At 38.6% G+C, this 69941-nt stretch overlaps 8 protein-coding genes and 1 non-coding gene across 10 annotated transcripts; 4 read left to right on the top strand and 5 right to left on the bottom strand.

Annotated features, from left to right (window-relative positions):
- Positions 1-17069: 17069 nt before the first annotated feature.
- On the top strand, positions 17070-17141 carry TRNAD-GUC. Its single transcript has one exon. It is a non-coding gene; the product is annotated as a tRNA-Asp (tRNA).
- Positions 17142-17403: 262 nt separating this feature from the next.
- On the top strand, positions 17404-20682 carry LOC122661187 (putative disease resistance protein At5g47280). The gene is made up of 5 exons (XM_043856525.1): positions 17404-18116; positions 18317-18711; positions 18846-19201; positions 19375-19580; positions 19774-20682. The coding sequence occupies exons 1-5, from the start codon at positions 17447-17449 to the stop codon at positions 20601-20603; spliced, it is 2457 nt and encodes an 818-aa protein (XP_043712460.1). The 5' UTR covers positions 17404-17446; the 3' UTR covers positions 20604-20682.
- Positions 20683-25176: 4494 nt separating this feature from the next.
- On the bottom strand, positions 25177-26283 carry LOC122662781 (reticulon-like protein B13). The gene is made up of 4 exons (XM_043858497.1): positions 26187-26283; positions 25885-26033; positions 25597-25750; positions 25177-25418 (listed from the first exon to the last, which is right to left on the bottom strand). Exons 1-4 carry the CDS (start codon positions 26281-26283, stop codon positions 25177-25179), a joined length of 642 nt encoding a protein of 213 aa, XP_043714432.1.
- A 2532-nt stretch (positions 26284-28815) lies between these two features.
- LOC122662780 (reticulon-like protein B13) lies at positions 28816-29816 on the bottom strand. Its single transcript, XM_043858496.1, has 4 exons — positions 29713-29816; positions 29446-29664; positions 29142-29353; positions 28816-29039 (listed from the first exon to the last, which is right to left on the bottom strand). The coding sequence occupies exons 1-4, from the start codon at positions 29814-29816 to the stop codon at positions 28816-28818; spliced, it is 759 nt and encodes a 252-aa protein (XP_043714431.1).
- Positions 29817-31643: 1827 nt separating this feature from the next.
- LOC122662779 (nucleobase-ascorbate transporter 3-like) lies at positions 31644-39368 on the bottom strand. Its single transcript, XM_043858495.1, has 14 exons — positions 39177-39368; positions 37815-37912; positions 37531-37707; positions 36880-36980; positions 36679-36754; positions 36527-36586; positions 36242-36426; positions 36029-36125; positions 35823-35909; positions 33608-33666; positions 32602-32693; positions 32443-32520; positions 32133-32293; positions 31644-31901 (listed from the first exon to the last, which is right to left on the bottom strand). Exons 1-14 carry the CDS (start codon positions 39310-39312, stop codon positions 31644-31646), a joined length of 1665 nt encoding a protein of 554 aa, XP_043714430.1. The 5' UTR covers positions 39313-39368.
- Positions 39369-44071: 4703 nt separating this feature from the next.
- LOC122661188 (serpin-ZX-like) lies at positions 44072-53465 on the bottom strand. 2 transcript variants are annotated; one of them, XM_043856527.1, is made up of 3 exons: positions 53401-53465; positions 48791-49181; positions 44072-44952 (listed from the first exon to the last, which is right to left on the bottom strand). In XM_043856527.1, the coding sequence occupies exons 2-3, from the start codon at positions 49178-49180 to the stop codon at positions 44164-44166; spliced, it is 1179 nt and encodes a 392-aa protein (XP_043712462.1). In that variant the 5' UTR covers position 49181; positions 53401-53465; the 3' UTR covers positions 44072-44163. The 2 variants fall into 2 exon arrangements, with proteins under 2 accessions (XP_043712462.1, XP_043712461.1); XM_043856526.1 differs by lacking the exon at positions 53401-53465 and having other exon boundaries at positions 48791-49203.
- On the bottom strand, positions 50627-53397 carry LOC122661189 (serpin-ZX-like). Its single transcript, XM_043856528.1, has 2 exons — positions 53008-53397; positions 50627-51515 (listed from the first exon to the last, which is right to left on the bottom strand). Exons 1-2 carry the CDS (start codon positions 53395-53397, stop codon positions 50733-50735), a joined length of 1173 nt encoding a protein of 390 aa, XP_043712463.1. The 3' UTR covers positions 50627-50732.
- A 5394-nt stretch (positions 53466-58859) lies between the features above and the next one.
- On the top strand, positions 58860-60065 carry LOC122662778 (SNW/SKI-interacting protein A-like). Its single transcript, XM_043858494.1, has one exon. The coding sequence runs from the start codon at positions 58860-58862 to the stop codon at positions 60006-60008; it is 1149 nt and encodes a 382-aa protein (XP_043714429.1). The 3' UTR covers positions 60009-60065.
- A 4161-nt stretch (positions 60066-64226) lies between these two features.
- LOC122661257 (protein NRT1/ PTR FAMILY 4.5-like) lies at positions 64227-68820 on the top strand. The gene is made up of 5 exons (XM_043856602.1): positions 64227-64299; positions 64389-64606; positions 66637-67083; positions 67186-67313; positions 67933-68820. The coding sequence occupies exons 2-5, from the start codon at positions 64391-64393 to the stop codon at positions 68801-68803; spliced, it is 1662 nt and encodes a 553-aa protein (XP_043712537.1). The 5' UTR covers positions 64227-64299; positions 64389-64390; the 3' UTR covers positions 68804-68820.
- The last annotated feature ends 1121 nt before the right edge of the window (positions 68821-69941 follow it).

Below are 69941 nucleotides of genomic sequence, written 5' to 3'. Positions count from 1 at the left end.
AGATGTGATGTAAGGTTTCCACTATTCAGTACAGTATATATAGAGTTACATGGTGTGCCACCTGGCATAACTAAATAACAAATCACATGGAAGGGTATACAAGTTGTACACTGGGTCCACTCTATGGTGGTTGATCTCTATCAGTAACCTTCTTTTGTTTGCTCGTGTTGTTCTAAAAAATTCACCAACTTTGATTACAACAAGATTATCCCATTAATTTTTTTTAGTATCATATAAAGTATTGTGCATAGGACTTGTCAACTTAATTTAGAACCAATGGTGTAATACTACCTGTAATGGACCTCTATATAAGTGGGCTCACATGAATCAAGCTTTCCTGATTTTCCTCTTTCATGACTTTCGATGAACCTTCCCAACTTTCACAAAAATAAAATAAAAAATTTTACAAAAAAGAAAAAAGAAAAAGAAAAAATGAACCTTCCCTGCCACCTTCCTTCTCATTTACCAATCATGAATTTGAGAGTGAGAAAAGAGAGCTTATTGTTTTTTCATGAATAAAACTGTTGAATGGGACCAATGGATTGACAATAAGGAATAGTGATGATGTGCCTTTAAATTCGACCCATCAAATTCAAACTCTTGTTTATTTTTTATTTTTTAATTAGGAAAGATTCTCTACACCGCCAGAGAAGAGCGTATGTTAGTACCTTCTCTCTCTTATCTCTCTAGTCTCTCCTCTTCACATAAAATGGCTTTGCTACCCTCTTATAAACAAAATCGTTTCACCGTACCTCATTGGTGCATTCTACAAGATCTTTTCTTTTAAATATTTTTTTGTCATTCTTCTAGTTTGTTTCAAGATTACTAGCATCCTTCTTCAAATGAGCATTGTAATCAATAGAGTCTAAGATCTAACCAAGAGACAAAGGAGAACAGAAACAGAGAGCGAAAGATGTAAGAACTGAACCAACAATAGATTGAGTGAGTTGGATACTTGGATCTATCGTTTGAATCTTCCCTCTATTTATACAATTTGGATTCCTCTATTGCCGCCTACCCTTGCAGTTACTAGCCGGTGTGCAGCCTCACACAGGCAGGTTATGGACCCCACCTGAACAAGAAAACCAGAATCTTAGTCAAAAGCAAGACTCGAAAGCAAAATTAACAAAAAAACTACCACCAATAAGTATGGACCCTATAGGGGGTCCATGACATCTATTATTAGACCACTATTTAACAAGCATCTATTGAAATTGGAAAAAAGAATCAATTTTGAAGAAACTAAAGATGAGAATTTGATAATCCAATTTAATTAAGTTTCATCTCATTGGATGTAAAATGATGAAAAGCAATATAACATATTTTAAGAAGAAAAGAGAAATAACATAAGAAATAATAATACATTTTTTAGATACAAGTGGAAAAGTGAAGCAAAATTTTATATTGTTATATTTTTCTTTCAATAATTTAATTAAAAAGTGAATTAAAATTCAATAATTGTACTCGTTAAGTTTTTGAGTCTCATAAATTGTTTTTTATTTTGAGGAAAAAAATCCCTTACAAACAATGTGGAAATTCCTTTTCACTCCCTCTCCCATGCTAAACATGTGGGATCAATAAGACACACTCTCTCCTCCCTGACCATGTGGGGCCCTTGTTGATGAAATCGTCTTCCCACATTTGTGATTGGTATGACAAGCGATTCCTCCACACTTGCAATGTGGGAACTCTTTCCCAACAAATAATTTCTTAAATGGTGTTCGAAAAAAAAACAAATGCCCTTATCCTTATCCTTATTTATTTTCTAAATATCATGTATTCCATAATACCTAACCTCAAAGTTCATACAAAAAGAGTGTTGTAATGATATTCAAAAAGAGTATAATGCTTCAAAAGTTGATGGAATACTTTTGAGCAAGTCACATTCTTCTCTACACATAATCCAAATAAAGTTAGGAGAAAAACGATGGGGCTGAGTCGTGCCACCAGTCACTCTCTTTAAGACCTTAGTTACCTCTTATTGGTGCAACTGAATTGGTGTAAACTAGTCTTCCAAGATGAAACAGTCCCTATAGGCCCCCTAGTCCATGTGCATTCGCTGACTAAGTCCTCATCAGGGTATCTTGGTCTATGCTCAATTTCAAGATCAAAACATAATTGAAGAACTTGGTATGAATACACTGTTGTAGAACAGAGGTGTAGGAGAGGGAGAGAGATGCCTCCAATTTATAGATGTGAGGTATCCATCCAAAGCAGCCCTTGGAATGAGTATGCGGTGTATGCCCATCTGAAGATTTACATCTCATGGACTTCAACGGCACGGATTAAATTTTATGGAAAAGATTCCAAATTTGTGATTTACAGTGCATCCTTTTGTATGAACATGTCTATATTGAAGCCACCTATCTTTTACCGTTCAGAACAAGCCCAAACAGCCCATCAAAAAGAAAAAGGCCCAATTGATCCAGGCCCATGTAATAAAAGGATGTTAAATAAAAAAGAAGATCGAACTGTCTTGGCACACATGTGAAAAAACACACGGATCCGCCAACACATGGGTGAAGAGAAAATCTCTATTTTAAGGGTTTATACCCTTATAGAACCACATCCTATATATATACATACCTCTCCTCTTACCCTTCCACAAGTTATGCTGGTCTATAACTCCCAAAGCAAAAGAACCCATGTGGGGAACAAAAACTTTCCAACAAAGAGTACTTAGAAAAACATCATGTTGACCTAAACCTCAAAGTTCAAAGAGTTCGGTTCAGGTTCACGTACAAGAACCAACTCGTACACCCCTGAGCCGACCTGATAGAATCCACTTTGTGGACCCCACTCTATGGATTCCATCTGGTCGGCTCAGGTTCACATACGAGAATGTTCTCGTATGTGAACCTGAGCCGGGTTCAAGTTCATATGGGAAGAGAACTTAGAAAAACAACAAATGCCCTTATCCTTATTCTTCTCCCTTCTTCCCCTTCCCTCACACAACCCCACCTCCCCCCCCCCCCCCTCCCCAACAAAATTTTTAAACCACATTAATCAAATTGAATTCATTTTTCTGTTTGCATAAGTAGAAGAGGGCATACTACCGCATTTGATATCTACTAGTATGGTCTATCAAATGGATTGTCCATTTCTTAGTTCAAGAATATCCATGAAGAGTTGCTTAACAGCCACAACAAAAATTCTATAGAAGTTTTAATGTCTTCTTTGCAGAATAATAACAACATAACCATGCCTTCAGAGACAATCACTTATTATGGACCATATGCTAGCTTCAATGACTTATTCACCTTAAGTCATAGAAATCCACTACCACTATACAAGCAGAAAAGGAGAGGGTAGCTGGGAGAGTTGCCTTCAAATGTACCCCCCAGCCCCCAATATATTTTTTTTGGCTTCTACGTGAGTTGAACTCCCCCTCACCCCCCCGCATCGTTACCGCCTACGGTTCTTTGACTGGTGCGGTTCCCTAGTGCCTCTCACAAGAGGGGGGTGGGATCCACCCAAGGCACCTGACCGAACACTCTACTCGGGTGGGGTCCACCCTCCACTTGTGAGAGGCACTAGGGAACGACATAGGAAAAAAATTCCCCCCTACCTTTTTTTTTTTTTTTTTTTTGGTGCAATTCAAGGGCCCACCGGCCATCAACCTCAACAGGACCCCACAAGGAGGCAATGAGGGGACCCACAAGGGGTCAAATATGGTACCCAAAGGCTCCACTTCTTGGAGAATTAAATGTGGACTAGGTGTCGCTAAGGAGACTTGAACCACCGATCAAGCTCCTGACTGTGTCGCTAAGGAGACTTGAACCGCATTGGAAAAAAATTCCCACCCCCCCTACCTAATACTTAGATTGTTTAAACACTTAAATTTATACAAGGGTATCAGTAGCAATGAGAAGCTGTGTATTAAGACCTTAAAGATTATATCTTAGGTTGCAAGCTCCTTTATCCTCTTGTTACTTGAACATCATCCATACAAAGTTTGCAGTGACAAAAGAAAGCTCTAAAAAATGGTTGAAAAGTCAAGAAAGAGACAAGACTATATAACAAGACAAGAAAAGTCTTTCATAAAAAAAAAAAGATAAGAAAAGTCTCATACAAGGAAGACCATATGGTTGAATTGTATAACCAGAGTTAGTGTATGCATGGCTAGTCCAAGGGGGATTATTATCCTCTCCAATTCCTAAAGTGTGGCAATGCGGCAGTGCTAGGTGAAGATGTTGACACTTGATAGTTGTCGCATCCAACGGTCCGAGCTCATTGATATGGATGGTTGGATGCAGCAGCTGCCAAGTGTTGACATCTCCACCTAGCACTACCGTACTGCCACACTTTAAGGAATTGGAGAGGATAATTTTCTAGTCCAAGGGGTAGTTAACTATGAGACAGTTCAATACACTTTGATCTAACAAATCCCCCCCCCCCTTTTTTTTACCAGCTAACCTACAACTGTACCCCTTCATCATTAATTTCTTAAAATTTTAATAGTATATTCAAGAACATAATTATATAAAATTCCTAAACTACCATTTTTTGTTTCTCTCATTTTGAGATTATAATTGCTCTTTTGTATGTTAAAACCATTCAAATGTAATACTCGAGACATTAAATATTATAAGGGAAAAAGAATGCTACCTGATTGTGTGGCTCCTGCGTGCAGACACAGGAGTGCGCAAAAGTGCCACCTTGCCCCCATGGAATAAAAAAATGCATATGTGTTGATGCCCCTGCATGTACTCTCATTGGCCCTCGTGTTGGTGTAGGGTCTACACAACTAAACAACGATCTCTTGCCCATATTATAATATGTATTTTGTTAGAATTTTAATTCCATTAGGATTAATATTCTAATATTATATGGATTAATATTAAATATCTTAAACCAGGCTAATTAGAGTTTTGGTCTAATTAGGGAGGTCATTAAGTTGTATTAGAAGTCTAATGTGGACTGGCTTAGTGTGGGCCAGATAGATTCCTACTGGGACTATGATGAGAGAGACCCTTTAGGAATTACTATATAAAGAGAGCTAGATCCCCCCCCTCTACCCATCACAATTATTAGTTCTCAATTGTTCTTGAGGAGTGCATTCAGAAAGGGAGATATTCAGTGTTCATCGTCCTTGCGCATTCGGCATTCTTATCGGGCCAGTTACTTTGGGAATACAGGGGAAGCACCTAGATCTTGTTCTTTATTTTTCGCTACGATTATCATCACTATGGATGTGAAACAAGGTTAGTGGTTCTATCCTTGTTTCTATTATTTATTTGGTTGTGTTCTTGAACGCCTTATGGAGATCCTAGCTTTAGGGATTTTGTCCTTATTCGGATCGATTTATTCTAACATGTGGTATTAGAGCTTCCATAGATCCGTTCTTGAACCTATATGGATTCAAAATAATAGAACATAATAAGGGAATCAAAAAAAATTTCGATTTGAATCAAGGTTTTTAGGGTTTTTTAAATTTTTCAAAAAACCCGTACGAACATGGCACACTGTCAATTTTTTTAGCCGACGAAAACAGAATCTGACCACATGGGTGCGTAGAGCACAAAATTTTAGGAATTTTGGCAGGTGGATCACCGCCGGCCGCCGCCGGACGTGCCCTCACGCGCCGTCGACAGTGGCGGGTGATCTCACTCGCCATCAGGTTTATTAAAAAAAGAAAAGAAAAGAAAGGGAATCTGGAGTTTTTCTATCGTGCGCCCCTGCCAGATACATAGAACTGCTAACGTGCGCCGTCGGGTAGGGGTGACCCATTTTCGACCCGTTGACCCGAATTATAGCCTGGGCAAACTTGACCCGAACCCGATTGGACCGGGCCTGAACCGATTTACTCTAACCGGGGTTGAACCAAATTGATTTGGTTTGACTTTTTGGACTGGTTTGACCAGTACAGTCAACTGGATTTGGACTTGAACTTTGACCGAGCTTTCTGGGGGCTACGAGACTCTGTTTGGGGTCCCATTTTTTGCGTTGGCTCTGTTTTTTTGTTCTCTATATAGTGGTGCCCTCTGTTTTGATCAGATATGTATATTTTCAATATTTTTGGTATTCTTTTGATGCATACTCTTTTATATAATTTATCAGTTCATTCTATTGGGATCCGAACCAATTTCTGACTTGCTAGAATACCTACCTTGATGAATAGAATTATTATTATTTTTGTGTTAATTTTAAGACATTTAAAGCCCATTGTCATAAATTATAAAATAACACATTGTTTAAGGATGTAAGTAATTTTGGAAAATCCTGAAAGAGGGTTTCATGGTTTCGACAGGATGCAGCTATCAAAGCGACCTTCCTTGTTGGATTTGTAAAACACCAGTCTTATACAGTTATGGGATGTCCTTCAACTCTGATGTGTGGTTATACACCCAAAGGTGGTAACCATGTATTGGTACTTGAAGGGGTACATATATAATATGCATGTGAATAGGCTGACCCTAAAATTCAGCACACCCAAAGGTGGTGGATTTTGAAAGTTGAGCTGTATTGCCATGGCCACTAGTATGTAGGGATTTTTACAATGGAATATTGAGAATTCAGCCCAAAGGTGTTTTCATAATGATGTGTGTAAAATTCTCATTAACTTATAAAGTTTTCAAGTTGTACTTGCATCATTTTAATTATTGTACTGTTCATTATTTAAATTTTCAGTTATCTTCTCTGTCAATAATAACATGGTTACTATTGAGCTCCTCACTGGGTCAAACTTTAAGAAGTGAAAAGAGGACATTATGTTTGCTATGAAAATGGCAGATGTGCACACGTCCCTTGTTATGGATACACCAATGGATCTAACTGCTGATAGTATTGAGGATGAAAAGTCTGTGCATGCTGCATGGAAAAAGAGTAATCGACTCAGTATACTGTCCATAAAGAGGTCGATACCAGAACACCTAAAAAGTGGTCTGCCTGAGAAATATACTGTCAGGGAATTGCTAGATGCAATCTCCAAGAGATACAAAGTTTCATCGAATGCTGAGATTGGGACACTTTTGCAAGGGTTATTTAATATGGAATATGATGGTTCTGGGAGTGTTAGGGATTACATTATTAGGATGGTTGATTACCAAACTAAACTCAAGGCCTTAGACATTCCTCTTCCAGATACCCTAATTGTCCATCAATCCTTAAATACCCTACCTTCTGAATTTGGCATAATAAAAACCAACTACATTTTCTAAGATGGAGTCTGGAGTATTAATGACCTAATTTCTAGGGTTGTGTCTGAGGAAGAGAAACTGAAGAAAGAGAAAAAGCCTGCTACCCTGTTTACTTCCAAAGCCCATAAGAGTAAAAAGTCTAAAAACTATACTCATAAGTCTGCCAATAAATAGTCCGATCAGACTAACAATTTGGGACCTAAGAAAGACTCTTTGAAGAAAGAGAGTGATCACTGCTTCTTTAGCAAGAAGAAGGGTCACATGAAGAAGGACTGCGACAAATACAAGGCTTGGTTACTCAAGCCCAAGCAGCCATCAGGAAATGATTCTTTGGCTTTTGTTTGTGAATCCAATCTATCAGAAGCCCCATCCAGTTCTTAGTGGCTAGATAGCAGTACAACTAACCATGTTGCTTTTACCATACAAGGGTTCATAAATCGGAGGAGGCCAAACAAGGATGAATCAAGGCTGATCGTAGGAAATGATGGACATTCTGACGTAGAGTTCGTGGGAGATGTCATTTTATTATTAGATTCTGGTTTTAAATTGACTTTAAAGAATACTTTTTATGTACCGTCCTTTAGGCAAAATTTAATTTCGATTTCAGTTTTGGACATTAGTGGTTTTTATTTTGAAATAAAGAATACTATGATTAATTTATTTTTTAATTCAACTAAAGTTGGTTCCTGCTTTATGTCCAATGGATTGTACAGATTGTGTTTGTCTCCCACTGATATCTACGTCTCCTGTAATGTTGAAAGCGTTGTTTCTAAAAGACTCTTACCTAAAGAACGGTCTTTCACATTGTGGCATAAGAGGTTAGGCCATATTTCTAAGGCAAGAGTGGAAAGACTAATAAAGTCTGACATCCTGCCTACTCTTGAAAGTGATCTAAAAACTTGTGTAGACTATTGTAAGGGAAAGATGACCAAAATAAAGAAGAAAACTGTAGTCCGTAGTTCTGACCTGTTAGAGGTCATTCACACTGACATCAGTGGTCCCTATTCAACCACATTGTGTAAAAATTTTTATTTCATCACTTTTACAGATGACTATTCCCGATATGGATACATGTACTTAATTAAAGAAAAGTCTGAATCTCTTGACAAGTTCAAGATTTTTAGGACTGAAGTTGAGAAACAGTTAGGGAAAGTTATTAAAATTGTTAGATCTGATCGTGGGGGTGAGTATTATGACAGACATGGCGATGCTAGACAGCTTAAAGGCTCGTTTGCCAAATACCTTGAGGACTCTGGAATAGTTAGTCAGTTTACTATGCCAGGAAGTCCTGAACAAAATGGGATCGTCGAAAGGCGTAACCGTACCCTTATGGACATGGTGAGGAGTATGGTTAGTAGGACAAATTTACCTAAGTTCTTATGGGGTGAAGCCTTGAAAACTATTCTTTATATCCTTAACCGTGTACCTACTAAAGCCGCTCCTCTTACACCTTTTGAGTTGTGGATCGGCCGTAAACCCAGTTTAAACCATCTTAGAGTTTAGGGGTGCCCTGCAGAAGTGAAGTTGTATAATCCGACTTTAAACAAGTTGGATCCTAAGACTACTCGTTGCTACTTTATCAGCTACCCAGATCATTCGAAGGGATATAAATTTTATAATCCTTGCGGAGACACTAGGATTGTGGAGTCACAGATAACGAAGTTTTTGGAATTTGATGTGGTCGAAAAGAATGACCGTTCTCAAACTATTCAAGATAGTTACATAGTTGGTACATCGGTACCTATTCTTCTACCTATTCAGACGGATGTGGGGCATACTGTGCCATTGGTTACACCTGCTGGAGTGCAGCAGCTTGATATTGATACCATCCCCGACATTCATATAGCACCTGATGAGATTCCTCTTATTCAGGGTGCGGTTGAGGATCCTATCATTGATACAGCTCCAACTGAGATTCCTCAGATTCAGGTTGAGGCAGTAGTGACACCATTACGGAGATCCACCAGGGAGAGAAAGTCAGCTATATGACCTATCTATGAGGTCTATTTGGGAGAACATGACTATGACATTGGTTGTGTGGTTGATCTGGTTACTTATTCAGACGCTGTTTCTAGTTCTCAGTCAGATTTGTGGTTAGATGCAATGAGAGATGAAATACAATCAATGAAACATAATGATGTTTGGGAGCTTGTTAATTTATGTAAAGGTTGTAAGTCCATTGGTTGCAAATGGGTGTATAAAACTAAAAGGGATTCCAAGGGAAAAGTTGAAAGGTTTAAAGTCAGACTGGTAGCCAAGGGATTCACTCAAAGAGAGGGAGTAGACTATAATGGGACTTTTTCTCCAGTCTCTTCGAAGGATTCTTTCAGGGTGATCATGGCATTGGTAGCTCATTTTGATATGGAGCTGCATCAGATGGATGTTAAAACCGCCTTTCTCAATGGCAATCTTGATGAGGAAGTCTATATGGTTCAGCCTGAAGGTTTTGTAGTGGATGGTTCAGATCATCTTGTGTGTAGACTCAAGAAGTCTATCTACGGTCTCAAACAAGCTTCTAGGCAGTGGTATCTGAAGTTTGACAGTGTTATGACTTCATTTGGTTTTATGAAAACAAAGTGGATCAGTGTATATATTACAAGATCAGTGGGAGTAAATTCTGTTTTCTCATTTTGTATGTGGATGACATCCTACTAGCAAGCAGTGACCTAGGGATGTTGTGTAATACAAAGCAACTTTTATCTAGGGAATTTAACATGAAGGACCTTGGTGAGGCCTCTTTTGTTCTTGGGATTGAGATCCACAGGGATCGTTCTCGCCGTTTATTAAGTCTTTCTCAGAGGACTTATGTTGATTGTGTTCTGGAGAGGTTCAGTATATTGGATTGCAAACTTGGGAATGTTCCTGTTCTCAAGGGTGACAAACTGAGTTCGACACAGTGCCCGAAAAATGAAGCTGAGAGGGATGAAATGAAGAAGGTGCCTTATGCTAGCGTACTTGGTAGTATCATGTATGCTCAGGTCTGTATCAGCCCGGATATTGCTTTTGTGATGGGATTTCTTGGCATGTATCAGTCAGATCCTGGTCTTAGCCACTGGGTTGCTGCCAAGAAAGTATTGAGGTACTTGAAGGGGACAAGAGATTATATGCTGACTTACAGACACGTTCCTGAACTCAAGCTAGTGGGGTATACAGACTCTGACTTTGCTGGCTGTGAGGATGACAGGAAATCCACATCAAGTTATGTTTTCTTGATGACAGGAGGGGCAGTATCATGGAAGAGTAAAAAACAGACATTGGTGAACACTTCGCCTATGCACGCAAAGTTTGTAGCATGCTATGGGGCTGCTACTCAGGCTATTTGGCTCAGAAATCTCATAAAGGAGTTGAATATTATAGATTTTGTGGATAGATCCATCTAGATATACTATGATAACAGCTCTGCTGTGCTGGTTATAAATAACAATAAATGACTTAGAGGGTCTAAACACATGGAGGTCAAGTATTTGACCATAAAGGAGAGAGTAAAGGAAGGTGACATTATAGTGGAGCATATTGGTACAGATGATATGGTTGCAGATCCCCTAACCAAAGGTCTTCGCCCTTGTGTTTTTTAGAGACATGTCATAAGCATGGGCTTAGTTGCATCATGGGATGTGGTTAGTTAGTGGGAGTTTGTTTTATTTTGCTTCATTGTAATTTAAAGTTTCTTTTCATCTGTATTTTTACCTTATGATAAACTTTGATTTATATATATATCAGGTGTCATTGCATGCAGTTTCTTTTAAACACATGAGTGTTTTATTTATTGACATGATGAATATATTTCTGATTTTAAAGTCTTAAGGAATGTGTTAACCTTAAGCAAGGTTGGGGCATTAAGTTGTTAGCCTAAAGGTATGTCTTGTAACACATAAAGTATAACTCGAGTTATTTCTGATGAGACATACAGATTCGTTAGAATCACAAAGTTTATTTCTCTAGTGAGCCTGTGCCACTTAAAGAAGAGAAATTTTGAACTGATAAATGGATAATACATAAGGAATCACTACGTGAGTATTATCTCGTTGTCACACTACCACATTGCATCCATGTTAGTAGAGTTGAGGGCTCTCGTGACCATGGAAGGCTCTGTGTCGCTTGAAGATAGATGCAGTTACCGCCATGATTCGGTGTCTAAAACTTTATGGGACAGGATTGATTTTCTAATACGACCTCTAGACCAATTTGTTTTTAAATAGTGCACATAAAGTTTTCCTAAAAGGTTGTTAGCCTGTGATTTGTTTTGGTCAAAACTGTTTTTAAATCTCTTTAAAAATAAGAAGTTTAATATAAATCCAAGTAGGAGAATGTTAGAATTTTAATTCCATTAGGATTAATATTCTAGTATTATATGGATTAATATTAAATATCTTAAACCAGGCTAATTAGAGTTTTGGTCTAATTAAGGAGGTCATTAAGTTGTATTAGAAGTCTAATGTAGACTGGCTTAGTGTGGGCCAGATAGATTCCTACTGGGACTATGATGAGAGAAACCCTTTAAGAATTACTATATAAAGAGAGCTAGGTCCCCCCTCTACCCATCACAATTATTAGTTCTCAATTGTTCTTGAGGAGTGCATTCAGAAAGGGAGATATTCAGTGTACATCGTCCTTGCGCATTCGGCATTCTCATTGGGCCAGTTACTTTGGGAATAGAGGGGAAGCACCTAGATCTTGTTCTTTATTTTCCACTGCGATCATCATCACTATGGATGCGAAATAAGGTTAGTGGTTCTATTCCTGTTTCTATTATTTATTTGGTTGTGTTCTTGAACGCCCTATGAAGATCCTGGCTTTTGGGATTTTGTCCCTATTCGGATCGATTTATTCTAACATATTTGGGTCTAAAAATATATAATATGTTATAAAAGAAATATAAAATTGAAAAAAGACAAAAATGTACTACTTTTACTAGAATGTGAAAAGAATGAATTTTGTATAATCTGTAATAGGTACAAACAAGAGCATATTTTTATTTTTCCACCTCAAAAACCCTATATGTAAAAATTTGGGTTTTCTTCCCTATCATTATGCTTAGTGGAGTATGATGCTTCACTATTTGCCATATGGCAGTAAATGGATTAATCCATGTGATAGAGGACTAGGCTAGCTGTACAACTTCAGCTTAAAATGAGTATAATAGCTACCACTTCAAACATCGCTGACATGGCCATTTTCTAGTCGTGGAATTCCAACTTTCATTATATTTCTGGATCCCTGTTTATCAAGGGAGCTTAGGCTGCCGCTTCTGGTTTAGTTTCAAGCTCTAGTTTCTTCTGGTAATTGTTTAGGACATTCGTAAGCTCGATGCCCTTGGTTTCCACAACGAAAACAACCAGTAGGATTTCCTTTAGCTCCTTTTCCATGATATTGACCTGTAAAGGGGAGTTTAGCGCTATTCTAGAACCTCCCTTTGTACTTTTTTTTTCCAGCTTCTTTCGCTTTGAAGCGACTTGACTATCTCCTCATCCACAATTCATGGATGTCTTTCGTGCTTGTTGGGAGCCGCCCAAATTTTGAATAAGAATTTAAGCAACCTTTGCTTACTTCGGACTAAAATTTGGTCATTGTATGTGGGGTCCTCTATCACATGGATTAACACATGTACTACCAAATGAAAAATAGTAAAGTGTTATATTTCACTAGGCATAATGACACCCACAAGGACTCGTCGAGTTTGTCATGACTTGGGTAAAAATACCAAGTCTCATTTTGTCACGCCCCCATCCCGTTTGAGGAATAAACTAATGATAAAGGGGTGACTAGGACGATACGTGTCGTCCCATAAGACTACCAGAATCACGATTTGCAGTGTCCCAACGCAGCTTAGTCTAAAAGAACATACCATAAGATTCGAGTACAAAAGGCAAGGAATATTCCATTTCCAACGATCATAAAATAGCGGAAGCGTTTGTAGTAATTACCTCATGTTCATACGGTTAAAAGATACATAAATAGTTTGGATGGATATCCCGAATGACCATAGCATAACTACCCCAAAACAAGTATAGCAATAAATGTTTATACAAGGCACGCGGCCCCAAAAAGACAAAAGAGGGAACACGTCCCATGTATCAATACGGCCCGTAGGCGATCGTCACAAGGACACCCATCACCGTGCTCCTCGGTCACGGCCTCGGGGTCCTCTGTCTCGATATCATCGTACTCCGAGGCCTGAACCTCGAGTCCCGCAAAATAAGCATCTCCTGTGACCTCACCTAAAAAGGTGTGCACAAGAGGGGTTAGCTCCACCGAGCCGTGAGAGAGAAAAGGGGATGCACAATCACACAATCACAAATAGTCCATGGTGCATGCCATTATTAATTCATTTACCACCTAACACACAATGCTAAGTCAATGGGTATATGCTCGCAATAATTCGGGAAGACAACTGTGGATCCTTCCATTCTCACCACAATGCAACCTCAATTATTACCATGGAGCCCGCGCCGGTCGTAGTCATCACCACCCGGAGGCGGACCCCGATAACCATTACTACCCCGGCCTGGCCTCTCTAACTCTCCACGAGCAGGTGCTCGCTACCCAACACCTAAACCCCGTTGGTAAGGGTCGTAGCATAGGGGGGCCTAGCCAACCGATATACTACATGAATCCTATCGTGTTGAGAGGTACATCCGGGTGTGTCAACGTCCCATTCCATCTAACACCGGTACCAGACAACACCGCAGCATCTGACAAGAATGAGATGCAATATACAATTCCACGTAATTGGGGTTCGGTGCGATTTCCTGGCACCGTAACCCAACACAGATCCATATCATCCTAATCAATTATCATCATCAAATAAGAATAAATGCAAGTATGCAATCATGCTTGAATGATAATGTCATAATATAATTCATAAATGCATGAATAAACAATAGTAAGCAAGCTCAAGCAGTCACCCAAACCCACTCACCGTTTACTTGAATTAGGAATTTGATTAAGTGTAACGATTCCCCACGAGATCACCCCTAGCACAAGTGTTGGCGCCTACGGAAGTGAATAAGAGTATGAGAGAGTGTAGGAGAGGCCTCAATGAAAAGCCCCGCAGTTTGCATAAGTCATAGGCCTTGAAAACTATGTCGGAGGCAACGTCGAACTCAGAGGCTTGCCTCCGACCTTGCCTCCGACCTTTTCGCGAGGCTCGAGACCACACCGGAGGCAACATCGGAGGCACACGAGACTTGCCTCCGATGCAACCCAAGTGCGATTTCAAGGTCTTAAAAGCCCGGGGTTGTCCCATTTGGTTCTCTAAGCCTCAAGGGACTAGGGAGGGGGTGTCTTGGAGTCTATTTGGGTCTTAGAAACACCCAACACCTAAAGATCTAAGGGGGTTTAAAGGAGCCAACAACTCCGAGTCCGATTTGGGGTTCCTAGGTGGTTGGAACCTTAGGTCGAGAGACCCGTTGGAGATCCCAAGGGATGTAGGGAAAGTAGGATAGCATCCTACAAGGGGAAACCAAACATGGTTCAAGCTACCCCTTTGGGTTTCAAAGGAAAAAACCCCAACTTGGGGCTGCAACCAACGAACCACCCAAGCTCAAGCGAGCAAGGGGAGGAGAGAAAAAGGGGGAAAAGGGCACTTGGCTCACCTGGTTTGAGGTACACTCGAGGTGCCCTCTTTAAAGCTCCAAACTCGGCCCGTTTCCTTCTTCTTCTTCCCTTCCTTCTCCTTGCTAGCCCTCTCTCCTCATAACTCCCTTCTCAAGCACGGTTAGGTTAGGTTAGGTAGAAATGAGCCAAGACTAATGAATAGTCCTACCCACCTCTCTCTTATAGAAAACCACTATTAATGGCCTATAAGGATAAGGCCTCATAAGTGCACCCTAGGGTCTATTTGGGTAGGGTCAAACATGGCAGGGCACCAATAGCACCTTAGCCACGGGGTCTCACTCACAAGGGTCCTTGTCAGCGGCATTGGATGCAAGGTCGGAGGCAGCCGAGTAACCTTGCATCCGATGCGAGTAGGAAGGTGGTTCCCACCATAAGGGTCGGGGCCTTTGGGCCACACTTCGAGGGCTTTGAGGGGCATAAACACACAACAAAAATTTGGTCAACCACTTACCCTGTCACGTCAAGGTGCAACCTCCGTGATCCCGAAGAGTTTTCCCACCGCGACGCTAAGTTCGTCACCAAGTGAAGTGTCTAAGTAGGGCGATATGGGGTGTGTCTTGCCCGATACTCCTCACTCTTGGGGTCGGTACTTGGAGGGTAGTCGATGAAGTCACCGTCGATGAATTTTCCCCACTCCCGATTGAGGAATCTTTCCTCGATGGCAAACCCGTGTCAAGTCAACAATCTTGTAGCTTGGTTTGACCACCATTGTGAACACTCACCGGCATACATGGCAGCACCCTCTACACGTCACAAGGATAAAATAAAGAAAAAAATTAGGGTACCGGGTGCGGGTATAACACATTTGACTTGGACGGTTTATGATCCAGTCTCGTCAGTTTTTACCTTGACCTACTCTGCATGTCTCTTGACTAGATTTTCCAAAATTTTGACTCGACTTGGGTGATTCGCCCCAATCAAAACCTAGTTTTTCAACTATGCCCTAAATATGGTACAACGGAGTCGACCTTGATGTAGATCCTTCCTTGTTAACCCTCCAATAAGTATTCCCCCCTCCCCCACCCCCCCTATATTTAATACATTAGGTATCCCCCCCTCCCCCCTATATTTAATACATTAGGTATGAGTTATGAAACAATACAATCTTAAACTGCTGTCTTTGGGTGTTGAATTTCAAATATTCTCCATAAATTTCGAAGAACCTTCCCACCCCCACCTTCCTTCTCATTTACAAATCAATAACTTGAGAGAGAGAGAGAGAGAGAGATTAGTTTGGGTAGACTCGATTCTGTCTTTTGTTACTAAACTTTTGGAAGAAGAAAAATATTGAATGTAACCAATGGAATGGATTGACAATGATACAGAGATAGTAGGTGAATTGTGATGATGTGGATTAGGATAACGTGCCTTTAGACTCCGACCCATCAAATTAAAACTCTTGTTGAGTTTTTTGTTTTTTTCGCAAGCGATATATATATATATATATTTTATTTTGTATGGAAAAAAGAAAAGATATATCCATATAATTGTGTAGTGTAGCATTGGTGGCAATAAGAGTGCGTGCAGGAGCATTTAATTGAATGAAACTTTTTAATTTACTAGGGGTTGAGTGGTAATTTTGAACAATTCTGTGGTTAGGCACAGGAACATTCCCTTATTTGTTTTGAGAAATTTTTTTTGAGCCACTAGGGGAGGGGAGGGTACGCTAGCACCCGCTTTCTCTATCTCTCTAGTCTCTCCTCCTCGCATGTTATGACCTTGTAAACCTCGGTATTAGAACATGGGGGGGGGTGCAAAATGACAATATAACGAAGGCAAAAATATTTTGGAGGCAGTTCTTCTTCACCTACAGTCAAGGGAGAACCGATGGTATGCAAAGGGTATCGAGGAATAATAGAAGGTATTATCTTCTTCGTACACGGGCAAAATATTTATGATCTTAGATAAGTTTACTTTTTTCTTCACACATGGTGGAGGATAACTTTTGCGTAGAATTTTTAGATAGTAGTTGAATGGTGAAGCAAATTTCTACTTGTCAAGTTGTCATACTTTTCTCTCAATAATTTAATTAAAAAGTGAATTATCAAGTTGTTGAGTCTCATGTATTGTTTTTAATTTTGAAGGAAAAAATCCCTCACACACAATGTGGGGATCCATTTCCAAGCCGTCACACATCTTGAAAATGTGGGATCTACAATGACACTCTTTGCTCCTTCACCAACATGTATGATTCGTATCTGATAACAAATTCTCTCTCTTTATAGCACTAATATACAAAAGGAAATTCTTCAAGGGTGCTTTGAAAATAAAATATTATATAATATATTTTAAATTGATAATATTTTCATCAAAGTCGTTGTAGTATAGTGGTAAGTATTCCCGCCTGTCACGCGGGTGACCCGGGTTCGATCCTCGGCAGCGGCGTAGAAATACATTTTTGTTTTACCTTTCTTTTTTAGTTGACGTGATCCACACTCTAAGGCCAATGGGGCCCACACACTAGACTTTATAGTCCCCAAGTTCTCTCCACTAGCATAGACTTTTTACGATAAAATAGTGGAACGGCGTTGACGACCGCAATTACCATCTTACCCTCTTCGTCTCCACGAGAGAGAGCAGCCTTTCCCCTCCAACTAATATATCTCTACTACACCCACCAGACCAGAGAGAGACTGTGACCCAATCCAAAGGCTAAAGCTTTAACTGACTCCATCCTCCGGCCAACGGCGATGGCTGTAACGGACTTTTTCGCCGGAGAAATCGCAACGGAGCTTCTGAAACAACTGATAACCATATGTAAGAAGGGTGCTTTCTGCAAGAGCAGCGCTGAACACCTGAAAAAGGACATCGAAGAATTGCTACCCACCATTGAAGAGATCAAGTATTCCGGAGTTGAATTGCCCCAGTTACGTCAGGTTCAACTCGACCAATTCTCTATGGTTCTTCGTCAGGGCTTGGAGCTCACAACCAAAGTCTTAGCGTCTAGTCGATGGCACGTGTATAAGAACCTGCAACTGGCGAGGAAGATGGAGAAGCTCGAGAAGAACGTGTCTAGGTTTCTGAATGGACCAATGCAGGCCCATATATTGGCTGATGTGCAACATATTAGGTTCGAATCGACTGAGCGGTTTTATCGTCTCGAGAAGCGGATTGAGAATCTCAGGTTGGGAACGATTGACGACAGGTGGTTGAAGGAAGAGGTGCAGTGGGTTGGTAAGGAGGAGGAGATATTTGGGTTACCTGGTGTAGACTTGGGGATTGGAATGGCTTTGGGGAAGAAGAAGGTGAAGGAGATGATTATCGGTAGAGAGGAATTGAGGGTCGTTGGGATTTGTGGAATTGGCGGGAGCGGTAAGACCACTTTAGCCAGAGAAATTTTCAGAGACAACCAAGTTCGAAGTAAGTTATTTTTTTTCGAAGTTCTTTTTAGCGCTTGCTTTTTGGATTTTGATTCTGTTTAATTAGCTTTGTTCTTATTTTCATTTTAGAATTTGAACTGTGTTTTTACTGAGTTTACTCGTTCTGGAGATTTGTATTACATATCTAGAACTGCGAAATTTTGTATGAGGAGCTTAAATTCTGCTGATCGTCTTCTCCAGGTTACTTCAAGGACAGGGTATTTTTCGAAACAGTCTCCCAATCTCCAAATGTAGAGCAGTTGAAGCTAAAGCTGTGGAAACAGATCACGGGTAATCAAATCTTTGGCTCCAATGTCCCGATCCCACAGTGGGAGTTTCAATTCAACTCGAGCTTCAGTGGAAGAACCTTGATTGTTTTGGATGATGTGTGGTCACTCTCTGTACTCGATCAACTAATTTTTAAAATACCCGGGTGCAAAACCATCGTGGTTTCAAGATTCAAGTACCCTACAGTGGTTGACAGCACTTACGAACTGGAATTGCTCAGAGAAGATGAAGCCATGTCCCTATTCTGTTACTCTGCTTTCAGGCAGAAAACCATTCCTTATACTGCAGACAAGAAACTGGTAGAGCAGGTAATCGTTGAAATGCATCAATCACTTCTTCCTTTCTCTTTCTGTTTTGAAAGTTAAGGGGAAGTGTGGAATTCATCATCTATCATCTAGAAAATATGTTCTTCAATGCTTATATGTTATATTGAATTTAACAGATTGTGGAGGAGTGTGGAAGGCTTCCATTGGCTCTAAAAGTTATAGGAGCTTCATTAAGAGACCAGCCTCAACTGCTTTGGACAAGTGCCAAGAACAGGCTATCACGAGGTGAACCCATATGCGAGTCTCATGAGATTAATTTGCTTAACCGGATGGCAATTACAGTTGAGCACTTATCACCAAAGGTCAAGGAATGCTTCCTAGACTTGGGTTCCTTCCCGGAGGATAAGAAAATTCCTCTTGATGTGCTCATAAATATGTGGGTTGAGATTCATGATCTTGATGAAGAAGAAGCCTTTGCTATAGTCATTGAGCTTTCAAATAAAAATCTTCTCACTTTAGTAAAAGATGCAAGGTATGTAAATCTGTGTTCATGGTAAATCTAATTGAGAAATGATGCCTTTTTTTTTTTTTTTTTTTACGAGTATGGATAATAGTTGCAGATTGACAGTTCACATCCACCTTCCTTTTGAATTGGTTTTGTGACAATCCTGTTCGTTGCTTGTGTTGTTTGTTACTTGGTAACAGAGCTGGAGATATTTGTAGCAATTACCATGAGATCTCTGTTACCCAGCATGATGTATTGAGAGACTTGGCCCTTCACTTCAGCAATTGTGGGAGCTTAAATAGACGAAGGCGGTTACTCATGCCAAGAAGAGAGGACAAAATCCCAAAGGAATGGGAGAGGAATATGGACCAACCATTTGATGCTCAACTTGTTTCGGTTCATACAGGTATTTGCCATCTCCTTTGCTGCATTTCACTTTGCAATGAAACCCAACTTTTATTAGGATAACTAAGCAAAGAAAAAGAGATATGATAAGGAGAAAGTATTACGATTATTACCAGAATTATTTTCACATTGAAATCTAGTTATCTATTTCTAAATCCCCTCAATAAATGCTTGAACTTGTTTCCACAATACAGGCGAGATGAGGAAATCAGATTGGTTCTACATGGACTTCCCTAAGGCAGAAGTCCTCATTCTGAACTTCTCCTCAAATGAGTACTTCTTACCTCCATTCATAGAGAGGATGCCAAAACTCAGGGCTCTGATCTTGATGAACTATGGTACAATGAACACAATCCTGAACAACTTATCGGTGTTTATCTCTATGGAGAACTTGAGGAGCCTCTGGTTGGAAAAAATTACTGTTCCTCCTCTACTCAAGACAAACTTTCCACTTCACAACTTGCGTAAAGTCTCTGTGATCCTCTGCAAGGTTAATGATGGGTTCAATGGATCTGCAACGGACCTTTCCCATGTGTTCCCTCAGCTCTCTGAGCTCACAATGGACCATTGTGTCGATCTAACCGAGTTGCCTTCAAGCATTTGCAAAGTTCGTTCGTTGAAAAGTCTGAGTATCACTAACTGCCATGGACTGCTGGAGTTGCCTGAAGAGCTGGGGATGCTGAATTCCCTACAAGTTCTGAGGCTTTATGCATGCCCAGCCCTGAAGAAGCTTCCTGCAGGTGTCTGTGAGCTAGAAAGGTTAATGTATCTTGACATCTCCCAGTGTGTGAACCTAAGAGGCCTCCCTGATGGCATTGGAAGGTTGACTCGGTTGGAGAAGATTGACATGAGGGAATGCTTGCAGATTAGGACACTGCCTAAGTCTCTGGTATCATTGCGGTCTCTGTATCGTGTAATCTGCGATGAAGAGTTTGCTTGGTTATGGAAAGAGATGAAAGATATGCCAGATGTTCGGGTTCAGGTAGCAAAGGAATGCTTTAATCTGGACTGGCTTGCAGAGTAAGGACGATTAGTCTCATTACTGGTAGTGATTAATGCATGTGAATATTCCTTGTAAGAAAGTGAAATGAAAGGGGGTGCTGTAGTACCACTTTAGTCGTTTTAGTTCTCTGGTTTTAGTTTGCTACTTGGATACTTTATAACCCAACATGTTTAAATGTTTCTAAGGTTTATATTGTTGTTGTATCATCATTTATGGTTGTTTTTCCCTTTCCCTGGCTTTTGATGTATTATCTTTGATTATCTGTTTTGATCTTTTGTCCTGATTCCCCCTTTAAGTTTGCCTTTATTGGTCTCGATGTTGTTGTTCTTTCGCTGTTCATTCACCTAAAAAAATTTCTAAGGGTATCAATTTGAGCAAACCTTATTTTAATTTCTGATAATCTCTCAATCCTAAACCAAAGGCCCCCATGGACATGGTAGCAGACGGTTCGGATGATGGTTGTGCCCTGAACCCAGTTAGTGGCACATCTCTGTCAGAAGCGGCTCAACAGCTGCGAGCCGTACCACCGGCAGGTTGTTGACACTCTGGAGAAAACGCAGAGTAGTCCAAACCAAAGAAATCAAAGAGGCGAAGCCATACCCTTCAATGTAATCTGCTTGAAACTCCACTGATTAAGCTGTTCGCCTGTTCTATACGTCTATTATGATAAGAAAGCAACAAAATTTTAGGAAAGACTGATGTTCACTGTTCATTCCTCTGACTTCATCAATACACCAACCACATGTGCCTTCCTTCCTACCTTTGTGCTCTATGTTGGTGTTAGTAGCTCGAGAGAATTTGCAGGAAGACTGGGAGTTCCATGTTTGTATGTAATCAGATGAATTTAACTGAATTTAGTTGATCGATGGTCCGAAAATAATTCAGATGTCTCTGTTAGATTTTATAGATCGGATTGAAACTGCTAACTAGAGCAAGTGAGGCTTTATTAGAGTGATGACTGATGAGTGACAGGCTTTCCTCGACGCTGTTGGTCAAGGGCGTAGATGTTTTATCGTCTTATTCTCTCTCAAGCAAAGACGAATTTCTAACACAGAAGAACTTGATACATGCACAGGTTTTGGAGAGCCTAAACTGGTTCTTAATCAAGTTGTCTCACTGCCACCTTTCAAGGTTCTTGATTGAGGCCAGAGATTAAGTTTCATTTTATGATTTTCGAATCACTTCCATCTCCAAAGTCGATTGTCCATGTTTGATGCCATAGATGGTACATTGTTGTAAATAGAACAATGATAATATGAGAGACTAACTAATCTTAGACTACAATGACTATCTACTTGGATTTATTACGGTGTAATAATGCTTCACAAACAATCACAAAGTCATCTATTGCAACAAAAACTTGTAGTTAGAAGCAAACAGTGGAACTGAATCATGCCACTGGTCACTATCCTTAAGTCCGTAGACGCTCATTACAGTATAATCTGGATAATACGACGTCAGGACACACTTTGGATAGAGTCCAATCAACAAGAGAAATAGAATTCATAATACTTAAAACAAAATCAACAAAGCAAATAGAACTTAAAATACTTCTTAAAACAGTAAAACTTGAGGTACTCAAAACACAACAAATAAAACTTAGAATACTTCTTAAAACAGTAAAACTTGAGGCAAAACAAAAAGAAAAGTACAAGAGAGAAAATAAAACATTTAGAATTCATTTCTAAAGTGTCTAAAGCGTCTTCTATTTATAGAGGATAGGTACTCCTTGCTCAAAAGGTCTCTATTAGATAGAGAAGACGCAAAAAAACTAACCGCTGGTGACTTCCATTGCAATCTGAATGACGTGCAACACAAAATCACCAGCGAGGCCGGGAACAACGCAAAAATGTTTGTAATAAACCCCAAACCCTCAAAAACTTCTTTTATAAAACCATATCCTTTGTAATGTCCATTATATAAACGAAACCCTAGTGTTATACTTACTTTTCCTAGCCTTGCCCTTAAAGCTAACTTATGGGCTACATGAACAGCCATTCGTTCCTGTTTTAAAACATCCACAACATTAAAGTTCTTAATTACATTATGAACATCCAACAGATAAGTAAGAATTTCCCAAGGCCATTTCCTCATACTCTTAACTCAGTAAGTTAGGCTTTGACAATCAATCCAAATGGTGACGATTGTGACTCTTAATTGTCTTGTTTTTGTCTTGTTTTTTTGAAGTCCTTTGAGAATTCCCCTTGCTTCTGTCTCCTATGCGCTCCCTGTATATCCAAAATCCAAAGTTCCAGCTACAAAATTTTTTTATTATCAAATGCTGTAATTGAAGCTCATCTTGCTTCACTAGGATCAGTGGAATAACTACAATCACAAATTATAGTATTGCTTGACCTCAATAAGAGCAATTCATTATTTATACTCGGTAAGTGTCATCCTATTTGATTGGGAAGATAATTCAACATTCATTGAGAAAGGCTTTAGTACTGTATGTTTTGTTAAGAAAACTAAGGATGGGTGTCTATTGCCCGTAAGTGGGCAGTGAAGGCAAGAGTTAATAGGCTCTCAAGAAGCTATCAAGAGATATGTTAAAAACTTTTTTATTTTCTAAAGTTATTTTCTATAAAAAAGAAAAAAAAAAAAACTGAAACATTCCTAGATGTAGGGCTGCAATAAGGTCGGATTAGGCTAGGGCTTTACGGGTTGGGTCAGGCTTTTTAAAGCCCTAGCCTAACCCTGAGTCCCCTTAGCTGGCCCGAGCTCGCCTTGACTTGACTTAAGGCCTAAAAACCTTGACCCTGACACTGACGGGTCAAGCACAGCCAAGCCTGCCCTGATTGGGTTGGGCTTGACCTATTGGCCCTGATCGTGGACCTAACCCTACTGCAATAGGCAAATTAAAATAGCTGAATGTTTATATAGAAACACAATAAAGAGATGGATTCACATTAATGCGGTTATTTTATTATGTTTCTTATTACCAAAAAAAAAATTTATTATGTTTCTTTTTCCTTAGGAGAATGGTTAAGCCCCATTTAAATAATTATATTCCTTCATCATATTTATCATAACTTTTATATTTTTGATAAATAAAGAATTTTCATCATGGAGTACAACCCAGAAAATGATGCTTCAGTGAACCATAGAACACATACTAGAATACTAACACAATAAACAAATAAAGTACACTATCAGGGCCAAAATTGGGGTCAAAATCAGGGCCAAAATCAGGGTCAAGCTGAGCCCGAGGTCTCAACCCTGACCCGGCCCGACCCTGACTCAGGGCCAGGAATTTCTGGCCCTAACCCGTTCACATCGACAGGGTTAGACTTGCAACCCTACCTAGATCGACTACCCATCTAATAATGTTATGGGTAAAGGTTGGACACGTCGACGTTGTGCCTAGCCTTTTTATATCTCTCTCCACACCCCTATGGAAATGAACCCCCTTCCCTCCTCATCTCGCCCTCCTCTTTGGGCACAACCACTGGTAAGACCCCTAGCTTACCAGGAGCTGGCAGAGTGCCCAACCCTTGCCCTAATGTTATTCAAAATGCTTGTGATGTTTAGATTACACTTGAATATTAGACAATGATTTCTAGCATTCTATAGAAAATAACATGTTCCAGATAAGGGTGTCAATTTTGGACTGAACCGAAATCGTCCTGCTAGAAACCGGAATTGACCCTATTGATCCGGTTCTAAATCTACTGATTAAATTATTGGTCTCCCAACGATTCTAGAACCGATAGACCAACTAGGAACTGTTGAAACCAAAACCGGTACAAATCCACAGCCTAACCCTATATATTATATAATTCTTAAGATTTAAGGTTATAATAGCCAAGATCAAGCCCTTTATTTTTTAGTCTTTCAATTTTGATTGGTACGTCTTGTCCCATACACTATTTTATTAAAGATTTGACTGTTAATTTAATAGTCTATTTGGAAATGCTAACTTGATAACATTCCTTCAAATAATCTTAATTTATGAGGATGGATGTGTTCCCCACTTAATTAAATACAAAACAAGAGGTACTATGGACTAGTTTTGTGATTTGAGAAAAATTTTGATTGAGAGTTGCATATCTCATGTGATTCAAATTAGTCTTATTATAACATTATTGAATATATATAGTATATATTAGGGACTTATTTTTTAAATGAACTCCTTGAAACTTATTAGGAACCATAACTGGCGCATCCATTCGTTAATGGTGCTAGATCTCAGGTTTGAAACTAGTTAGCTTATTGGTCCGGATCTGATCCTGAGTTTTTAGAGTCGAAACCGTTAAGAAACAGAACCAATTGACACCCACTAATAGAGAAGACAAAGAAAATGAGAGTATGATAGACACATCGGCCTTTGGAATGAAGGATGAATTCATAAAATTGTAAAAAAGGAGAAAGAACACCACCCGGTTGCATCTGACACGTATAGGGACCACGACCAGGTGATGTTCATTTCCGGGGTTCTACGTTATACAACGGTCATTTCACGTGCCCTTGTGTCAGGGGCAGGGCGGCGACCAGGTGGCGTTCTCTTTCCCAACTGTTTAAATAACATTGATAAAATAAAGACTTATAAAGGATCAAACAAGCCTTGACCGCCTTTCTCCTCACAGAAAAAAAACTAGTCGACCTTCTTCGCTTTATCTTCAGCAACTTTGCTCGTCGCTTCATCTTCAGCAACCTTGTTCTTCGCTTCATCTTCAGTAATCTTGTGCTCAGACTTCGTCTCTCTACGGAACCTATCACCCACAGTTCTATACCATCTTCTTCCCTGTGCCTCGCACTCCATACGATCCCTGAATCCGTTTATATTATCCTCGTACGTGAAAAGAAGGAACGGAACACTCATGACAATCAATACACCTTCAATGCGTAAAACATTTCACAAGATTTAGGAAACCCTAATCCAGTTTCAAAAAATTGGGGAAAAGAAAAAAATCTCAAAAGTTAGCATTTTTAGTTATTACCTCTATATATATATATATATATGAGAAAGAAAAGAAACTCAAAAATCCAGCAGCCATGGAGAGCAATCACAAGCCTGCAATTATTCCAACAAAGATGAACCATTTATCCTCTACACCCACCTTAAACATCCACACTATCCCTCCTTCGGCCGCCATCAGGAACGCGTTCTGTGAAACCATTGCAAATTCCCCTGAAATTTCCCATAAAAAGAAATCTCCGGCATGTCTCTGAGACCAAAAAGGACAAGAAAGAGTAGTAGTTAAAAAGAAGAAACGAACAGAAAAGGATAGAAATTGGAACACTAAATTCTTTGATTTTATTACATGTGGAAGAGTCTGGCCAGCTTTCCCCAAAGGAATACGGAAGTGACAATGATCATTGTGACCCAACAAACAACTGTAAGGAAGTTGAATCCACAGACTTTCAGCATTACCCATATAGCTGTTGCAATAGCAACGATTGATGCACTCCGTTTCTTATTCTTCCATAGATATATATCTTTCATTAAATCTGAAACCAACCAAGAACACCCCCAAGAATCATTCGGTCAAATTAATTCATATCAAGTTTGATTTATCAAGTGAAGCTTATCACAGCCCGATTCTTTATTCAAATAGACTTGAACATATATTTGAATTATAGAATATACCCAACAAAACTTACTTGGAGAATGCCGAGATGGGTTTGAAGAAGCACTGGAAACAGTATCGTGATCAGAGTTCTCTGGAGATGTGGTTATCTCAGTTTCAACAGAAGCCATGATTGTAACAGCAAGAGAGAGAGAGAGCGATGCTTTAAGCAGAGAAGGGAAATAATGAATTATCTAATCTTAAGATGGTTTCTTCCTTCTTGAAGAGTTGGCGGTGCTGGAGCTCTCTCTGTTTCGCGGACACGGCAAAGAACAGGAGACGTGGAAACTCTTTAGGCTACGTGGCGCAACTTTAAGGTTGAAGCCACTGCATTCTTTGACACGTAGATTGCAATCAAAGAATCGTCCGAACCAAAAATCAATTGGGCCAAAAAAATCCGGTCTGGGTTGAGTTTGATGAACTTCCCCATCCCCAGTATAACCATAACCCACAGATTACATTGGCAAATCATGAATCGAATTGAGCCGCTAAAACCTAGAACCGATCCATCCCATTTAATAGAACTGGACGGTTTTCCAATGGTTCGAGAACCGAAAGATTAATAAGAAACCGGTTGGAATCCAACAGCAATTTAAGATGCATATTTAATTTTAGTTAATATTATAATGTATAAGGGTTATATCGTAATTATGCAAAAAAATAAAGATTGAATTTTGAGTTTTTGTATATTTTAGGAATATAATTTTAGGGGCGATGTTCTCTGTGCCGCAGCGCAGGCTGAGCTTAGGCACATGGGGGTGGGCGCAATGACCACCCTACCCCCCTAAGTGGCAGGCCCATGTGCCTGGGCGCAGCCTACGCTACGGCACAAAGAACATTCTCCCTTCTAATTATTTATATTCTTAAGAATTTTGGACTAATTTGAGTGTATCTCACGAGCGAGGCTTACCGCTTACCTTCTAACCTCAGCTCGCTACATATGGCCGGAGCTTCATACATTTGTCTTTTGTCAGTCTTTTCCAAGGGCCAAGAACCATCAAGGAATCGAAACCGATTAAACCATATCAGATGTAAATTAAAAAATAAATCATTTTTAATTTGACTTCCCTTCCCCTCTCACTTTGAAGGCAGGTAATCTTTTCCTTATGGGCTCCACTCTACCTCAGGTTTCTATCTAGCAACAACAGGTAATCCTTCTTAACGGTTTTCACTTTACTCCAAGTAACCCTTTCCTATGTAGTCTTTCCGTGATACCAAATGTTAGGTATTTACCATTATATCAAAATCTCCAAAATTGATGAAACGTGTTAAATCAAGTCTTTTAACTTATCTCATACTAAGCTGACTCAATCTACCCCCCATACACTAGATTGAAACCCCATTAGATACATAACAAACATTGAATTACATTAAAAAACGCTTCAAATAGATCGCAGTTCCTCTGCCAGTTTGATTGTTCCATACATGGATTAGAAGCTGTGGGACTCCATTACACAACAAAGCTGTCATCTTTGAACTGGGGTTGTTTGATTAATTCCATTGTTAATGTCAGCAAATGTAATTTGTTTATCTTTTGAGTTTTTAGTCTGATGAGGGTTGTAGCTTGATAGTATGTACATGAATTCTACAATTCTACGAATTGTATCTTCAACATTCAATGGTGTGCAACCTTCACATACATTGTTACTAAAATTAAAAAAAAAAATACTTTACATACATTAGGAACACTCAAAAAAGTATCCGTTCTTCTTGATCGACAAATAAAAAATTCAAAAATTACTCAGTTTTTTTTTTAATCAAAACAAGGATTTTGAGGATCTATTACTGGTTTGATAAAACCTCCACCAAGGTGGCCATTAGGTGGAGGATCAATAAAGCTGGACCTATCAAGCAGAAGCCCAACCTGGTTTTTAATTTGGATTGTTTAGAACCAATTAGGAATCAGAACTAGTCCACCCATTAGTTAATGGTCCAGGATCTCAGGTTTGAAATCGATTAACTTATTAGTTCAAATTTGGTCCAGACTTCTTAGGGCCAAAACCGTTAAGAAACCTGATTGATAACCTAGAACTGGATCAATTGACACCCTTAGGCCAATTTTGGTATGATTTATATTTCAATATTGGATTGATTTTATAAACCAATCAACAATAAATTTTTTTGTCAAGAAATTAAAATTATTTTAGTTGCATCAATTTGACACAATTCAAGAATAAGAAGTTCATCTAGAATAAATTAATAAAAAGTTCATTTGATAATTCAATCTAGAATAAATAATAAAAAGTTCATTTGATAATTCAATCTAGAATAAATTATTTATATTTCTTTCGAACAGGGTGGTGATAGTGGCAGCGACGACAACGGCAAGCAATAGTGGTGGTATTGGCGGTGGTGATAACAATGGTGGTAGGAAAATGGTGGCAGGATGGTGGTGGTGGTGAGACCATTAAAAAAGGAATGGTAGTGTTTTATTTTTAAAATGAAATTCCTACATTATTCATCAAATTAACAATGTGCTAATTAAAGAACGAGAGTAAAATCAATTTCAATTTCAAAATCGAAGCACTTCCTTAGCTATTTCCTATTTTCTACTCTTTAATTTCTTTTAATTTTTATTTTAATGAAATAAGGTTATTTTAATGAAATAAGGTGCAAAAATCAAACCAAACAATGTGATAAGTACAAATCAACCAAGCCTTGCACTACTCGACCTTCTTCCCTTTCTTCCCTTTATCTTCTGCAACCTTGTTTTTCCCTTTATCTTCACCAACCTTGTTCTTCACTTTATCTTCAGCAACCTTGTACTCAGACTCCGTCGTCCTATGGAACCATCTTCTCCCCTGCGCCTCCATACGATCTCTGAATCCTTTTATATTACTCTCGTACGTGAAAAGAATGAACGGAACACTCATGCCAATCAATACACCTTCAATGCGTAAAACATTTCACAAGATTTAGGAAACCCTAGTCCAATTTAAAATTTGGGGAAAAGAAAAAGATCTAAAAGGTTAGCATTTTTAGTTATTACCTATATATGAGAAAGAAATGAAACTCAAAAAACCAGCAACCATGGAGAGCAACCACAATCCTGCAACTATTCCAACAAAGATGAACCATTTATCCTCTACACCCACCCGAAACATCCAAAGTATCCCTTCTTCCGCCGCTACCCGAAGGGCGTTCCGTGAAAACATTGTGAGTTCCTCTGAAACTTCCCATATAGATATGGCCGGTATCTCTCTGAGACCAAAAAATGAAAAACAGAGTAAATTAAACGAAGAAACGAACGGTAAAGGATATAAATTGTAACACTTAATTCTTTGATTTATTACTTGTGGAAGAGTCTGGCCAGGTTTCCCCACAAGAATATGGAAGTGACAATGAAAATGGCGACCCAGCAAACAACTGGAATGAAGTTGAATCCATAGATTTCCAGCAATACCCATGTAGCTGTTGAAATAACAAGGACTGCTAAGCTTAGTTTTTTTTTCTTCCATAGATATATATCTTTCATTAAATCTGAAACCAACCAAGAATGCCACAAAGAATCACTCGGTGGAGAGGGTGAGAAAGTAAAATTAATTGCTCTGTAATTATACTAGTAGAGCTTACCAGGAGAATGTCGAGATGGGCTAGCAGCACTGGTAATAGTATCATCAGGGAGATTTGGAGATGTGCTTATCTCAGTTTCAACTGAAGACATGATTGTGAGAGGAAGAGAGAGATCGATGGTATAACCGTATAAGCAGAGAATGGGAAATGAATGATCTAAAATCTAAGATGGTTTCTTTTTTTCTTGAAGAGTTAGCGGCGCTGCTGCACTACAGCCGGCCCTTTCTGTTTCCAAAGAACAGAAGACGTGGAAGCTCTGTAAGCTACGTGGCGCAAATTTGACATTGAAGGGACGGAGTTGGGTCTTCTTGACATGTAGACTGCGAATTATTCGAACCAAAAATCATTTGGATCGGCTTAATCTAGAGCCTCATCAATTTTATAGGTTGCATCGTGTTCCACCGTATAATCATTCAGGTTTGCATAGACAAGTATGGTGTTGTTTTATTTCAATTGATCGGTGTTCGGTCTTTAGTCGAGATAGCCTTATGTAGCTTGAAGAAGCTGAAGTTGCGTGGCTTTGATCGCCCAAATAGGCAATACCAATTAGCACGGCCCCTCAACAAATCGAAGAGGCTTTCAAACCTTTTAGGGAGCAATCCAGATTGTCTACGGTCTGCCTGCCCGTAGCGGTCAGAACAGCACCCTAATGAGGCATGGCGTAATAACCGCCTTACCCTGCCCGGTGCCTTGTCCAAATGAGGGTAAGGCAATCATTGCAGCGTGACTCATTAGTGCATGTTGAGCAACTTTGATTCCTTTGAACATATTGAGTTCTTTGTAAGCAAACAGTAGTCTAGAGAGAAGCTCCATATCTGTTGTAAAAAATATATGGACTAAGAGGGCAACCCTGTCTGATCCTTCTTGATAGATCAATGAAGTCAAAAGAGTTTTCGAGTATGTTACAGATAAAATGAGGTGACCAATTAAATCGCACCAATCCTTATTGAAACCCAGATACTCAAAGATGGCTCAGATAAGGCCCCATTCAAACCTGTCCTAGGCCTTAGCCATATCCAATTTCAGGTCAATAAATTCTTGTTTACCCTTTTTCTTTTGTAGTAACTAGGCTACGTCCTTCCCTATAAAATAAGGGTATGGTTCCGGTGTAGATTGGTTTCATGCCAGTTTAACAAAGAAAGATAAATAACTAATAACACATCATGATGATCCTTCAGTCCAATTTCTTATCATTTATCAGATCGGCAGCTACTACTATAGGTATTAAGAGTGAAAGATTTCATATGCAAGCCTGCAAGGATGATATTGTCTGAAATTTGTCTCCCAAGAATAAAAGCTGCTTGAAAAGGGGATATGAAGGATTGGAGGCTAGTAACATTAAATTCCATTAGAAAATGCTCCAAATAGATCCCAATTCCTTTGCCAGTTCCATTGTTCAATAAATGGATCAGAAACTGTGGGACTTCATTACACAACAGAGTTATCTTCTTTGAGGTGGAGTTGTTTGATTAATTCCATCATTCATATCAGCGGATGTAGTTTGTTTAAACTTTTGAGTTTTTTAATCTTATGAGGGTTGTTGCTTGATATTATGTACAGTGAATTCTACTAACCCTATGATGTTATCTTCAACATTCAATGCTGTGTAACCTTCACATACATCAGGAACACTCAAAAATTATCTGTTCTTCTTGATCCACAATGAAAATTTTTGAAAAATTACTTAAATATTTTTCTTATCAAAACAAGGATTTTGAAGTTCTATTACTGATATGATAAACCTCAACCTGGATGATCATCAGGTGGAGGAAATCATCAATGCTGGACCTATCAAGCAGAAGCTCAACCTGGTTATATACCTCACTTCATAGTGAAAACAAAAAGAAAAACTCAGAAATTTGATTTTTCCTGTAGCTGAAAATTTAACTTCATATATTGTCTAATAGTACAAACACAATTAGTAATCGAAACAAGATGTACAAGGATGCGTAGGTACCCAGACGAATCTGGTGGGGATATACCCATGCATTCTAAGAGGAAGACTGTAAAACTCTTCATTTCTGGAATCTCCCTTCTTGTTCTGGAAGGGTACCCACCAAGCTAATCCTCTGTCTCCAGCTGAATGCCTAGGATCGAGTGTATTATCAAGCAGCGTCCCAACAATCATTGCCACAGTTGGGGGTGACGAGAAGATTGAATTAAATATGTCATTGAACTGCAAAAAACACACAAAAATTAAAAACTGTATCAACCAAAGAGATCACTCCTCAGATACCTTAATAACAATGGAGTCCTGACTCCTGAGTGATGCCATTTTAATGTATTTTCTGAGTAGAAAAGGACTGGTTCAAGTTTTGTGAAACATGATGAAACTCTTCTTGCGAAAAAATTTTCAGAAGCTTCGGGTAACTGAACAATGAGTATGAGCAAGAACCCTATCACTCACCCATCCACCACCTGATTTGATTGGTCCATGGCCATGTGAAGCAGTGTACTGGTCAAAATATTGAGGAATGGATATTCCCAAGAAGAGAGAGAGACCCAAGACGTAGAGATTCCTCATAGAGTTATTGTTGGTGAACTGAATAAATGAGATTCCAACAGCAGCTACAAGGGTAACAACAGAATGTTCCATTAGAATGACACTAACATGGATGAGAAAATATAATGGTGACAGCTATGTCTATTACATTGATTAATGAAACAAGAAGAAAACGAGGTTGATCATGAGAGAACCTTTGTACTCTTAAACTTACCAACAAGTCCAAATAGAACACAGTATGTAGCAGCAAATATTGGCGACGGAATTGATGCAAAGAAGGCCCCAAACTTTCCTGAGGAAAAATGAAAGAACAAACATCGATAAGCTGAAGTAGAGTATACATTTTAATTTTTTTTGGAGTCGGGGAACTAACCAAATATCGAAAAGAAGATCATGAATATAGATGATATCTGGATTACTCTTCGGCTGCCTACATGTGTCAATCCAAGAAGGCCAACATTTTCACTGCAACAGAAATTGGTCTTATTAGTACAGAGTCAGAAGCCCAGAGAGAATTCAAGACTGATGCTTGGAAGACAGAAACGTTATCAAACATACATGGTAGTGGCATTTTATTCTTTTTCAATAGCAAGTCTACTGCTTAAAAAACGAAAAAGAAAAATACCTACCGATGTTGTTTTAACAGCTTGGAAATTAAGTGAACTTGTTCTGTATCACAGACTTCCTAAACAATATTTTATTCACTACTAATTGAACTCATTTTGTACCAGACTTCCTAAACAATATTCATACACTAACTATATAATTCAACTAGTTAACATTCAACTACAGAAGAATCTATCGATCGAGGTCTATGATATTAAGGGCCATAACCTGGAGCAAGATCTACTTTTGCAGCATCCCAGGAAGGTGGGTTGGATGAGGTCCTAAGCTTTGGCATATTTGCACAAAGAGGGTGCATTCAGATTCAAACTACAACTTCATGCTGGCAACCAGAGCTTTTTATTATTGCTCAAAGTGACAGCCCCCTGGTAAGGTATATGCAATTTGGAAAATGTCCTTCACACAAGGAATGGAACTATGGTAGGCTCCCTCACAAGCTTCTTGTACCCCTTTCTCACTCTCTCTCTCTCTAAAATGTAAAGTTAGCAGTCTTGTCCATAGATGGGGTTAAAAGACAAAAAAGATAGGAACTAGATGCAGCACTGATAAAGTAAATCGTCTCACTGTCCCCAGACCCCTATACACATGCTTTTCTGTTCCTTCGAATAAAAAAATATGGGAGTGCAGCAGATCACTTGTCCATATTGCATCAGCAGGAGAATGGTAGGAGTTCCAATAACTACGTGTGAGAGAGAATAGGTAGGTTTATTCACACAAAGGAAGTAATAGTGAACATATGCTCATCGGTGCCTTACACAGACGCAGTAGTGCCAACAATAGAACCAAACATCCCATCAAGCAGCGTACCAATACCCTGCAGTGACAGAAATACAGATTTAGTAAGGGAAGTTCAGTGAGTGTGTGTTAAGTCTTCTAAGCAAATGACAAATAACAATATACCACAGGACCAACCCCCAAAAAAGAGTGAACACCTGTTATAGTCCAATTTACAGTTATTACTTTTGTGAAAGTTGTTCCTTTGCAGAATAACGCATGCACGTTTTTCCTTTTACTTTTGTATGTTTAAGAAATGCTAGAAGGCTCATCTATATACTTCATTTTAGTTTTTTTAAGTGCAGCAAGTTTTAAAGAGCTCCCTCTAATACACTGCTTTAACACCCCCCCCCCAAAAAAAAAAAAAAACAGAGAAGACCTAAAAAATAATAAAAGAAAAAAGAAAACCCGGTGATTGCTCTGGAAATGATGCTTGTTAGAGTCCAAACTGCAATTACCATCCACATTTTAGTTTAGTTCTATACCAGGAGGAACATTGAGTCATAGAAATCTACTTCAAATGAAAAATAAGGCTTCATCTCACAAAAATAACACCATGCATAAAACAATCTTCACCCTTTTATGGGTAAGCATGTGTCTCGTTGCCATATGTGAGTCTTGGACTTGGTCTAGAAAGCTGCCAACTTCCAACATTTAAGTATTTTTTTTTTTTACAGGCAACCAATAAGTAATATCTCATATCATCAGAATAAGCGCAGAGATAAAATATATGATATATGCTTCAGCCAATACATTCCGGGTACATTCGATCTCCAACACCCATAATGATGAGCTTAAATCGAGATCTTCGTGATGGCTTGCCATAATAAAAGAAAACAAATAACTATGACATTTCTCAATTTATATATATCATCCTCACGCAGGTGCCATTACTGTTCACTTTATATTGATACTCAAAAGAATTATATTTATCTTTTAGAATTGTTTCTACAACACCAACTCTTCCTTAAAGAACAAGCAGAAAAAGCACACTAAATTTTAAGGAATCACCTCTTAAGTGCTGGAGACTCGTCAGAACTTTTACAATAAGGTTAAGCTTATCTTTTCCAGTTACCAATCATGAATATTTTGAACTACAATGTTCAAAATTTAATGTTTTAAATATTACATATTACTAGTATTGCAAAACAGCATCTATGGACATGACAGCATATGCATATTATCATACAATAAGCACACCTGACACCTCTCTCCTTTAGTCATAAACATATAACTTAATTCCTTCTACCTCTTCATTATTTTCTTAAAAAATGATATACAAGACCAAGACTCTTTTATAAGAAAACAGACATGCACCCAAAAAAAATTGTACAAATTGCAAATAAGACTCTACAACCAAAAAAACCTTAAATATTACCCCTAAAAGGTTAAAAGTTAAAACACACCAAGTGGACCTTTCACTTTGAATTGGGGACATCAAAGTGTAAGCTCAGTCACCAAACTCAGCAATGCTCAAACCAAGGATAACATAACTCATTGTCGATACTCTATAGATCCCAAGAATTGCAATCCAATGAAGATCCGATCAACCTAGAGAGAATAGAGACTACCAATGAATCCCTTCCTTGGATGTTCTAATGGAAGATGTAAGGCCCAAACAAATCCCTTAATAGGAGAAAGCTTCACTAATCAAAGAAACGGATAAATTAGGAAGAAGGAAATTTCCAATAATCTCAAGGCTTGGAGTTTACAAATACCCAAGTGACAAAATCCCAGGAGAGCATTCAAACATGAGCTTGCGCATGTACATGCACAAACTTTCTCCACATACACGTACACACTTTTCCTTGGATACTTGCAACTTTTCTCTAAAAAACACAAGCTTTCAAGCCTTCTCCAAGAGAACAACAAAACATCTTTCCCCCCATTGAACAAGCTTAAGGTCAAAATAAAGTAAGATAAAGCTAGTCCATTTCCACCACATTAATCCAGGAAAACAGGAAACCAGGATTTGATGGAGCACCATTTTCCGAAAATTGAGAAATGGTCCCCAAAAGGATTACAAATCAGAGGTGTACCAATGTGATTCAAGAATCAACATAAAATTTATTTGTGAAATAGTCCTCGTGTTTTACATAATTTCATGAAATTTGCAGTAACATTTTTGACAAATGAAGGGGAAAAGATTCAAATAGGAAAAATCAATTTAGTGGACAAGTTTCTATGTAAACAAACCTGCAGACCAATGCTTCGAGTAAGCACATGTGCTGGAGGTGGTGTAGCTCCTGCAAAACGTGCAGCTGCAAAATATGTTCCAGTTGACTGCATTGAAGAACTGTTGGGTGAATAAAGTTGACAGGAAACAATAGATACTGTATATAACTAATCCCCCCCCCCCCCCCTTTCCCCAAAAAAAATATTTGAAAAATGTAACCACAAACCTCAGCTGTTGAAACAAGTACTGCACCCATCATGCTGAAGACATGACTGGCCCGGAAGATAGGTGCACCCCACTGAAAAGGATATGGAATTCTAATCCTAGAATCAAAGCAATGCAAACGAAGGTGTCAAGAGAAGTCAATTCATTGACTAGTCTTAATCAAAAAAATATTACTTGGAAAAACAAATGGACAAAATTGTAACTTGAACTATACCAAGGAGCTGATGCTATGAGGTATGAACGGTCAGTGCGGCAATTAATCTTAGTCTGCTGACGGGCATTATTGTAAGCGCCACCAACAGTAAGGATAGCAGCAAAAGTCCAGACAATTGCAATGCAGAAAAGCAAGCCAAACTTCTCAAGTAGGGTATGTGAGAATTCATGAACATGCTTCAAATACTGCAGGGACAGCAATTAGGGTTGAGACTTGAGACTTCTGTTTTTAACTTTCTAGAGAAGAACAATATTGGCAAATCTCAGCTCAATTAAGATACATTACTTGTTGGCCAATAACCAGAATAATTAGCATGGGGAGACCAATCTCAATGCAGTCAGCAACCTGAAAATACCACAAGAACATTATAAGATGGTTTTCTTGAGGTCTATTATGATCCACTACTCATGCATAACGGTTCAATGAGATGCCAATACCCGGGGAAAGCCCCTCCCAAACAGACCAAGACCCACAACACAGACCACTGGAACAATAACAACAGGACTGAAGAACCTGCAGAGGAGATCAAAGAGCACGTGTTAATAAGCATCATAAGAGCCCCCACCATATTTTTTGCCAAGTCTTCAAGCCTTGACCTTGTTAGAAAATCTAGAAGCTGAAAAGAATACTGCTATTACCTTGTAAACTTCCCCCATGCCTTACTATACCCGATAATGATATTGAAAAAAGAAGAGACAATCAGAGACCCTTGAATAGCTCTTAAAGTATGGACAAATCTCTGCAAACACCCTGAGAATAATGAATATTGAACTGTCTCTGGCATTTCTTACAAGAAAATGCAGTATCAAATGCATCAGAAAGCTACCATAGCACTGAATTTAGAGCTGTTTATCATTCATAAATTAGTAAAGGAACTTTGAACAAGCGTTACCTTCTCACAAACAATTGTTAGAACAATGTAATCGTCAGCAATTTTAAAACTATCCAAGTGGCACACATGGATAGATGTTGAGAGCGTTAATGTGATGGAAGAAGCCATACCCATCTCTCAGGCCAAGTTACAGCAAGCAAGGGAAGTGGTCAAAAGTCAGACCACCTATCATAGTGTTCTGTCTAGCATCACCATGCAGTAACTTTTGAGAGACTTCCCCTACATGTTTGTGGCTGAAATTTGAATAGTAAGATGGGTGTGAGGTCCTCTCTCATATGGATCCACTCTGGTGGACCCATGTGGCAATGGTGAACTTTAATAAAGTCCAACTTTGGGTGAAATTATTAAGAACATATTCATTCAATTTCGTCAAGTTCCCTACTAGTGTTCTGCATACCTCCTGCTCATTCGCAAAATTGCTATCAGACATATCATTGATAATTGACATAACTGATAACACATATGCATAGGATGGCCTCATCACTGTAGGAAGCCGCGTCCCAAGAAGTGTTTGAAGCAGTGTATTGATTGCCGCCATAAAGAGCAATGTCTGAATTACACGGGCTTTATCTTTCTGTTTCATGTCCACCAAAAATGAACTTTCAAATGTCTGGAACAGAAATCTATAGAATTATCCAACTGTTTGTGTTTCAATGAGATGTAAGATGAAGAATAACTCACATTGTCCCCACCCATTTGGGGAACTATAAGGGAGGCAATCATGACAGTAGTTCCTAGCATCACAATATAATGTTGGAAAGCCAGTGCAACTGTTACCACTGCAAAAGTTTAATGCACCATGACAATAAGTTACAGGATCAAAAGTTTTGTATTCAATCCCTTGTCCTGGACAACAATTAAACACAATATGGAAAATACCAAAGTGATTATTTAGGTATCTGGCTCAATCAAAAATAAAGAAGGTGATATAGAGGATGATGTTTCATAGATAATTAAAATAGGATGGACGAAGTGGAGAGGTCCATCCGGAGTGTTGTGTGACCGATGTATTCCTTCAAAACTTAAAGAAAAATTTTATAAGACAAATGGACAATCATACGGCCGGCTAAGATGTATGGTGTGAAATGTTGAGCAGTTAAGAAGCATCATATAGATAAACTTAGTGTGGCGGAAATGAGAATGTTGAGATGGATGAATGGCAAAACTATGAAAGATAAATTAAGGAATGACCATATTAGAGTTGATTTGAGAGTAGATCCGATACATGATAAGCTATGAAAAAGTTGTTTGAGGTGGCATGACCATGTTCAATGGAGGCCTTTGGATGCTCCAGTACAGAAGTGATTTGATTGAATGAACTTAAAAAAAACAGAGGCGGACCTAAAATGACCTTAGGAAAAGTGAGGAAAGTCATGCATAACTTAGGCCTTGTATCAAGTATGACCTCGACTAAAGCTGATTGGAGGGCAAGGAACCATGTCGCCAACCTCATTTAATTGGGATAAAGCTGAGCTGTAGTTGTTCTATGAAAGCTGCTTCAGTTGGGAGAGGGGGGGGGGGGTGGAGTAGTGGCAATGGAAAAAAACAGAGAAAAGGTAGAGATTGATCCTGTTAAGCAGAGAAACTGAAAAAAAAACAGAGAGAAAATGTAGAGATTGATCCTGTTAAGCAGAGAAACACATACCCTCCACACCCCCCCCCCAACCCCTTACCCCCAACCCCCAACCCCCAACCAACACACACACACACAGAATTGGGATCCAAAATTAAACCACATAGTAGAAGACCAAATCCTAAGGAAATACTTCCAAGATGTAACAGACTTCTAAACCAAAAGAGCTTAAAACCAAGGTTGCAGAAGTTCCAGTTGTAGTCTCATAGGAAACCATAAAACTAAAAAGACCCATCAAATACCTGCTACTCAGAAAATTCCATATGAAATCCCAAGGTATAACAGCACTTTGACGAAGCCGTGATGAATCCAGAAAACCCAAATCGAAAATAAATATATATATATATATATCTATATATATGTGGGGGGTAGGGGAAGAAAAACTAAGCCAGAAAAAGAAAGAAACTCACGCCATGAAGGATTGGAATGGATACAGTAGTTGAGTTGGCGAAGCTGCTCTGTTGGATTATAGACAGAACCTCCTGGTACTGCAAGTGGAGGTGGTGCCACCGGCTTTGGACGAGGAGGAGCGTTCGTCTCTACCATTATTTTACAGAGTTCCTCTGCTTCGATTGAGAACGAGTGGTTCTTTTCTTCTTTCACCCTTCTCCTAGCTACTTCTATTCCTTTAGTGGAGAAGAGATAGAGTCTCACTTGATCAAGACATGCAGATATTTATTATTGGGTTTTCCTTTCATCATCATTGTAGAAAAAATTAGTCAGACACAGAGATTTAGTGGAGTCTTCTCACCTGATCAAGACATGCAGATATTTATTATTGGGTTATTGGGTTTTCTTTTATTATTAGAAACAAATTAGTCATAGAGAGAGAGAGAGAGAGAGAGAGAGAGAGAGATTTTGCATTTTATGGTTTTGTCTGTAACGAGGAGCCAAAGCATGGGCTACTTCAAAGCCGGGTTAGTCCTTCACTCTCAGCCTCTAAGTTTCAGGAAGTTGCATACCTTAGAAGAATTTTGAAATCCAAAAATTATCCCACTCCGTCCATATAAAATTACGGTCATGCCACCATTTTCTACATGTCGGCACCTAAGAGGTACCATTACTTATCTCTTACGGCTCCATTTGTTTGACATATAGTTGGGAAATAAAATTTTATTTTAATTTAAAAAACATAATGAGATTTTTTTAAGTAATTTTTTAAAAAATTTGTGAACATTTTGCTGGCTTTTCTTGGAATTTTTATCTGCTGTTGTAACTGGAGTGCTGCTGTGCGCATCGTGCGGCACAACAATGGCCATGTGTGCACAGTGGGGCCTAACTGGAGCGTTGCTGTGCGTATCGTGCGGCGTAGCAGTGGCCATGTATGCACAGCGGGCCCCACTGTGCACACATGGCTGCTGCAGCACTGTTGTGCGTAAGTGCACACATGGCCATTGCAGTGCCGCACAATGCGCACAGCAGCGCTCCAGTTACAGCAACGGATAAAGGTCCCTTTTCTAGAGCTAGCAACTACGGCCAATAAAAGAGATAGACTCGAGCTGGGCACAACGTCAGTGTGCCTAGCATTTATATTTTCATAGAAAAAAATATTACATATGCTTTTAGATTTTATTCCACCAAATTCTACATGTAAATTGAAACTCAGGTTAAAGAAGGGACGCTTGCGTTGTGCGGTTGTGCGACTTGTGCCCAGTGTGTGTCTGTCGGCTTGAATCCGCCCTGAGCCCGAATAGGGCCTGGGCTGAGATATTTGGCCCTGAGGGCGGGTCAAGGTTGGAAATTTCTGACCCTGAGTCAGGATCGAGTCGGGTTAGGGTTGAGGCCTCAGGCTAAGCTTGGCCCGGCTTGACCCGGATTTAAGTTATACTATAAAATATACATTGATATAATATATACATTATAAACTTTGAATGCCACCCACATTTTTTGTATAATATATTATATATGAAGATAATAAATGATATAATACATTTTATTATAGTGTTATTTTATGTAAAATCTATAATGTTCTCCCTGGTCCATTCCAACCCATGCATTTCTTTCCCCATCCCCATGATCAGAGTCAATCAGGGTCAGCCCGGCCCAACCCTGAGGGCAGGGGCCTGGGTCCAACTAAGGGGACTTAGGTTTAGGCTAGGGTTCCATAAAGGCCGACTCTATTGCAACCCTAGATCGAACCATTCGTCAAATAAAAGGAAGGAGGTTTTGATCATTTCGACCCCTTATTGTCCCTATCCAACGTTTTGTGCCTGACCTTGCATGGTGCACAAAACATTTGGCCATAGTATTTTATGTAATTATTTTAAATGATTTTACAATGTAAAAAAATCAATGACAAACAAACATTATAAAAATCTTTACAATAACATTTAAATCATTTTCCATGTAAAATATTTCAAATAAAAGGTCTAGGTAAAGATTTTCCCTGATGAGATGATAGGAAATTAATTCGTTCAATGTGTGACAATGTGAACCCCACAGCTCATTACGTAAGAGAGCATCAGATAGAATTCCCACTCCAGCATCGTAAAAATCTTTTTTCCAAAAATTTTGCAACTAAACAAACATAGCTATAAGATAGTAAAACATGTCAATGAAAGAGGGTGGAAGTGAGGTCATCTATCAGTTTGTTCATATTTTGAAGATCTGTCATTAATACGTGATCATATTCTACATCTAATACCAAATTACCTGATAAAGATTGTTTAGCAGATAAATTATAAGGATTAATATTTTATTTTTCTTTCATTCTGTCACGTCACATCTCTTCCATATAGACCCCAATAGAACCAACCGACCAAAAGAAAATGAAAGCGGTTGTTGTAATCTCTTTACTGTTTAAGTTTGGTAGAAGAATCGTAGAACGCACATCAAGATTTCCTACGATTCCAACGTCCACATCAATTAGCCTGAAGTTCTATTAATCTATCTTCAAGAAACTTCCACGTAGTTCTACTAATAATGGTTTTAAAAATTGGGATGAAGTAATAATCTTTAGGGAAAAAGATCTCTCTCCAGGAGTGTGGCCTACGCCAGCACTCCCATGAGTCTATCTCTTTCCTCCCCATGTGAAAAGACACCTTTGCCACCTTATTTTAAGGAGGAGAGAGATAGACTCATGGGAGTGCTGGCCTACGCCAGCACTCCTGTACAGAAAACTGCTTCCCTAATCTTTATAAGAATTTAAGCAACCTCTCTTAAACAACTATGTTTTAAAATTTAAGGATAAAGTTCTATCCAAGTCCCTAACAAGTAGTATCAAAGCAAAGACAATGGTAGTGGGATTAAAATTCTCGGCAATTTTTTCATCTTGCGGTGCCTTGCAGTTTGAGTCTGAGAGCTTGACACGTGGAAGATGCTTCATCCAACAGTGCGAGCCCGATTGACCCATTTTTTTCTTCTTGAGCTTGGCATCATTGGATGTCGCATCTTCCACGTGTCAAGCATTCAGGCCCGAACTGCAAGGCACCACAAGATTAAGGCACTGCAGAGGATTTTTGTTTTTTTCATGGTGGTATGGTAGGATTAAAATTCCACCCAAGTCCCTAACAACTTAATTTTGGTAAAATTAAAATTCATTGATTTTTGCTTCTTCAAAGTATTTCGGTTTACCTGTATATACTGATGTGATGGAACTTTGCTAGACAACTTTCGATCTTTAGTAGATCGTCTCATTAACTGAGGTTCAATAGGTTACTTTTGAGATGGTTGCTCCCCCCTATTTAGATCAACTATACCAGCCGTAGAAGCATAATCAACGTCATCATACCTACATCTCCATTGCCTTGTTGTACATCTCCCCCATCATTATGTATCATGGAATGGAAGATCTAAGTAAGATCAAGGAGGTCATCAGTATCAACACCCTGGTGAGGAGGTGTGACGTGATTTAAAAAATATTACCGTTTGAATAGACGACATTGGTGTCTTTTTCATCTGTCTTCTCCTCATCCTCTCTTTCTTTGAATCTCTTTTGAGCTTCATGCACTCTTTTTTCATATGACATTCCTTTTTGCAGTAGTGGCGTGCAATTTCCTTCATTGATTTATTTTTATTTCTAACACAGTATTCTGTAACAACTGCTTCTTGCTGAGGTGAACCCAACGATTTCCTTCTTGTTTCTTCATCCAATAGATTTCATGTTACTTGATTCACCAAGTGCATCTCATCTAGTGCAAAATTGTTAAGAGACGCCACTAGTATCTCCCAATTGTCGAGTTACAAACTAAGAAGTAATAGGGTTTGTAACTCATCGTCAATCACATCTTCATGGACGAGAGAACTGATTCACAATAGTTTGTGCCTCGTTCAAATGTTTCGCAATTGAGCTTCCTTCTTTGTACTTTAGGTTCACAAGCTTTTAGATCAAGAAAGCTTTGTTGTTGACAATCTTCCTTTCGTACAATCCTTCTAACTTCTTCCACAGTGAATGCATCATCTTCTCTATGAAAAAGTGATGGAAACTAGTATCATCCAAATATTGTCTTTTAAATTCAACGGCTTTCCGATCTAAGGTCTTCCATTCAACATCATTCATCTTATCTGGTTTCACCATATCACTCGTTATGTTTGTTTACAAATCCTTCCAGTATAGCAAATCTTCCATATTTTCTTTTCAGATCATCCAATTGCTTCTGTTCAAATTGGTTATTAGTGTTGTAATGTTTTCCTCATTTTTTTATTTACGATTTACCATTTGTTGAAAAAACAAAAAAAAACAACCATTGTCCCACTTGTGTGTAATTTAATGGAGATACACAAGAATAATCAAACATGCACTAAACAATAACATATTGAAAAAATCAATCCACCTGCAAAAGCACACGCAAATTTTGCATGTGAGAAATGGTTGCTTTTTCTCAACATTGCCTTAGAGCCTTTTCCATGGTATAAGGAAGTGGATCAGATCAACCGAAATCAGAGGAGGCCGATTCTGTTGCTGATTCCACTTGAACACATCCCTCCTCGAACAGTCGGTGCTCATTGTAGTTTAGGTTATTTCTAAAACTTCGTCATTAACAGTTTTTTCTTTTTTCTTTCTCCCCCCCCCCCCCCCCCCTCTTCTCCATGGAGTAAATCTGAATGAGAATAAGTATACTAAGGACATGTTAAACGGACTAGAACAAATGCAAATTAGAAACTCATAAACTAGATCTCAACTTAACTAAAGCATTATCCCATGCAAACAAAATTGCTAATCCTATTTCAGCCATTCAAATCCATTCAAAGTCACACCTAGAAGAAAGGCATTGTATATTTATATTCCTTTATTACATTAGCATGATCAGAGGCAGTTGGGAAAGTGAGGCATATTAAAATTAGTTATTACATAATACTATCTTAAAGAGAACTAGCACCATCACTAATAAAGGCAGAAACCGAAAGTCATCTGTATTGCATTTGGTCATACACATTCTACAGCTTGTTTGGCTGGCCTTAAGAAGCCAGCAAGGGATTCAAGACATACCCTATGAATAGCACAACTCCAGTCATATCTTCTCTGATCAGGTACACGAATGGGTGGTCGGCCACAAAGTCGATCACATTAGTTGGAAACTGCAGGGATCTAAGAGCTATCACACCAGCAGAAGCAGCAGCAGCTTCAGTACCTTCTTCATTTACTTCAATAAAGGACTTGTGGAAGATACTGGAGACATAGAGGTTCTGTCCCTGGGGTGAATCCACCATTTCAGTTAGACCACCTTCACCAGAGAAAGGCAACACCAGTCCTAAACCTTTTAAAACTTTTGATGCTTCAAATCCGAACGAAATCTTGAACCTCGGAATCCTGAATTCACCCAGTTCAACTGCTTCAGATGGGAGATAGTGATCTAAGAAGCCAGGTTCTGAGCCCACCTTCTCTACCAAAGCTGGAAGCCCATCCCTTGCATCTGGTAGAAAGAAATACATGGAGAAACGCCTCTTGTCTTCACCTTGTTTATAAGGAAGCCCAAGGACTTTGAAACCACCATAAGCACTAACAAATTGCTTTTTCTTGCTGGTCATGAAGGGGACATGTACTGAGCTTCCATCCTTAAGGTAGAAGTCATAATCTTTAGTTTTGGATGCATCAAACTTCTCATTCCAGGCTCCCTTAAAATAGAGTGCATTTGCAAAGATGAGTCTGGCCGTGCTGTCAACTGATCCTGGAGGAAGAACCTCTTTGATAAGCCCACTTGTCTCCTTTTCAGCCCATGAATTTACTTCATTCACCACTTCAACAGCCTTCTCACCATCAGAAAGCACAATAACCATCAGTTACACAATAACCAAAAAAAATAAATAAATAAATAACGGAATTCCTATTAAGGTCATTAAGGGCAATCTAGTTGAATGTAAAACAAGGTACTCTTCTCTTTCTTTTCTTCCCCTGAATTCCACCCCCCCCCCAACCCCTTAATTGGTCCAAATTGTAACCAAACATCCTCAGACACAAATATGAGGCAGGCATAAAGAAGAACAGGGCCTACATAAAATGGATTCCAACCAAGGAAAATAATACGGAAAAAATCCAAAATGATTTGTTTGTATCAACTCCAGTTCTTTTTATCTTTTCCTTCTGTTTTTTCAAGGGTAGAAAATAAAGAATTTATTGTCATGTAGTACAAGAACAACAGCCTCTTTGGAAACAGGGGTAAGGCTGCATACATTTACCCTCCCCAGACCCTGCTAAATGCGGAAGCCTTGTGCACAATAAAAACAACAACAGAACATCCAAAATGATTTGTAGATATCAACTCCATTTTTATTTTTTTTTTGGGGGGTGGGGGGGGGAATTTCTTAGATCCACTAGATAAGAAATTTAATTACAAGATAAGTAGGTTTTAAATTTGTTTTACATTCATTAGTTTTAATTTTGAAAAGATTTACTTAATCCCCAAAGTTAGTTATTGGTCATGCCACCTAAGAAGAAAATAAAAGTGAACTTCCTACAATACACCAACCTCACTTCTCGTTTTTCACTACTAAGTTGGAGTCTCACATTAATATATTATTTCGAAATCTACGTAATCCAAATCTACCATACGATTCTCAAAGAAATAACAGTTTTAAATCACAATTGAAAAAATATGCAGGAAGATGCATGCAGGTTTCTTAATTCCGATGATCTCCGACTTTATCCCAACATGTAGAAGACTGAGATCTATAGGAAACTTCTCATATTTTAATCCAACATGTAGAGACTGGGATCTAATAGGAAACTTCTCCAATTTTTAAATTTTTACCCAACAGGTAGAGACTGATATCGAATAGAAAACTTCTCCAATTTTCATCCCAACACGATGAGACTGAGATCTTATAGGAAACTTCTCCAAATTTTATCCCAACATGTAGAAGACTGAGATCTAATAAGAAACTTTTCCATAGCTGGACGAGACTAGAAGAACTCGACCTCACAACACTGCTTTAACCTGCAAGACTTAGGCACATACAACCCCATTCGATGTGGATTTGTATTGGCATCAACGGTCAATCCCTTCAAGAAATAATCCTGTGGTTTGTTTAATAAAAGACCAATTTAAAAAGAAGAAAAGGAGAGGACTAGAAACGGATGCTGGCCATAGCCATGGTGGTTCTGTTAGGCCAATCATTGCCATGTCTAGATGGAGAGGGAGGAGAACAAAGATCACTTCAAAGCTTATTCCTTTTCAGTTATTGGATTGGTCTAAGAAACACACTCAAGTAAATAGAGTGGTGTGCGTTTTCCTGCTCTTTTCCCCATTGCAGTTGTTATTTCTTGACAGCACAGTGGATTTGGATCATGTAGAGTAAAAAACGAGAAGTTAGATTGGGGTATTTTAGGAAGTTCACTTTTATTTTCTTCTTAGGTGGCATGACCAATAAGTAACTTTGGGGATAAAGTAAATCTTTTCAAAAATAAAACTAATGAATGTAAAACAAATTTACGATCTACTTATTTTGTAATTAATTTTCTTATCTAGTGGATCTAAGAAATTTCCCTTTTTTCCCCCTAGGTAGAAAATATACAATTTTTATAGCCATGTAGTACAACAACAACGAGAGAACGCAACCTAGAAACCGAACAGGAGACTAGTCAACTCCAATTTTACTCACTTCGAACAGTGGAAAAATCCTCATTGAAGTTGCAAACGCGAGGGGGCAAGGTACGATCTCAGGAAACCTTGATCATGCAGATGTTTTGGGCCAAAAATCTCTAATGTGCCCATTCAGCAGTAATTCCAGACCATACTTAGGATCTTCCACTCCCCCCCCTTCCCTTCATTTTTTTGATGAATTTTATCACAGAAAAAGGACAATGCCAATGTTTACAAACATACGCACAACCGGAAAAGGATAAGTAATTGTGACAGGCCACAGATCCACCATAATAATAATCTTAACTCATGGTTTCGTTAAGTGTAAATTATCATGGAAAATCTTTGAGTTTCCCTCCCCATACTGGAAGATCATGCCAACAAGAGTGCAACTGAACAGAAATCACACTAGGATGATCACACTCATGAACAGAGTAAATAAATGAAGACAGGTCCAGTCACCCAGGTACAATAGATGAAAATTACACCCAGGGTCTGAAAACTATTGTCAGTTCTTGCTAATGGAAAAATATAGAGGTTCCCTAGGGAATCTCCTTATCAGTTTGGCAAGAAGAACAGAGCAAATTGTTCCATCCTTCCATGACCTGAACTATTTTCCTCTTGTTTCGTACACTACATCTCATTTAGAGAGGTTTTCCAGTATTATCACAATTACTGGAGTATTTTCTTTAAAGTTTCTTCGATCTTTCAATAACCACTTCAGGAGCCTTAATATTAGTGAATATTGACCAAGGGTAATAGCACACCACTCAAGGGGGAGAGAGAGTTCAGTGGTTGGCACCAAAATTCATGGACCTTGGCTCATCTTCAAGGAGAATAAAGAGAATAATCAATTATATAAGAGGCCATTCCTCAGCCATACACCCTAATATATTTGCGCATTCCATACTTCAAGGTCACACAGAAAATGATTGCCAAAGTACAACAAGAAGACATGACGAACACAATTAAGCTCAAGAAAGAGGTGGGACAACATGTTTCAGTCAAGAAGAAAAGCAAGATGAAGCAATTGATTTAGTTGAAGCGTAAGGCCTCTAGGATTTCAGTAGCATCAAGTGGCATGAACACAAAAAAGGTGCTAAAAAAGAAACTTAAAATTGGTTCTACGCAAAGCTGTATGGAAAACATAGCATACTTGTACTTCTAATCACTATAGAACCAAATTGAACTAAAAGGCATTTATATGTGTAGTTAAACACGAGTCTGAGTTGGAACAGTAGGTGAAGAAAGAGCTGTGTAGCTGATCAAGCACTAAGCCAATATAAAACCTTGCAACAACAGCAAATGACGAGAAATAAATCTACAGTTGTGAGAACAATAAGTGGACTAAACAACTGATAGCACCAAATGTGCAGTTATGCTAAGAGAACAGAATATTTATAAAAACCCACAGTGAAAACAACAAAAGATAACATGATACATGATAATCGCAATCCCTGACATGGTGCAAATCAAGATACAATTCGAGAATGCTAACAATGACCAGAGGCTCTTAACCATCTGGTGGCAACATTGGACTAAAGTAGGATGGGTACGACCCTCCAGGCTCAACTATGAGTTTTCTGGGCGTCAGTTGATTCCAATAATTGTTCCATAGGCTTGTGGATCCTCAAATGTTAGATGGGTGGTTCCAGAATTGAATAGAAGGGCTTACTAAAATTGAATAAAGTGTGCCAAAGGATATCTGAACGCAGGGAAAAATAAAGAAATGTTTAGAAAAAGGCAAAATACTTGCGTGGAGAGGAGATTTAATTCCAGTAGGAATTTCTTGGATGTGACTTCCAATAAGAAACATCCACTACGAAGGGTTTTGGGGGAGGGGGGGGGGGGGTGGTAAGGCCGGTAGCAACAGAGGAAGGGATAGGTGGAAGCTTGAACATAGATGTGTAAGTTCATATCCTGAAAGGGTTTTTTCATTGTTCGACAGAAGAAATGAAACTATTCAATAAAAGCTCAAAGAGTGTAAGTAAGAAGGGAAGCCTAACCTTGGTCTTGAAATCAACTTGCATCGATTTTGCCTTGTAAACGTCGTCAACAATCTCTTTAAAATAGGGTTTCATAGGGAGAGACTTGTCAATCCAGACACCATTCGCAAAGCACAAACGCGGCCCGTCGCTCTGGCTTCCGTCGGCAAAGACTAAACCGATAATCTCAGAGGCAAACGAGTTGAGATCTCCATTACTTTTCGTCTTGAGAAAGGAAAGCAACTGGTCTAGGGTTGGACCCTTGGAACCTGCAGCGATCAAACTCAGAACGACATGGACCGACAAGGGAGAGAATACAAGATTGGATTCCTTCGCTTCCGTCAACAATAAGCTCTTCGATAGTACTAAAGAGACATCGGTTTGGTTGGTGATCAATTTTCGGAGATCCATTTCGGAAGCTAAACCCACAAAACAAAAGAAAACACCGCTGCAATTGATGGAGATTAGAGTTCGAGTGTCGGCAAGAATGGATGCTCGGCGAATCGAAAGAGTAAAGACAGTGGAGTTTCGCGCTTTTCTTGGGTAAAGAAAGTAAAGAAGGCGGTAAGATTTGCCACGTGGAATTGAAATTTTTAGACACGTAGATCCCAAGTACTGGGCTTATCTGTCATCAATGTTGGCCACGTGGTAAACACAAATTAGTGAAAATACCACAACCATTAACCACTAAAGACAATTTGGATCCTCTATTGCCGAGCTGCCCAGTAGGACCGTGCTACCTAGACATGGCGAGGTGTGCAATGATCGCCTTCTATCTGCTCGAGCAAGGCACTTGAGAAGGGGCAAGGCGATCATTCCTCACCTTGCTATGTCTTGGCAGTACCGTTCTACCGGACAGCTCGGCAATAGAGGATCTGGATCTAATACGACTTGGATTTTGGTGTTCGTCTCCGTTTCGGATTTTGGCTTCTCTTCCGTTTTCTTTTGAGAATCTGAAAATGGGTTGGTAGTTTACAGAGCCCTATTGAAGTTCTCTACCGTCTGTGAACTGCTCTTCTCTGTTTCAGAGCCGTTGCCGAAGATCGGAGTTTCTTCCAATTCGTTTCAGGTAGGCCTTCCCATCTCTCTCTCTCTCTCTCTCTCTCTCTCTCTTAGTGGGTAGGACAAAAAATTAAACGAGAATAGGTAAGGGAATATGAGAATATCAAGTTCTGAAAGAAATAAAGTAATGAGTATTCTACTACTCAACTAGGGGCTTAGGGTTTTCAGAACCATAGGTAAGGAACAGTAAACCACATTAGAGAAGTTTAAATATCAAAGATAGATCTGATTTGGCCAAATTCTGTTCGAAGGTCTGTTTCAGACAGGTGATTGTTCCCGCAAAGTTGGATCAGAATCTGATGAACTTGGATTCTCAACTATGAGGAAATCCTGATGGTACTAGGATTCTAGTTCAGGAAACTACAATAGCAGAATTCAATGGCAGGATTTTATGACAATAAACCAAAGTTAAGATAGGAAGTGTACTTGGAGTAATTAACCAGAAAACAGATGTTAACTAGTGAACTGAAACCCTTAAACCAGAGTTCAGATTCAGAAAACCAGAAATCTGGGAAGTGTACTTGAAGTACATTGTTTTAAACCAAGTAGAAAGTTAGGGTTTTGAAAACATAAATCAAATCGGGAATTTCGGATTAGTATATTGATGTAAAAACTGAAATCATTAACTAAAGCATTATCCCATCCAAACAGGATTGCTGATTCTCTTTCAGCCATTCAAATCCATTCAAAGTCACACCTAGAAGAAAGGCATTGTATATGTATATATATATCCCTTTATTACATTAGCATGAGAGGGAGTTGGGAAAGTGAGACATACTAAAATTAGTTATTACATAATAATATCTTAAAGAGAACTAGCACCATCACTGATGAAGGCAGAAACCGAAAGTCATCTGTATTGCATTTGGTCATACACATTCTACAGCTTGTTTGGCTGGCATTAAGCAGCCAGCAAGGGATTCAAGACATACCCTATGAATAGCACAACTCCAGTCATGTCTTCTCTGATCAGGTACATGAATGGGTGGTCGGCCACAAAGTCGATCGGTTTAGTTCGGAACGGTTTGGATCTAGTAGTTACCACAAAAGCAGAAGCAGCAGCAGCTTCAGAACCTTCTTCATTGACTTCAATAAAGGCCTTGTGAAAGATACTGGAGACATGGAGGTTGTGTCCCTGGGGCGAATCCACCATTTCAGTTAGACCAACAGAAAAAGGCAACACCAGTCCTAAATCTTTTAAAACTTTTGATGCTTCAAATCCGAACGAAATCTTGAACCTCGGAATCCTGAATTCACCCACTTTAACTGCGTTACATGGGAGGTAGTGATCTAAGAAGCCAGGTTCTGAACCCACCTTCTCTACAAAAGCTGGAAGCCCATCCTTTGCATCTGGTAGGAAGAAGTACATGGAGAAACGCCTCTTGTCTTCACCTTGTTTATACGGAAGCCTGAGAACTTTGAAACCACCATAAGCTCTAACCAATTGATTTTTCTTGCTGATCATGAAGGGGACATGTACTGAGTTTCCATCCATAAGGTAGAAGTCATAGTTTTTAGTTTTGGATGCATCAAACTTCTCATTCCAGGCTCCCTTAAAATAGAGTGCATTTGCAAAGATGAGTTTGGTTGTGCTGTCAACTGATTCTGGAGGAAGAACCTCTTTGATAAGCCCACTTGTCTGCTTTTCAGCCCACGAATTTACTGCATTCACCACTTCAACAGCCTTCTCACCATCAGAAAGCACAATAAGCATCAGTTATACAATAACCAAAAACAAAATTAATGGAATTCCTATTAAGGTCTTTAAGGGCAATCTAGTTGAATGTAAAACTAGGTACTCTTCTCTTTCCTTTTTTTCCCCTGAATCCACCCCCCCCCCAACCCCTTAATTGGTCCAAATTGTAACCAGACATCCTCAGACACAAATATGAGGCAGGCATAAAGAGGACTAGGGCATACATAAAATGGGTTCCAACCAAGTAAATAATACAGAACAAATCCAAAATGATTGGTTCATATCAACTCCAGTTCTTTTTATTTTTTCCTTCTGTTTTTTCAAGTGTAGAAAATAAAGAATTTATTGTCATGTAGTACAACAACAACAGCCTCTTTGGAAACAGGGGTAAGGCTGCATACATTTATCCTCCCCAAACCTTGCTAAATGCGGGAGACTGGGTACGGCCCTTATTTTTTAGTACAACAAGAAGAAGAGAACATCCAAAATGATTTGTAAATATCAACTCCAGTGTATTTTTATTTTTTTTTTGGAAATTTTTTAGATCCACTAGTTCAAAAGGCTTAAGCTAAGTGCCTAAAACAGAGCCCATGTTGTAGTTATTCTAATCCTCTTAAGCCAAGTGTATAAAAAAAATGGACAAGAGATTGTTGCTTGGTCGTGAAGCCCCTACACCAGCACAGGGGCCAATGAGAGCACCCAAAAGGACATCAAAACGGATGGGATTTTTTATTTCGGTAGGGTTTGGGTGGTAATTTTGTGTGCTCATGTGTCTGGGTGTAGGTGCCACGTGAGCAAGCACCATTCTTTATCCCATGGTGGAGGAGGAATATTCTCACCATGGTCAAATGGTCATTGGTGCTGTCAAATTGGTATGGAGGGGTAATTTTCATCCTGTAGAATAAGGGGTGGGAGTTAATAATGACCCATGAGTCCAATCACATGGTCAAGCCGCTGGTAAGGCAAGTGAAGGAAAACTTTTACAAAGCATGTTTTAAACCTTCATGCCAACCCCCAAACCCCCCCCCCCCCCCTTTCCATTGATTACTTCGCCGAGGAAAAAAAAGATAACAATTATCTTCTGAAAATTATTGTCAGTTCTTGCTAATGGCAAAATATAGAGGTTCTCCAGGGAATCTCCATATCAGTTTGGCAAGAAGAACAAAGTTAATTGTTCCATCCTCCCATGAACTGAACTATTTTCCTCTTGTTTCATACACTACATTACTGGAGTATTTTCTTTAAAGTTTCTTCTATCTTTCAATAACCACCTCAGGAGAGCCTTAATGTTAGTGAATTATTGACTAAGGGTAATAGCACACCACCCAAGTGAGCAACAGAGGAAGGGATAGGTGGAAACTTGAACGTAGATGTGTAAATTCATACCCTGAAAGGGTTGTTTCCCTTCATTGTTTGACAGAAGAAATGAAACCAATCAATAAAAAACCTCAAAGAATGTAAGTGAGAAGGGAAGCCTAACCTTGGTCTGGAAATCAACTTGCATCGATGTTGCCTTGTGAACGTCATCAACAATCTCTTTAAAATAGGGTTTCATAGGGAGAGACTTGTCAACCCAGACACCATTCGCAAAGCACAAACGTAGCCCACCGCTCTGGCTACCGTCGGCAAAGACTAAACTGATAATCTCAGAAGCAAACGAGTTGAGATCTCCATTGCTTTTCGTCTTGAGAAAGGAAAGCAACTGGTCTAGGGTTGGACCCTTGGAACCCGCAGCCATCACACTCAGAACGACATGGATCGACAAGGGAGAGAACACAAGATTGGATTCCTTCGCTTCCGTTAACAATAAGCTCTTCGATAGTACTAAAGAGACATCAGTTTGGTTGCTAATCAATTTTCGGAGATCCATATCGAAAGCTCAATGCAGAAAAGAAAACGCCGCTGCGATTGAATGAGATTAAAGTTCGAGTATCGGCAAGAATGGATGCTCGGCGAATCGAAGGAGTAAAGACAGTGGACTTTTGCGGGGTAAAGAAAGTAAAAAGAAGTCTGGTGAGCAGTGGCGCGCTTCATGTCCTCAAGTCTGGTGAGCAGTGGTGCGCTTCATGTCTCCCTTCCCAGTTCCGACTTAAAGAAAATTATATAGAAAATTACTTGAACACCTCCTTTATTATGGTGTAATTATTTATTCTTTCTAATTTTTTAAACAATTACTTGAACATCCCCTGTAGTTTACCATTTCTTTCAAGTAACCTTGTCCATTAGTCAGTTACCGTTACCATGGGTTAAATATTTTGTAAATACTTAAACTACCCTTAAGGTGTAGTGAAGTGACATATTTACCCCTTCTCCTCCTCCTTCCTCCTGCAACCGAAAAAAAAACCCGCAGCCATGGCTGCTGTTTCAAAAACCATAAAGGCATCCTTGAAGATTAAGCTTGAAAGGTCGAGTCAGAATCAAAGAGAACAAAAGCATAATGGTTGTGCGTGAAGAAAAAAAAGGGGCAGCCGGAAAGGTCGAATTGGACTCTATTGATTATTTCAATAGAGTCCTCTATGTAGTTCCCTCTTTTCTTCGGGTTAGGAGTTGGGAATTCCGGTGGATGATCAATATTGACCCTGGAAGGTTGGAATTTCGGCTTGTTCGTCGAAAGCCCACAGATTGGTAGAAGGGTCTCTGTAGGTTTCTGGATCATTGTTCTTATGAGATTATCTTTGTGAATTTGCCTTCTGGGTTTTGTGTGTTTGACCTTTCTTTTTTATGCCTTCCTGCTTGTCGCTACCGGGGTTTTATCTATCTATAATGGGTTTATGGGTTTATGAACTATAAAGGTGGTCTGAATTAGGTTCTTTTCGTCTTGTGGATTTTTCTTGTAGATAATCAATATGGCTGAATCAAATGAGAAAAATCCAGGTTTGGCTAGGCCGGCAAATTTCCAAGGTAATTCGATCAGATTTGAAACTTTTTTCTTGGGAGCATTGGTTGAACAACTCCGGTTTTGAAACCATATGTTTAGCTGTTAAACCTTGATTACTGAAGGAATTTCGTTTTTATTGAATTGGAAAGGTGCTCTACGGATGGGGGGCGGGAAATTCGTTTGAGAAATTGAAAAAATTTCATTAACGTCTAAGATTGAAAAAACGAGGGATCCTTACAAATTTCTTATGTTTGGTTCTTTTTGGACTGGATTTTGGGTTCTTGAGCACCAATTTCTATTCTGTCTCTGAATTTAAAATGAGATGGAATCAATCCCCAAGAACCCTAGAACCAACCTTTGTATCTAGAAATATGGAATTCATAAGGTCATTTCAAATTATTTTTTTTCCATTCCACGGGCACCGAACAGTCTTGTTGCAGATGCAATGCAGTAGGGGGTAGGGGCAGTGGTGTTGCAGGAAGAAGGAGGAGGGTAAGGGGGGTAAATATATCAATTTCACTGTTTATTGAATATGTAATAAGGGTAAAATGGACTTATCCATTCAACCTATTTCACTGTTTTTCTATTGAATATGTGATAAGGGTAAAATGGATTTTTTCATTCAACCACTAACAGCAAACTAACACCGTCAGGTTTCAGAGGGTGTTAAGTAATTGTTTGAAACGTTGATGATCATAAGCAAAATGGCCATAGTACAGGGGTGTTTAAATAATTTTCTCAAAAAATCTAAAAAACTCCCAATTCAATTCAAAAAAAAAAAACAAAAAGAAGCGGTTTTGGAGCAATATTCATATTTGCCACGTGGGATTGAATTTTTTGACACGTAGATCCCAAGTCCTGACCTTATTTGTCATGTGTCAACCCAATCAAAGTTGGCCACGTGGTAAACACAAATTAGTGAAAAAACCATAACCGTTAAGAGGGTTGGTACGACTAGGATTTTGGTGTTCGTCTCCGTTGCGGATTTGGGCTTCTCTTCTGTTTTCTTCTGGCAATCTCAAAATTTCTGTTATATATATATGCTTTTGGTTTACACAGCCCTATTGAAATTCTCCACCGTCTGTGAACTGCTCCTCTCTGTTTCAGAGCCGTAGCCGAAGATCTGAGTTTCTTCCAATTCATTTCAGGTAAGCCTTCCTCTCTCTCTCTCTCTCTCTCTCTCTCTCTCTCTCATAGTGGGTAGGATAAAAAATTAAACGAGAATAGGTAAGGGAATATGAGAATGTCGAGTTCTGGAAGAAATAAAGTAATGGGTATTCTACTCGACTTGGAGCTTAGGATTTTTAGAACCATAGTTAAGGAACTGTAAACCAGATTAGAGAAGATTAAATATCTGATCAAAGACAGATCGGATTTGAGGCCAAATTCTGGTCGAAGGTTTGTTTCAGACAGGTGGTTGTTCCCACAAAGTTGGATCATAATGTGATGAACTAGTATTCTCGGCTATGAGGAAATCCTGATGGTACTAGTTCAGGAAACTAGAATAGCAGAATTCGATGGCAGGATTTTATGACAATAAACCAAAGTTAAGATAGGAAGTGTACTTGAAGTAGGTTACCAGAAAACAGATGTTAACTAGTGAACTGAAACCCTTAAACCAGAGTTAACAACAACAACTGAAAGCAGAACACGTTCTGAATCCCACAGAACCTTAAGCTGAAAGCAAATTTCATTCAACAAAAATCGTGGGGTGACTGTAAGCTTGTAAATGCTTATATAGACTAGTGTAAGGCTGACTCAGACTGGTCTTAGGAAAGCTAGAGAAAATAAGAGCCTTTCCTGGATAGAATGAAAAACAAACAAAACCAAAACAAAGTATAAAAGCTCCTCCCAATCATAGGCAGGATTCCTAAAAAAGGGTTGTTATGAGAAGCAGATTTTGTGTAGCTGAACTGGGATCCCCTCCCACTCCATTTGGATGATATGCTCTATTACAAGGCTTATGAAGCTTTTGTCAAAGGGATGTTATGCTCTTTTTGAGACACATTGATTCCATGCTCATTTCCATTTAGACCATATGTCTTTCACAACTATTTTTTTATGCCCTGCTTAGTAGAGGAAAATGAATAAATGATTAGAAACTTTAGTCATATGTCATGAATTTTTTACTTCAAGGAATCTGGTTTAGGTGCTATGTTATAGAATATAATATTCCTTTTTACAGACCCTGCCTCGCAAACAGAGATAGTCATCTAGGATTATAAACTTCTGTATTACTGATCCTCCTATGGTACTGCCGCAAAGTTTCCTAGCTCAAAACTAGGTCCAAGTAACTTGATACTCAAATCCTCTTTAATTCTTTTTAACCAAAGAGAAACGTACTGATGGGGAAAGACTAGTGACTTCTTGATGAAATTAAGAAGTGAAGGATTCTCCTGACTTGTGTGTCACATGCATGGAATATGGTCTTAGGGACCAATAGCTTGATCATTCTGGCAGTACTCATCAATTTCACATCAGAATATGATGCATTCCTGTATTTAGTGATTTATTCTGGTGATATGATTCAGCTTAGTTCAAATTTTTATTTCTCCTTTCAGTGGAAGATGTATGTAATCTTTTGCAGATGTTAATATCTAGCAACATTCTTACCCCGCATCTGAAGGAAAAAACATTGTATGCAAAACAAGTGAAGCAACAACACGCCACTAAACATAGTGTATCCCATAATTAACTCAAATCCACTTTAAATAAGCTCAGATATGGCTTTGGTTGGACACTACTTTCATTTAAAATTAAATATTTCAGCAAACTTTCTTTTTTGGAAATCCAAGAAACCAGAATGGAGCTTTTGTAAAGAAACTCTTCTAATACCCCAGGTTAGCAGAAGCTTCCAAATTGGAGCTACACTGCATTTGACTCACGAGATAATAAATATGAACAATATTTAGACATAAGGATCAGAACTAGCATATGGATTCTGAAGAAATGCCTCAAAATAAAGCCCAAAAAAAAAGATATCAGGTCAATACTCAATAGTCCTCAAAACATTTTGAATTTCTTTCTTTCAAAATGCCCAAATAAAAGCCATTATTAACATCTGCAGAAGATTACATACGTCTTCAACTGAAAGGAGAGATAAAAATCTCAACTAAGCTGGAATCATCTGGCTGTAACCTTGCAGCAACAGCTGTAGGTTATCATTGGGATTATGGTTTGGTTTGTCACTGTTATTAGATTGGTTAGAAAAAATCATTTCTGTGTTCCTCTTTTTGCTCCTTACAGAGTCTACTGTCAGAACCCGAATTTAATGCATTTTATGTACCTTCCGTTGCATTTCTTATATTGTGTGCCACCTTAATTTTTCTTCAATAGTAATTTATCAATAGAGATTATTTGTCTTCCAGGACAATCTTGTTTGATTTGTTTCCGTTGGAATATTTCTTGAGATAGTTGGGATATGGCTGAGTTGTTGTTGGAATATTTCTTGAGATCTTCTCTCTTTAGCTATGATTGGTTGATTTGAAAAATGGGTATTTGTTCAGCTTCTCTCTTTTGGATGGTTGATTTAATAGAACACTAGCTGCATAAGCTTGTGGTTTATCTTCCCAAAAATTTCACTGGCCTTATAGTAGGAATACAACTTTGGTCGGATTCTTATAACTATACAGTCGAGACCAAGAATTTGGTCCCCCCCCCCCCCCCAAAAAAAAAATTCATCTGTAATTGTAAGAATTGCTCAGGAATGGTTGCTTGATAAGGAGGCTGTACTTTAATGGGTTTTTCCTCTCCTATTTATTACCAGGTTCTTAATGCATGCTTGATGTAACCAAGTAACTGTATAACTGGTTTTGAAGTTGAAATTTTGCTTTCAAGTAATAATTCAAGAGTTTTTCTCTATATTTTTGTGGTACTGTTTGTCTTCAGTGCTTGTATCTCTTCTATGTATTCTGTGTTCCAATAACTTCCAGATAGGCTATCACAACTGGAGAGGCTTTAATTGTATTATCCACCCCTTCTGAGTGGACCATTAGCGGTGCTCTTACCATTGTAGTAATTACCTCCTTAGATACTTCATTCTCATAGTATAATAAAAATCTAACTGTCTATTATTATGCAATGAAATTTGCTTTTGGGTATTAGATTTGAGTACTTTTTACAAAATCCTGATTTAGGGTTTTGGTTTCTGTATCAAAGATTCAAAATATTATCTAAAAATGTGTATGCATCTCTTTGATTCCATTGTATGATTTGGGGACTCTGTTGTCATTGAATCTATGTTTAGGGTTTTGTTGTTTAAATTTCTATTTCTCCCCTTCCTAAGATTCATGCCTTTTCTCGGTTCAAGATCTCTAATGAAGGTTTCTTTTCATGTCTGCATCTATGTATAAGGATTATTTGTTTTTTTCTCTAATGTATTTTCCGTTTTTTTCCCCTTTCAGGTTGCTCAATCCTTATCTTTCATCAGGTTCTCGCTTTGCCCTGGTGTGGTCATGGTGGCTCTGAAAGACCTGCTTCCTCCTGCAAAGTGCTCGACTGCAACGTTTTATGACTACTCGAATGACCCTTGGTTCAAGCAACGCTTCAATACCAGGGAGGCCGAGCGTTCGGCTGCTGCTAAGGTCAATCCTTGCATCTCAAATTGGAAAAATCCAAAAGGGTATACCATCCCACTTGATAAGTGTCTGGCAGCGGATGGAAGAGGTCTACATGAGGTTCAAGTCAATGACAAATTTGCCCAGGTTTCGGAGTCATTGAATGTTGCAGAACAGAAGGCTAGAGAAGCTGTTGCAATGAGAGCAAAGGTCCAGAAAGAAATGTGGCAGAAAGACAAGGAAAGGAAGGAGCAAAAGCTGCGTGCATTGGCTCAGAAAGCTCGTTCTGAGACGACTGGTGGTGCAGCTCCTGCTGCTGTTCCCGTCCCTGCTGACAAGGGCATGATGGACAGTGAAATGAGGGGTGATGGTGAACGGGTGAAGGAGAGAGATAGGGAGCCCCCAAGGGAGACGAAGGAGGAGAGAGAGGAGCGGTTGCTACGAGAAAAGATACGTGAAGAACATCGTCGGGAGAGGGAGCGTGAAAGACGGTTGGAAGCAAAAGATGCTGCAATGGGGAAGAAGAGTAAGATTACTAGAGATAGAGATCGTGATATCAGTGAGAAGGTTGCACTTGGTATGGCTAGTACTGGAGCTGCACGTGGTGAGTTGATGTATGACCAGAGGCTCTTCAACCAGGAGAAAGGAATGGACTCTGGATTTGCTACGGATGATCAATACAACTTATATGATAAAGGCCTCTTTACTGCTCAATCTACACTCTCCAGCTTGTACAAACCCAAGAAGGATGCAGACGCTGATATGTATGGAGGTGCAGACGAGCAGCTGGAGAAGATTATGAAGACAGACCGTTTCAAGGCTGATAAAGGATTTACTGGTGCCCTTGAGATGGCAGGTCCAAGAACTGGGCCAGTTGATTTTGAGAAGGCTGCTGAGGAGTTCTTAATGGAGGTGAAGAAGGGTAAGAAGGCAATGGAAAAAGTTGGTAGTGGAGGGACCATGAGTGCAAGTGCTGGATCTTCGATGCGTGATGGCCATGATAAAGGGTCTGGCAGAACTCGAATTGGGTTCGAATGGGGACACTAGAAATGCCAATGTTTTAGTTTATTCTAGCATTTGTAATGTATAAATGAGTTCCTGGAAATCTTTTTGCCCATGTATCATGTGTTGTCTGCTCTGCCTTGATTGTGGAAAAGCATCTTTTGTTTATCAAGTAGAGGAAGAATAGTAAAGATTACTTTGCTGCTACAAGCAGCTTCTTTTTTTTTTTTTAATTTTAAATTTGGCATTATGCAATAGGTGTGACTCTGTGAGCTTGATAGAATTTCCTGAAACATTGACCACTGTGTTCAGAGTGTAATGTGGTAAAGATATGCCTACAACCATGTGCTTGCTGCTCCCTAGTTTCAGTTGGGATGAGCTTGGCCACTTAATTTGTATTGTTGCATGTATCAGGCAGCCATGATTTTTAATCTGGTTCATCTTGCTGCCTGTCTGTGCAATATGAGTCTAACTATTCTGGGGCTGATTTGAGTGGTGGTAATGTGGTATAGAACAGCTAAACCAGGATGAGATGATAAAATGGCTGACAGGTTCTTCAAGACAGAGGACTCTGTAGAATGGATCAGACAGTCTAATGCCTATGCCAAGAGTGGCATATGTAAGCTATATATCGAAAACATCTTCAGAGAAATGTGAAATGTACCATGTTAGACAATGTCATGGCTCTACCTTTGCTTCTTTTGAGATGGGTCTGAACTATGATCTATCTAAATTCCCATGGCTATCATCTATATCTTTGATTCCTTTAGCAATTTCACCATTTGTTGTGAATCAGTCCAGACCCTCTATTTGTATTGATCCTCTCTCTTGCTTTGTGACTTCTTCACTGATAGCTCACCTTTTGCTTCACTGGACTGCTAGTTTATTCATTAAAAAAATCCAGGGTTGCCATAATTGTGATTTTTAATTCACTGTTTTAGAGAATAATGTTGATGCAAATGGAATAGGAATCTTAAGAGGTTAATGGAATGGATCGAGGAACTACCTGGACTTGGAATAGATTTTGATTTGGAATCTGGTTGCAGTTATGTCTAAGATTTATATTCTGGAATATAGGTGGTTGGCTTTCTGAAAAAATTCTAATTAAAGTTAATTGTCTTCGAAAATCTGTATTCGATCTGCATTCATATCCATTTAGAAGAATCCGAATCCGTCCGAAAACTAATTGAATACGAATATGATAATCCCTCCCCCTATCTGACCGATTATTATCCGATTCGTTTAACAATCCAATAATAATAAAATGTTTGAAATATATCTTTGTCAAAAATAAAAATAAAAACGTAAGAAAATCAAAGATTCAGAGAGAGAGTGGAAGAAAGGATAGTTGTTGAATTCTCAAGTCTCAACCTTAATCATCAACAAAATCATAAAGATGTCAACAGATAGTCAAATATTCGTATTCGATCCACATTCATATCCATTTAGGAGAATTCATATTAAAAAAATCACTATCTAAAAACTATTTGAATCCGTCCGAAAATAATCGGATACAAATATGATAATGCCACTATCCGACTAAATTCAATCCTTTTACATCCTTAAAATTAACAGACGATATCATTGTTTAAGTATCCCATTGGCTACTTTTACAATAATTTCTCGAAACATTAGGTACCCTAAGTGTAATTTATTAAAAAAATATAGAAAGATGATTGATGTGAAAAACCTAACTATAGGATAGGTACTATGCGAAAATCATGTACCTTGTCATGTATCATATTTTTCTTTGAATTATCCAGAACAGAACAGTTAGTTGTGCCATGTAATGTGGCAAATAGACTAGTTATCTAATGTGTGCTTTTCATGGAAAAACAACCAATGGAAGTGAAGGAATGCTCTTCACATGCCCTATCATGTAAGTAAAGTGATTGAATGTATTAATTTGATCATGTATTGGGTTGTGTCCCTCCTTTTGTTTTTAAATATGACTCACTATTAAAACAATTTTAAAAGTATTTTAACAACTTGTGAAGTCATATTGGCTTAGAATTGGATACATGACTAGCTGATAATGCAACAATTTTGACCAATACGCGTTTTGACATACAGATATATACTATTACTAATATTCTCTGACACTCTCTTTCTCCTCTCTGACTTTATGAATGTCTTGTATACGAATCGTGAAGTATTTCTTTCACTATGTCCATTGATTTAGCGTGAAAGATAAATACATACAGGTGGCGTATAGACCCTATTACATCAAAATGGAGGATATGGATAAAGACACTTCCAAACTGGTGAGAGGGTTACAAACACTTGTCTTCACATCTCTCTCAGAGTACAGAAAATGAATTCGCTACAAAATCATTGCAATATTATATAACTAAAATTTATCGACATACCCATATAACCCTAAAAAATCAACTATTTGGGTCGAAAGTGAAAATACCCAATGCTATTCCGATTGGACTACTTCAAGCCCTATGACCTCTTAATGACCCTTCAAAATCAACCAACAAATCCATGTGCCTAGAATCCAAGACCTCATAACCCCAACAAGAGATTAGAAGATCTACAATTAGACAAGTTGATTAGTGCTGTTAAATTGGGTTGCAACTAAGGCACTAAGCTGCCACATGATATCTTAATTATAATCTACCATCCTATTATTGTATATAGGATTGAGGGTAGAGGCACCCGTCAATCTTTCAACGTGACAAGCTTCATTTAAAGACATGATAAAACAATCTTTACTATTTTATTTCTCATATTTTTGTTTGTGGTTTTGTGCACAACAAACCACCAAAAGTACTAAATTATATGCAAATACTGTTTAAATGGTCTCTAATCCCATCTCTTCTGTAGTTTAAAAATAATTAATTTTCTCAGGTTGGAACTTTGGCACGTCTATGTGTATAATAATCAACTTGATCCAATACCCTTTGACTTTTTCATTTCTTTTATTTTATTTTGTAAAAATTATATTTGATTGAATAGACCTTTAAGCTTCCAGTTTCGTGCTGGTGTTTGGTATTTTTACTTTCAACCCAAATAGTTGATTTGGTTAATTAATCTGACCCAGTTCCTGTTTACTGCTTCAGAATTGGTATTTTCAGTTTTAACTCAAATTGGGTTTCTAATAATCTGTGGATTCCATTCACCATTTTCATGATAGTTGTTGACATTGAAAAACCAAGATTTCTTATATAGAGGTTGTTAAGCAATCATTAGATTAAGAGGTTCTTGTATCAGAACCCATTTGATTATTATAAGGCCAAGTGGTCTGCATCTTCACCTGATTGAAACATGCATATGGTCCATCTCCATAGAAGTATATACTATAAATCATTGATAACAACCACCAAAATTTGAATATATATCTCAAAGAGAGAGAGAGAGAAAGAGAGGTGTCAATTGGTTCAGTTCAAGATACAAAATGTAGAAATCAAAACTAAACCAACCCAAGAATAACATATTTTCAAAATCGAACCAAACCGTATCAGTCGGTTCAATTTCAGTTTTTATCTGATTCTTTATTCAATTTAAAATCTATTTTAGATGCTTGGACCAAACTTTTTACATCTTCACTAATGAAAAAACATTTATTTGTTAGGATCATAATCCATTAAACTTTTTTCCAAACATTAAACAAAAATATATAATTTATCATACAATATGATTGAAATGTAAAAAAAAAAGAATATCATTTTATCAATTTTTTACTTAGTTAAAAAGTATGTAATTTGGTTTGATTCATCGGTTTTAGTCATGAAATTGGAATCAAACCAAACCGAAAAAAGATTCAAGCTTTTGAAATAAAAATCAAACCGATTTATGTTGGTTCAATTCAATTCGATTTTAAACAACCCATTTCAGTTTCTATTCTGAATTGACATCCTTACAGGGAGAGAGAGAGAGAGTGTGAGAGGTAACCAGAAAATGATATTATTATGTTGGTTCTCATTTTAAATCATTTTTGTTTATTATGTTATGTGAATTTAATTCCAATAAAGAAACATAAAGGTCTCTTTTCTGTTTCAAATTTGTCAATGCATGGGAGAGAGGAAGAGATATGTCTATATATATATAAGTCCAAACATTATATGATGTTATCCTGAATCTTGATAAGCTTCCATTGCTCTTCCATCCTTTGGTTTTAAAGCATAATAGCTTTCCAATAATGGTAATTAATCTATAAATCCCTTGGGAGGCATTCTCATTCTTTTCTTCCAAAACTTCCATTTCCATATCTATCTTTCTTAACAAACCCACTTCTTGTTTGATTATCAGGGTATTTGCAGAGATGTTAACACACAGTCTCCTCGACAAACAAGGGTGGGAGGAAGAAGAGCAGCTCTCTTCGTATATGGTGATTCATCTCTCTCTCTCTCTGTTTCTCTCTGGTTTTTTGAGTACTTAATTGAATTGGGTTTTTGAAATTTCATTAATTTTATGCAGCAATGGAAGGATTGGAGAACATGGCTTTTGTATCAAATGCAGTTAGCTTGGTGACTTATTTCTATGGATACATGAACTATAGTTTAACCAAATCAGCTACAACACTTACCAACTTCATGGGTACTTCATATATCTTGGCCTTGTTTGGAGGGTTGATCTCTGATACCTATTTGTCCAGATTCAAGACATGTTTGCTCTTTGCTTCCATTGAATTGGTGGTAAGTCACTCTCTCTCTCTCTCTCTCAAAGAGGGACACAGTAGTCGTCAAAGTGAACGTACAAATACGACTCACAATCGTTCAAATAGAATCCATTCCATATGGGTCCCACAAAGTGGAATACAAGACTGCACAAGATATGCTCAATTTCATATGCAAAACTTGGTTGCACAAGCAACGATTAGAATAAGAACTAAATGATTTATGTCTCCATGATGAGGGACATTACTTTAATTTTAATGGGGTAAAGCTAGAGTTTATGAAAAAAAAAAAACAGTAGTAGTTCTCTCTCTCTCTTAAAAGAAAATTCCACACTACTAGCATGCATGCCACTCTATAAAGACGTGGAATTGATTAAAAAACCTATATGATGCATCTTGCCTCCCTTTGATATGTGCCATGTAGAGTAATCCTTAGAATACATATTTCAGATCCCTTCCTCAAAATTTCATTTTGTTTTTTGGGTGTCCTCCAGCAACACATGGTAGACATAATATGCAAAAGTCTATAATTTTAGTATTTTTAAATCATTCTTGTCAATTCAAATTCTACAGTCATCAATGGTTGTTAGTGTTTGCCCCTTATTTACGAATGATCGATAATACCCTCATTGTTTCGTATACCCTATGGAACTAAATGCATGGTCTCTTTTGACTTTGAGTGTGGGGAAACTTGGTCCTATAGTTTTTTTTTTTTTTTTTGGTATTTAAATTTTGCTACGAGACTAGAGAGTTAATTTGTCAAATTTTAAAGAAGAAAAATGTTTCGAGTACATATGCGAACATATTTAAGATATGTATCATGATGTAGTGACTAGTGTAAGGACTTTGAGGGTACATGATAGTGATTCCCAATAACAGTTGGATTACACCAAGATTCAGCTTTAAGTTTGTATTCGTTTGCACTAATTATGGAAGAGTTGACTAGAGACATTCAGGATCAGATCCCTTGGGGTATGTTTTTTGCAGATGATATTATTTTGGTGGATGAAACAAATGTTGGAATAAATGCACAATTAGATTTATGGAGATCAACCTTAGAGTCAAAAGGTTTTAAGATAAGTAGTATAAAAATAGAATAGTTGATGTGTAACTTTAGTAATAATAGGATTGAGAGTGGGGTGGTGATCTTGATGATAGGGAGTTTACCACAAATTGATAACTTTTAGGTACGTAATGTCAATCATGAATAAAGAAGGAGAAATAGAGAATAATATTATAGAAAGAATTAGAATAGGGTGGATGAAATATAAGGGTGTGTTTGGAATGTTGTGTAATCGACGTATCCTTTTAAAATACATTATACAATCAGCAATGGCGTATGCGGCTGAATGTTGGGTAGTAGAGAAAAAAACATTTAAACAAACTTAATGTGACCAAAATAAAGATTTTGCGATGGATGAGTGGTAAAACTAGAAAAGATAAAATAAATAATGAACAAATTAAAGCAAACTTGGGTGTTACTTCTATTCATGTCAAGTTGCAAAAAACTCGTCTGAGATAGTTTGAACATATGCTACAAAGGCCTTCAAATGCTCTAGTACGGAGAAGTGTTTTATTAAAAATTGAAGGAGCTAGAAGAGTTAGGGGTAAACCTAAAATAACCATTGAAGAAGTGATGAGGAAGGACTTGTATAGCTTAGGATTGGAATCTTGTATGGCTTTGAATAGAACTAATTGGAGAAAATAGGATCCATGTAGCCGACCTCATTTAGCTGTGATCAAGGCTGAGTTGAGTTGAGAAATTGCTAGGAAATTGAAACGACCAGATTGACCAAAATTGATCATTTGGATTGAAATCGGACAAACCGATTTACAATTTTTTCTTGTTATATATGGAAAAGGAGACAGCATGAATAATAGACCGATAAGACCCGATAATGGACCGAAACCAACCAGACCAATAGCTATGGACCGGACACCTTATTGGTCCGGTTTCATTCGGTCTGATCCAATAAATGTACTAACCCTATTATGCATATATGCATCTGTGGATATGTTTGTTAACACCGATCATTCACAATTTTGTAGGGATATGCCATTCTAACAGTACAAGCACACTTCGATGTATTAAGACCTATCCCTTGTAAATCAATGGCAACAAGTGACATGAATCAATGCAAGGCTGCTGATAGTGACCAAGCTGCAATCCTTTTCTCTGGTTTGTATCTAATTGCATTGGGAACCAGTGGAGTTAAAGCAACACTACCATCACTTGGAGCAGATCAATTTGATGAGAAGAACCCCAAAGAGGCAACCTTTCTTTCTAGTTTCTTCAACTGGTTCTTGTTCAGTCTTACAGTTGGAGCTATGATTGGAGTAACTTTTGTTGTGTGGATTAGCCAAAACAGAGGCTGGGATTGGGGATTTGGTGTCTGTACTATGGCTGTTTTCTCTGCAATCATGTTTCTGTTCATGGGCAAGTCAATTTATCGAAATAATGTGCCTAGAGAAAGCTCCATTCTTAGAATTCTACAGGTATGTTTGATAATGTTTCTGATCAAAATCCTTCATAAGAACAGAATTCTCTAGTTGTTTGTTTGATTTGTGGTCTTAAGTTAATTGAATGCTCATAACCAGGTGTTTGTGGTGGCAATACGAAACCGAAAGCTTCCGGTACCTGATATGAAGGAGACATTACATGAGTTATATGATAAAGAAGCAGGGATTAATGACATTGAAATTCTTCAGAGAACTGATCAATTCAGGTATGAAATCTGAATAATGGTTGAAGCCATATAGGTTGATGTTGCCTTTTGATGGGCTCTGCTGATGCTTGGCCTGAATATGGAATATTAGAGATGTTGAGTGGGTCTTGGCCCAGCCTAGCGTTTGGGTGAGCCTAGGCCTGGAATTTTTGTAGTATTTATGGCCCACTTGAACTTGTTGGGACTTGGGTAGAACTCATCCTTAAAAGCTAGCCATTAAGGAGAGAGTGTCATATCCGATATAAGATTAACAGTTTCTCCTCCACGCAGGAGTAATCAAGATCTTTTCCAACTTTGGCTTTGCCACAACTTGGCTCCGATACCACTTGTTGGGTCGTGGGTATAAGTCATACTTAAAAGCTAGCCATTAAGGAGAGAGTGCCCACATTGGGCTGCTCATATCCAATATAGGATTAACAATTTCTCCTCCACATAGGAGCAATTGAGATCTTTTCCGACTTTGATTGTGACACAACCTAGCTTCAATACCACAAAACAATTTCCATTTCTCTTCTGGATTACCTTTATTTGATTTGTATCTACTGATATACTCTATAAACCTAATGTGATTGAAACTGTGTTTTACCCTCAATTAATTAAATTACATGAACTTCCACAGATTCTTGGATCGAGCAGCAAAAATGACTACCACCCACTTCTCATCCACATCAAATCTACCAAGATCATGGAGCTTGTGTACAGTGACACAAGTAGAAGAGGCCAAGATCCTACTACGCATGCTTCCCATCATACTCAGCACAGTCTTCATGAACACTTGCATGGCACAACTCCAGACATTCTCTATCCAACAGAGCATTACCATGGACACAAGCCTCCTTGGTTTCCAAGTCCCAGGGCCATCACTTCCTGTCATCCCCCTTGTCTTCATGTCCCTCCTTGTCCCAATGTATGATCGCATCTTTGTTCCTCTTGCCCGAAAGCTCACAGGAATTCCGACCGGAATCCGGCACCTCCAACGAATAGGAGTAGGGCTAGTGCTTTCAGCAATCTCCATGGGAGTTGCAGGGATTATCGAAACTCGCCGGAAATCGGTTGCAATGGAACACAACATGGTAGACTCAACAGACCCATTACCAATAAGTGTGTTTTGGCTGAGCTTCCAATATGCAATTTTTGGGGGAGCTGATCTGTTTACATTTGTGGGACTCTTGGAGTTCTTCTATGCAGAGAGCCCAGTAGGGATGAAATCTTTGAGTACAGCAATTTCATGGTGTTCTATTGCATTTGGGTACTTTTTGAGTTCATTGGTGGTGGGGTTTGTGAACAATGTGAGTGGTGGGTGGTTGGCCAACAATAACTTGAACAGAGACCATCTGAATTACTTCTATTGGGTTTTGTCAGGTTTGAGTGTGGTGAATTTTGGAGTTTATCTGGTTTGTGCATCTTGGTATAGATACAAGGAAGTGGAGGTGAAGCCATTAATGGACAGTAATGGTGATGGTAGTAGTGAAGTTAAACCTTGTAATTAATTAGACAAACTCAGGAATGGGATTTTGTTTAGGAATCATATTAATTTGTTGCTACCATGTCTTACTCTCATCCTTCTATTCTTGGTTCTGATTTAGGGACTTGTAACGATATTTAGTGAATTTCTTCACTTCTTTTTTCACGGCATGGTTGAATGTTTGGGTAAGTTTCTCAGACAGGTTTGAGAAGCCAGATTCCAATAGGGGCCATAAACGTGACAATTCAGATCCTCTACAGCGTGCTGCCTGTAGCGGCCTGAGCGGCGCAAACTGAACCGTGCGCACAATGACTACCTTACCTCTGTCCAAACGCCTTGCCCAAGCAGGGATAAGGCGGTCATTGCATGTGCAGCCCAGTCTGTGCCTCACAGACCGCTACGGGCACCACACCATAGAAGATCTGGATCCTAAATGTGATACCATTTAAACGAATTGGTTGGGAATAATAATAGCACAACAAACCCAAAAGAGCAAGGTGGAGGCGTGTCAAAGTTCAGCCCGAACTGGTTGGATCGACTGAACCGATTGATTGAGCCCTGATCGAATTGAATAAAATTTAATTCTTAATAGATTGGTTTCAGGTGGGGGTTTTATGGAATGAAGCCAAAATCAAATAGATCTATTTATGGTTTCAACACATAAAACTGGACCCATTTAGGTTACGTTTGGTAACTCTCCCGCAGAACAGTTCTTCTATTCTTTTGTTCTGTGGAAACATAAGAGCACCCAAAAACCATTTGGCAAATCTGATTTGTTCTTCTGTTCTCATAGAATAAACTGGGACAAAAACCCTCAAATGAACAAGTTTCACATGTTCTGTTCTACCCAAAAAAAAATAGTTTTACATGTTCTGTAGATGGGAAGTCCATATTTACGAGAACAATTGAAGGAAAAAAAATATCGTTCCCGATAAAACCTACCCAACCCAAATCACAAGTGGAGAGAAAGGGTATCAACGGAAGAATTCTCTCGACCATCATTCTCATTGCCATTCATCACACACGATTCTTCGTTACCTCCTCTCTCTCTCTCTCTCTCTCTCTCTCTCTCAACCTACCTAGCAGTACAATTTCTGAGGTTGTTATTGGTGAAGCCTGATTTCGGTCTAAAAAGTGGTTTCGAGTATCTTTGGTGGGTCGTT

This window comes from Telopea speciosissima, chromosome 5 (assembly GCF_018873765.1).
Source record: "Telopea speciosissima isolate NSW1024214 ecotype Mountain lineage chromosome 5, Tspe_v1, whole genome shotgun sequence".
NCBI classification, from domain to species: Eukaryota; Viridiplantae; Streptophyta; class Magnoliopsida; order Proteales; family Proteaceae; genus Telopea; species Telopea speciosissima.
The sequence above is the reverse complement of the archived record's forward strand: the minus strand, read 5'-3'. Positions and strand labels throughout refer to the sequence as shown.

Excerpts from the sequence above, each read along its gene's own strand:
- LOC122662778 (XM_043858494.1), top strand. The coding sequence starts at position 58,860 with ATGGTGGCTCTGAAAGACCTGCTTCCTCCTGCAAAGTGCTCGACTGCA.
- LOC122661188 (XM_043856527.1), bottom strand. The coding sequence starts at position 49,180 with ATGGATCTCCGAAAATTGATCACCAACCAAACCGATGTCTCTTTAGTA. Across the intron at positions 44,953-48,790 it reads AAGTTGATTTCAAGACCAAG|GCTGTTGAAGTGGTGAATGA; the intron begins GTTAGGCTTCCC and ends GATGGTGAGAAG.
- LOC122662780 (XM_043858496.1), bottom strand. The coding sequence starts at position 29,816 with ATGTCTTCAGTTGAAACTGAGATAAGCACATCTCCAAATCTCCCTGAT. Across the intron at positions 29,665-29,712 it reads TCTCCTGGTAAGCTCTACTA|TGATTCTTTGTGGCATTCTT; the intron begins GTATAATTACAG and ends CTCTCCACCGAG. Across the intron at positions 29,040-29,141 it reads CATTTCTTTCTCATATATAG|GTGTATTGATTGGCATGAGT; the intron begins GTAATAACTAAA and ends TACGCATTGAAG.
- LOC122662779 (XM_043858495.1), bottom strand. The coding sequence starts at position 39,312 with ATGGTAGAGACGAACGCTCCTCCTCGTCCAAAGCCGGTGGCACCACCT. Across the intron at positions 36,587-36,678 it reads TTGGGAGGGGCTTTCCCCGG|GTTGCTGACTGCATTGAGAT; the intron begins GTATTGGCATCT and ends TGGTATTTTCAG. Across the intron at positions 33,667-35,822 it reads CTCGAAGCATTGGTCTGCAG|GGTATTGGTACGCTGCTTGA; the intron begins GTTTGTTTACAT and ends CTGTCACTGCAG.
- LOC122661187 (XM_043856525.1), top strand. The coding sequence starts at position 17,447 with ATGGCTGTAACGGACTTTTTCGCCGGAGAAATCGCAACGGAGCTTCTG. Across the intron at positions 18,712-18,845 it reads ACAAGAAACTGGTAGAGCAG|ATTGTGGAGGAGTGTGGAAG; the intron begins GTAATCGTTGAA and ends TGAATTTAACAG. Across the intron at positions 19,202-19,374 it reads ACTTTAGTAAAAGATGCAAG|AGCTGGAGATATTTGTAGCA; the intron begins GTATGTAAATCT and ends ACTTGGTAACAG.
- LOC122661257 (XM_043856602.1), top strand. The coding sequence starts at position 64,391 with ATGGAAGGATTGGAGAACATGGCTTTTGTATCAAATGCAGTTAGCTTG. Across the intron at positions 64,607-66,636 it reads TTGCTTCCATTGAATTGGTG|GGATATGCCATTCTAACAGT; the intron begins GTAAGTCACTCT and ends ACAATTTTGTAG. Across the intron at positions 67,084-67,185 it reads CCATTCTTAGAATTCTACAG|GTGTTTGTGGTGGCAATACG; the intron begins GTATGTTTGATA and ends GCTCATAACCAG.
- LOC122662781 (XM_043858497.1), bottom strand. The coding sequence starts at position 26,283 with ATGGCTTCTGTTGAAACTGAGATAACCACATCTCCAGAGAACTCTGAT. Across the intron at positions 26,034-26,186 it reads CCCATCTCGGCATTCTCCAA|ATTTAATGAAAGATATATAT; the intron begins GTAAGTTTTGTT and ends GGTTGGTTTCAG. Across the intron at positions 25,751-25,884 it reads CAATGATCATTGTCACTTCC|AGACATGCCGGAGATTTCTT; the intron begins GTATTCCTTTGG and ends TTTTGGTCTCAG.
- LOC122661189 (XM_043856528.1), bottom strand. The coding sequence starts at position 53,397 with ATGGATCTCCGAAAATTGATTAGCAACCAAACTGATGTCTCTTTAGTA. Across the intron at positions 51,516-53,007 it reads AAGTTGATTTCCAGACCAAG|GCTGTTGAAGTGGTGAATGC; the intron begins GTTAGGCTTCCC and ends GATGGTGAGAAG.